We start from the raw sequence: 72,089 nt of genomic DNA, 5'->3' as shown, positions 1-72,089 counted from the left end.
TATCTCAAAGCAGGGGAAGATTCTCTCTTCAAAGCATTGGCACAATGGTTCACCATCCACATCAATAGCAAGCATGTTCCAGATGCATTGAAGAAATCAAAAACAATACTATTGATGAAGAAAGGCGATCCAGAAGACTGAGCAACTACTGTCCAATCACACTCCTCTCACAGGTGTATAAAGACTTCACCCACTTCATACTCAATCCGATTAAGAAGGATCTTGAAATCATGAAAGCAGAGAACAAGCTTGTTTCTACTCAGCGTATTCGACAATTGATCACATCGGTTCGGCAGCTCATCGAAAAATGCAAGGGATACAAAGTACCATTGTGTATGGCATTTGTCAACTACAAAAAGGCATTTGATTCAGTAGAGATTAATGTTGTATGCAACACAGTCAATGAAAACGGAATCGACCCGAGGTACTTCGACCCGCTGGAAGAAATTAATCACAATTGCTCAACAGAGATAACATCATTCAATGTCCCCTGCATTATTACTATACCCAGAGGAGTTAGACAAGGCAACACAATCTTATGAAAGCTGTTTGCAGCAGTGCTGGAGTCACTGTTCAAGAAATTGAACTGGGAAGAAGGAATCAGAATTGACGGAGAACAGTTAATGCATCTTCTCTTCGCTGATGATTGTGTAATACTGGCGAAGGAAACAGCAGAACTGGAGAACAATTGCTGCAACTGCAAACACTTTCGCTTGATATCGGGTTGGAAATTAACACGTCGAAGATGAAGTGGATGTGGAATGAGCATTGTGCAGAAGGAACTTATCAATGTAAATGGGAAAGAAATCAAGATCTACAAATATATTTACTTGGGTAAGCAACTAAGACAACTCATTCGAAGGGGAATGCAGTAGGAGGCGAAAGACGGGATGGGCAAGTTTCAACAAAATAAAGATGTCTCTAACGGATGATGAACTGCCCATGAAGAAAAGGAAAGAACTGTTTAACTCCTCTATTCTGCCAGCAACGATGTACGGAGCAGAAAGCTGGTCAATGATGAAAGCGGAGGAATAAAAATTCGCTGTCACCCAGAAAGCAATGGAAAGGCATATTTGTAAGATATTGCTCTGTGATCACATACCGAATGAGGAGGTGAGAAGGCATACAGGTGACCAATGTAGTGCAGGCAATATATGATGCAAAACGAAGATGGATGGGTCATGTAGTCCTCAGGCAAGACAATAGGTGGACAACTCGCATCTGTGACTGGATTCCCAGAGACCACAAGCGACCACTGGGCAGACCAAAAATACACTGGGCCAATCCCATGACAAAACTCTTTGTCCAGAAATGGAAAGAATGTGCTCACAACAAAATAGAATGGTGTGGTGTCGACTTGCATCCATGGAGGGACAGACAAGGACAAGCTGGACAAAGGTGAACAGCGCAACAAATAATTTAAGACTAGCCTGTACCACCCTTACTCTGGTGAACATTTACTCAGGTAAGAAGTCCTGATATGTGGGGCTTCTTGCCTGAGTAAACGTTCACCAAAGTGAGTAAGGTTTGCAAAGCCTGGTCTTAAATGATGTGCTTGCACCTTTACATAGGACTACATGTGTATGTGCTTGCCAACATACGTAAGGGTTCCACAGTTAAGCCCTGAAAGAAACTATAACAGAGTCCTTGGTGGATCTTCCCTCAAGGGATGGGGGAATGTGACCCTGACCATTTGTATACACTGGTTGCTCACAACACCAGCCCCACTTCCCCACTATTCACAAGGGCTGCTTTCCCCTTGTGGGCCTCCTTAATTCTCTCCAGCTGGGGGATCAAAATGGAAGTCACAAACTCCCGCCACACCTTTAGGGATACTCTCTCCCTGAGGCTCCAGAAAAAGGCAGGGAGGTGGTAAGCCTGTCTATCTGTCTTACCTTGGGGGTCTGCTGTCCACTCCTCAGGCCCAGGGTGAAGTTCACTCTAGAGCAGTAGGAGTCACTCCAGTACCTAGCAGTCCAGTACCTAGGACAATCCTACTCCTTCCCCACCCCTGCTAACTACAGTTTCCTCCTTCTTAAAGTCCACCTCCCTGTTGTGCATGATTGACAGGTCTGGAAGAGTGGGGCTATCCCTACCACCAGGGCCTCTCTGGCCCCTTCCTCATCTGTGTGGGGACTATACCTATCATCACACAGACATTTTACTCTTGTCCTGAGCATAGAAATTCCATTTGTACCCCTGGCAGGTTTGCACAAAGATCAAAAGTAGACTACTGTGTATTCCTTAACAATTAAAATATTTGGGGTTTAGTGTGTTTTGCTACCATCATAAATCATGAGAGCAAGGGGAGTCAAATTGAAAAGACTTGTCATGGCTGATGTCTCCAGTGATATTAGCCGTTTGTCTCTTCTGGTTTGGGAAAATTCTGGTAAGCAGCTATTTCTAGAGTAGTGAAATCAGTAACAGTGCAAAACCTAGCTGTGAACATGCAATCACTCCCCATACTGCCAGATATTTTACCTGAATTCATCTGAATGATTCCAGAAACTGTACATATGCAAATTTAATCTCAGGGTTTCAAAAAAGAAAAACTATGGCATGCCTGCAAAATGGGATCCTTAGCGTCAACTCTCTGTACATATTATATATGATGGTATCCTCTTTTAAATCAACTGATTCAAACAACCAACCATGCTAGGAATATATTGTTCCTGCCCCATCACCTACATGTAAGTTTTCCACTGTATTGTGGTTAGATTAATGAACATTCATGCTGTTGTCTGTCACCTCATTTGTTTCATTGTTTGCTTTGAATTTGCCTGCTGAAATAGTTTCACACTGTACATGCTCTGGCTCATCATCTGTTGTTTCATTTGACTCTAACGTTTTTAATATGTGTACATTTTATATATGTGCGTAATGCACGTGTGTATATGTGCATGCACACACATCTGTTATTATCTATCTAAAATACATAACAAGGTTTTATCTGCATGAGTTTGATATGGTCACAACACTCCTTATAGCTGAACCTATTATCTTCCTTGTTCTTCAATCATCTTGAGTCTTTTCAAAGAGAAGAAGTGCATGATGTTTCCTTTAAGGTTAACATAATGGCCCAGATGCTGCCCTGAAGTGAGGATTCCAGGTTTAAAATTGACTACCTGATGTCATGAGCACTCCTCCTGCTTAAAGAAATCTTTGGGTGGTTCTCACATGTCACATCAGCTCCTTCATCACCCCTCTCCCAGCCATCAGTGTGGGGGCCATGTCAATGACAAAGAGGGTATGGCTAGGATGTTAGCCTTTTAAGACAATCTCTTAAATGGAATGGGAATTCAATAAGTACCTAAATGAGAGCTGAAATTTCAAATCTTTGCACAGAGATTTTCAGCTCCACATACAGGAACTGGGTGTCCACATCTTTGATAACTGTTTCCGTCTTGCAGTGCAAGTGGATATAAAATTAGACAAAAGTAGTTTGCCTATGCTTAATGTGGTATGTGTGTGTGCATATATACAAAAATTCAGGATCAGAACTAGTCCATCCTGAAAATACTGGATTGCTCTTGAGGTTCTCAGAAAACCTCTTCTCAATATATGGCCATCATTTTAGTTAGCAGCTCCTTTTTCTCCTTCTCTTGTTAACATGGATGAAAAAAGTTGAGTTTATTTTCTATAGCATTATTAAAATAATTATATAACACCTTTTATCCAAAGATCAAATAGCCCATCTCAGATGTAGGAAAATGTTATACCAATTTGGCATGTGAGAGACTGAGGTACAGGAGTTATACAAAGTTAAATAATAATGAAGTGGCATAGTCAGGAACAGAATTAAGGTGGTCAGATTTTCAGACCCTTGGACTAACCTGAAGACCACACCCCTGTCTTCAGTGAAAGTTTCTCAGGGTTCAGACCCGCTAGTTGAATAAAATGCTACCAGAGAACTCAAATCTTTTGCATCAGTCCTGTAATTAATCTTTTTATTGTGGCACAAATGGAAAAAAAAACAGATGATGGCAATCCCAGTATCAAACTGAATTCACTTAATCGGGGCTAGTTTCCTACTTACATAGATAAAAGCAGCCAATCCTGACCAAATGCTTCTCACTATCCTTAGGGTAAAGAGGACTTTTCTCTGGAGAACTCAACAAATATGAAGGGACATGAAGAATAATTAGTTGGAATCCCTAATTAAGTGGCACAGTCGAGGAGTCAGAGCTTTTGTGCCCTATTTGTGCCATCCAGCACTTCACAGGAAGTGACATTGACTCAAACAAGGATCTGGAATGTAGATTAACTGTAATTCTGACAGCCTTGAAACTGAACAGAAAGTGACACCAAGGTGTGAAACTATTTCAAATGCCCTTGTGGAAGTAAAAGGGTAAAATGTATTGAATGTGGATAAGCAGGACAAGAAGATTGCCTCATTACACATTTTCCTAAATTAGGAATTGACAGGACAAACCACAGAAATTGCCCTTAGCACTAGTTTGTACTCAGGGTGTGAGGTTAAGTAAGGAAAAATAAGCAAACACAGGCATTGCTTAATGTTGAAAAATCAGCAGGCCTCTTAGGAAAATGTAAAAATAATCAGAGCTTTTGGGGGAGGGGATTATGATCAGAAATATAATTTTAATTTATTTAAATGAGTCTTTCAGGTAAATGCTTTACATTTACATTGATGTCAAGGATTAGCTAATGTTCTGAGGTGTCTGATACTTTTCTATGAAAACTTCTGATGAAGAGTTAAATAGTATTTGTGTAGGACTACTGGATCATGCTGCTGGTCCATATATTCTGATATCTTTTCTCCGAGAGTGGCTGTGACCACAAGATGTCTCAGAGCAAAGGGTTGGGAACACCACATTGGAATAACCCTTTAGGGAAAGTTTCTTCTTAATCCATGTTATTTAGTGGCTGTCTTATTCCTTGAAGCATGAGGGTTTATAGCCCACATATATTTTCTATCCTGCCTAATACGGAAATATTTGTATTGAGAGAAACACTTAATCCTTTTCTCAATCCTACCAGCTTCAATGCTACTGTTTCTTGTGGTAAGGAGTTCCATAGGTCAATTAGTCATTGTGTTTAAAGAAAATTCATTTTTAAATGTGGTCTTTCAATATAATTGAATTACCCCTTGTTCTTGTATAATGTGGGAGGGAGTTAAAATTGTTTATTATTTTACATATCTCTACCAATGTTCCCTCAGGGATTATTTCCCCTTTCAATGTCTCCTCAAGGGTTTATTTTCCATGCCTCCCAGGTAAAAACAAAACATAGTAGATTCAAAAAATCCAAACCTATATGCACCAAGCAAAATGGGCAGTAGGCTGCTGATTTTCTAGACAGAAATGCTATCACAGATAAAAACTGAAAGCAACAATTATTATGTATCCAAAACTGAGGTGCAAGTTTAGAGTCCAACTTGTGGGTTTGGATATTTGGCTCTTTTCAAACTGCCCTAAAAAGAGAAGCCTATTCATTGTTTTCATTATAGGTGCACCCCGTTTGTCTAGGACCTGTATGACTGGTAAAGTTAAAATGACAGAGGTAAAAATATCTGTATCAAGAGTTTGCACCATTGCTAGCACCTATTGCTAGCACTGCTGTCAGACAAACAGTGCAAAAATCCACAGACCACACCAGGAAGACATGAAATGGGTAACTAGAATCAAAGTCAGACAGGAATCCTTTGGGATGAGCTGATGTAAATTCTAGAACTGCCTGGACAGATATACCTGTATTAAATAGAAAGGGAAAGAGCCACAGAAACAGATTTGTTCAAATCTAGACCAGAGCTGCATATACAGATTTAAAATTCTGAAAGGCAAGACAATTAATGGGAGTTCCACACGGTATAGCAGTATCAGGGACTCCACCATGGGAACTGGAGAAGAGAAATTCGGCCTACATGACAACATCCTAATAATGAACTCAGAAGCCTGATATAGTGAAAGCCCCTTCTTTTGTAGTTCTGATCTTAGATGGATCATTTGGAACATGCCATAGTAAATCATGAGAACAATCTGGCCCAGATTTTTTCCCATCGATCTGTGCAAGGAGAGAACGTGGACCTTTCCCCTTCCTTGCAGTCTAGTTCCTTGTGTCTAGTTTTGGGCCCCACACTACAAGAAGGGTGTTGAAAAATTAGAGGGCTGGAGCACATGACTTATGAAGAGAGGCTGAGGAAACTGGGATTGTTTAGTCTGCAGAAGAGAAGGAAGAGGGGGGATTTGATAGCTGCTTTCAACTACCTGAAAGGGGATGGATCTAGACTGTTCTCAGTGGTAGCAGATGACAGAACAAGGAGTAATGGTCTCAAGCTGCAGTGGGGAAGGTTTAGGTTGGATGTTAGGAAAAACTTTTTTACTAGGAGGGTAGTAAAGCACTGGAATAGGTTATCTAGTGAGGTGGTGGAATCTCCTTCCTTGGAGGTTTTCAAGGTCAGGCTTGACAAAGCCCTGACTGGGATGATTTAGTTGGGGATTGGTCCTGCTTTTAGCAGAGGGTTGGACTCGATGACCTCCTGAGGTCCCTTCCAACTCTGATATTCAATTATTCTAGTCTATGATTCTATGACATGCCTAGTTTAAACACACTTTAGTCATAATTCCAGCATATATTCATAACTTTGTGTACACACCCTGTGTATACTTCATGCAAGAATATCAATGATCAGTTAGTTATTAGTTTTCAAATGGTACCTCACAAGGCATATTTTGTACAAAGAATATGACACTATTGTATGGGGTGTGAATGCAGAGGGAGCTTAGTGTCACAGAGTCAACATGGGGACTGCAGGTTTCAAGGGGGTTGTAACTGGATTATGAAGACTTACCTCTGGCTCACTGGTTTGAATCCTGTAAAGTTCAATTGTTACCGAGGCCCCAACTCATGAGTCCATCCCTATTCAGCATAACACTTAAAGCCCATGATTAACTTAAGCACATGCTGAAGTCCTATTGGCTTCACAGGTATGCATTTAAGTATATTCGGAAATTATTCCCTGAACTAGAGCTAGAAAGACTTAATCCTCTAATGGCTGGTTGGTGGTCTATGTGAAATTAATGGCAGTCTTGGTCCAATACCCAAGGCACAGGGGGCCACATCACAAAACCTCCATCAATACTGGTATCATTTAGAAGCCTTGGCCTATTGGATAATGATTAAATTAGCAAGAAGAATGTGCTTTGCTGTCACCCAACTTCCAGTTCAGTGCTGAAGAGACAAGAAAATAGAGGATGTGAAAAATGCAAAGACAAATAAACACCTCTGGATGACAGTCGGTGCTCTGCTAACATGGACTCAGGAAAAGATAGCCCTAAGCAGTTCAGACAAGTTTGAACTAAGCACTGTTGATAATAATTCGTACTCACCTATATCAGAGAAGTGTTTTTGAGAATTAATGTTTATAGAATTCTTTGAAAATACATTATGCCATGTGTGCCTGACCAAAAGCCTATAGAAGTCAATGGGATCAGGTCTTCTAAGTTTTAAGTATTATTATTTCATTTTTAATAAGAGATAAGTGGAAGAAACTAGGGGTTTCTGTGAGAGAAATTCTGGAAGAGTAAATCAGGATTTAATACCATTAACCACCCCATTCCTGCACCCCCAAAAAATGAATATGACAATATATCTGCACAATAAGTGACTTCCCATAGAGAAAGAATTGCTATTATTGCTCAATGGGGTAGATAAGATATGACAATTAAAATAAATTTCTCCTTAGAAATAAACTTTACCCTAGATAACCAAAATCTTGGAATGGCTTGAATATTATTTTCTACTAAGATAACACAATCTTCCTCCAGCTAAAAACAAATGGGTTTAAAATACTTTAAATTTTTATATGCCGGACACCAGGTTTTAAATTAAGAATGAACCAGTTATTTTGTAAAAAGAAAAGGAGTACTTGTGGCACCTTAGAGACTAACAAATTTATTTGAGCATTATATCATGTTAAGTTTTCACATTTTTCACAGCTCCCATTTTGCCCGGCCTAAAGACATATTGCACATTATCACTTCATCTGTCATAGATTATTACGGATATAGTTGCACATGACTTCTAAGCAAAAGAAGCTCTGTACTGCCAACAGTCTTTGAAAACTCGCTCCCTAAAGCAGAAGAAAGCTCAAGGAAATGAGCCAAAAGGAGAAGGAAAAATAAATGCACATTAGAGAGGAAGAAACAAGGGGGAGAAACAGGTTTCAAGCACTCTGTTTTCTCCTTAATGAGATTAATCCATATGTTTGTTTCTGTGTTTTCTTTGTTATTGGATTGCTTTTAAGCACTCTGCATAAAGCTGCTATTATTTTCCTTTCTATTGCGTTGCAGCAGCTATTGCCTGGTTATTCTGCTGTTAAAGGAAATAGACGGTCCCAAGGTTGTGTGATTGCACTTCTATATGCTCACTCTCTGCACGCTGGTACAGTGCCCTTCTCTCAGCAGCCCGACTTCAGTGCAAGGGTGCATTTGCTAGAAATGGTGGCTGACAGCCAAAATCTGCACCACCATAGACTTTCCACTGTCTTTTAGTAATTAAAAAGCAGATCTGATAAAAAATTAAAGATCATGTCTCTTTTGCTGTCCGTGTACCATTCTTCCAGTTTTGCTAAGGAGAGAGAATGCTACTTAATCTACTGAGGTACTTGCACCCAACTCATTCAGGTAGGTATACACATAAAATACAGTGCAAAGGGGGTCTGTGCCTAGGTATAGTGACAAAGTTATTACACCTTATGTTCAGAAAAATAAAATGAAGTCCTTGTTCTTTACTGAACCAAGAGGAAAGCTCTTCGCAGCTAAACCAAATTGACAGCTGATGTATATATATTCCTAATTAATTGGCAACAATTTCAACATAAATATTAACTTATTTAGAAAGAGTAATGATTCTACATAAAGAAGTCTTCTGGGTAACTGATAGCACAACCTCTCTGTTCCCTCAGGTACACAATTCACAAAATCATCCCAAAAACAAGGTAATCATTCCTCTGCCGCTGATGCATTGGGTTTGCATAATGAATGTAAAAAAAAAAAAGTAACTTTTAAAAATGTTCAAGACTTTCAAAAGGGACATAAGTTATTGATGTGATCAGAACAATAGCTGCTAATGGATGAGGATGTTTCACAGTTTTTATGCACCTGCTTATTCTTCTGTTAATTAAAATCTCTGATTGTCAGAGTACTTTTGCATAGCAGATATATGCAGCTTCAGAAGTAAGTGACACATTTTCAAATGGGGGTGGGGGAGAAACACCTCTGTCAGTCAATCCAATCCATAAAAAATTAGTTTATTTTTAAATTTCTATATTGCTTATAAAAAGTGCTACAAGAACAGTTGCTCTAATGATTGAAGTCCTCAGGCGTGCCATGGAGGTGAATTATGTGCGGTGTTTGTAATACTAGAGTTGCCATATATGCCAGCTCTGACCTGGTGAGACTACTGGATCTGAAGGAGTAAAAAAGATACGTCAATAACTGTGCCAGTTCAATCTTTGGCTTTTCACTGAGATCACCAGGAAGGACACCAATGAATGGCCAGAATCATAGACATGTAGCACCCAAAGGGATCTCAAGAAGCCATCGATTCCAGCTCCCTGTGCTCAGGCAGGACCAAGTAAACCTAGACCATCTCTGACAGGTGTTTGCCCAATCTGTTCTTAAAAAATTCCAGTGATGGGGATTCCACAACCTCCTTTGGAAACCTATTGCAGAGCCTAACTACCCATATAGTTAGAAAGTTTTTCCTGATATCTAACCTAAATCTCCCTTCCTGCAAATTAAGCCCATTGCTTCTTGGCCTATATTCAATGGACATGGTGAACAATTTATCACAATCCTCTTATAATATAAGGATATTGTATATCCTTAATATATTTGAAAACTGTTAACATAGTCTCCTTTTCTCAAGACTAAACATGCCTAGTTTTTTTCAACCTTTCCTCATAGGTAAGGTTTTCTTATGTTTTTTTCATTTTTGTTGTTCTCCTCAGGACTTTCTCCAGTTTGTCCACATCTTTCCTAACGTGTGGTGCCCAGAATCGGACATGGTACTCCAGCTGAGACCTCATCAGCATTGAATAAAGCAGGACAGTTACCTCCTGCTTATATATGACACTCATATTAATAGCCCTTGTACGATTAGCCTTCTTCACAACTTCATCCCATTGTTGAGTCATTTTCAATTTGAGATCCACTGTAACCCCCAGATCTTTTACAGCAGTACTACCACCTAACCAGTTATTCCCCATTTTGTAGTTGTGAATTTGATTTTTCCTTCCCTAGTTCTCTGGTCCCTCACCTGTCTTCCATGAGTGCTTGAAGATAGTTGTTAATGATTTCAGGATTTCTTCAGCTCGTTCCTTATGTACTCTAGGATGAATTTCATGAGACCCTGCTGACTTGAATACATATAATTTATCTAAATATTCTTTAACCAGTTCTTTCCCCATTTTGGATTGCATTCCTTCCCCCTGCTGTTAATATTGATTGTGTTGAGTATCTGGTCACCATTAACCATTTTAGTGAAGAATCATAGACATGTAGGGGTACAGTGAATTTACATAGCCACCTTCTTCTGAAGATGAAAGAGTTTGCATACATTAATTAAATTAAGCCTCACAGTTACAGCTGGTCAGATACAGCTGGCCAGATAATATCATTGAATATTTTATTAGCAAGCTTTACCTTTTTTAATGACAACTTAATCAATATTTTAAATTCTTACTATTTCCCCCACAGTTTATGCCACTGGGCAAGTGATTTCTGAACATGTCTAATGCCTGGTCTATTTGACACATTTTGCAATTTTATTTTGAATGAAATATTTGCCAACTAACTTTTTAAATTGTTTTCCCAGTTCTACTCACAATACCCATGTAGGGAAAAGAATTGTTATTATCCTGTTATCTCACAGATGGGGCACTGAGACACAGGAGTTAGCATGATCTGACCAAGGTCACACAGTGAATTGTTGGCATAAGTCCCACTTAAACCTATAGGGTGTACAGGCCTTGTCTGAATGCTCCACACTTATGATGGTGACCCTGAACACACAGTTCAGATCTGGGATCAAACTTTCCTAAAATTCAGTGGGAGAGTGTTCAAATCTAGGATTTTGATTCAGGCCCATCTCTTTGTTTGGAAATGCATATATCAGTGCCCATTGTAAGCCATCAATAAACAAAAGCACTATGCAAATCTTTTAAGTTACAAAAGGCCCAACAACTGAATCCTCAGCTCCCAACAAGCTACCCTGATCCTTTTTATTGAACTAAAATAAAAGAATGTTGACAGAGATGAGCAAACCAGTGATGTCTGTCTTACATTGTTCCCTGAAACTTTCTAAGCTCTGGCTTTGGTGGACATAGTTCACAAAGGCAAAGGCACTCCACAGAGAAGACAATGTTGCTGACCATCTGCAAGAATGGACAGTGAGAACAATCCAAAGGATTATATATATTGGATAAGGTAATTTTCACAGATCATATGTTCCATCCAATACTCAGCAAATCTCAGCAGTTTCAGGTGAGTTTGCTTCAAGTCCCGGGGTTTGTTTGACTCCCCAGATTGAAAAGGTATGAATCCAACATGCACTAAAACTGGAAACAAGATTTGGGTGAAATGCTACTAATTGAAACTACTGTGTTTTGTGCAGTTCTGGGTTGGATCTTGACAAAGAGAAGAGTGGGAGAAGCTGAAGTACTACTCTATGCTTGCATACTGATAGGACCAGACAATCTTAATTCTACTGATGTGCAGCCACTAATCAGGCAAAAGTCCTTTCGCGGTCTAGAGGAGTTTTGCCTGAGTAATGATGCAAAAATAATACCCTACATCTTACAGAGTTGTCAGTAAAGCAAAATGTAGGGCTAAATTGTGGCTTTGTCCAGGGCCAGCTCTAGGATTTTTGCTGCCCCAAGCAAAAAAAATGTTGCCCTCCCACCCTTTCTTTTTGGCTTTTACACATGTTTGCACTTTGCATGTTTTTGGTTTGGATTGGGGTTTTTTGACTGTTTAAAATTTTTTAAAAATGAAAACAGAGAATTTGTAGTGAGTGAAATAAAACAATTTCCTACTAGTGTACTCATTTAATTTTAACAAAATCACAATTACAAACAATTTGGGTTCAACTATACACTGTAATGAAAAACGTTCGTGTCTTCTGGTGCGCTCCATTTCTCATAAATTAAAAGAATTTATATGAACTGAATTTTTCTGGTTTTTATTCTTGCATAGTCTTTTAATAATTCAGTGAAATCTAAATTTTTTGCAGTGGTACTTTCAACTGAAATTAATGTGAGTCCTGACAAATGATTTTGAGACATGGTGGACCTCAAATAATTTTTTAGTAATTTCAGTTTTGAGAAACTGCGCTCACCAGAAGCCACTGATACTGGTAATATGAAAAGAATGCATAATGCTATAGCAGTGTTTGGAGTGAGGTGCTCAGGGCTGTACATCCCGCCCGATCTCAAACCCGGCCCCACCCCCACAGGGGGAACAGTAACTGACAGAGTGGTTTGGGGGTGGGTCAGCCGCAGGGAGGAGAGCAGACCAGGGGCGCCCGCCCAGCGCCAAGCTGCCTGGGGCAGCGGGTCCTTACCGGCCGCAGGTCCTGCCCTGATCCTGGGCTCCCCTCTGCTCAGCTCCAGCTCTTCCACCGCTTGTGACACGTGCGGCAGGGGAGGGCAGGGCAGGGAGGAACCACATCGCCCCACTCCCCCGGCAGAGACCGCCCCTGGGCCGGGACCCCCCTGCTGAGCCCGCTGAGCCCGCCACCCCACCCCATGTAGGAGCTCATTGGTTGACTGAGCAGGGCCGGGGGGGGGGGAAAGGATGGCCGGAATGTTGCCCCTGGAAATGTGCCACCCCAAGCACGTGCTTCCTTTGCTGATGCCACAAGCCCTCTGTATGGGAAGTGCACTGCCATGTGGCCTTAGGAGCAGGCCAGGACCCAGATCATGTCTCATAGAGACAATCTGTCCCGTGCATTGTTAGTGCTCTGGAACACATGTACCTGCCCTATACCTGGGGCACTATATGTGCACTGGCTAGCACACTGGGGATAACAGAGGAGGAGTCAAGGATGCACCTATTCCCACCCACATGCATGAGGGAGACATAGCAGCTCACAGTATGATTAGCAGGTGCAGAGGAGTAAGGCAGCCATTGTATTCATTTTGTTTAGATGAGAAAACAAAAATGTCGCGATATGACCAGTCCTCGTAAAGAATATTGCTTGAACCCTGTCAGTCTCAGAAGTACAATATAGATTAAATGCCATAGACTGAATAAACATTTTAGAGACAAGATTTACAGTACAGCTGTTTCTTTTTGGGAAAGGCTGAGTAAATTGGCCTAATCAGCCAAATTAAGAAGCTGTACCCCCTGTAATGCTGCATCTCCCCTAATGCAACTGAATTTTTCTAAGGAAAAAATAATAAAAATGTCTTATCATGGATCAATAGTTGAAAGTGATGGACTTACAGGACTGAATTTAAATGAGTTTGTGAGTCTAGGATCAAACATTCCTTTCTAGCCTTGGGATTTGCTTGATTTTTTTTCCTGTTATCTCTAGTGATTACTTTAAAGTATTATGTTTAAGTTCATTAACATCCAAAATGACATGTGCTGGGACATATCAGAATGTAACAGGCTGGTTTAGTTATGTGTCTGGAGATTGTCTTAGGTATCACTTAAGAGGGAAAAGGTGTGGAGGGGAATTTTAAGACAAAAACAAGTAGTTCTGGATTTGGGTGCTCTTCTGGTATTAAGTTTTGTTACTATGAAATGGGATAGGAGATGTACTAAATTTCCACTAAATTGAATGCAAGTGCTAGAAAAACAATACCAACTTTGTATCCAAGACTATTCCACATTGTTTACTGCAGCAGCTTCAACATAATTTGTTTCTCTACCATCTATACCAGAACTATTCTAATGTGGGCAAGAGGCACCAAGAATGCTAACCTCTTTCACAAGTACAACTTGGAGAAAGCAGTGTATTAAATCAGTTACTCTGTGTCTGCTACTCCTATAGTGCATTCTTTTGATGGGGGTTGGGGGAAGAAACACAGCTCAGAAGTAGCAATCAAAATTCAGTTTGTGGAGAGCCCTCTGGGCCTTCTTGAGTACCCCTACTATCTGCCGCTACACACATCACATCTCAGCCATTGATGTCTCATTGCAAAAGGAAGAACTGAGTTGACTAGTTCTTGAATTCAGGACTGTTTGAACGGGAAACCAACTTTAAGTACCAAAAGAACTTCTGGCTAGCACTGCCTTTGAAAATTATTCAGATCTATATTGTGAAGACTTTGCGTGCAGCTGAATTCGTTTAGGCACACTATATCCTCCGCTGGAGTAAATTGTATTGCTCCATTGACTTCAATTTACCCCCAGCTGAGTGTCTAGCCCTTTATTTCCTGTCATCCTCATCAGTCCATTTTGTCCCCTATGATTAACATCAAGAAACCCAAAAAGGCGGGCACCCAGTACACAGTGTAGACCAAAAAAAAAGCTCTCCCCTTTACTCTTGTTGAATATTCATCTTCCTTAATATTTCACGACCATACATACAGTCCCTTGCTGTATAATCTTTTGCATGTGACAGCCCTGCTGCTTAAAGGTTTCCAGTAAATGCATTAGTTTTAGAGCTGTGAGAAAAAAGTTTTATGATCAAAATAAAACTGAAATTGGGCAACATTTCACCCATTTAGAAGTTACTTACATTTTCTTACAAGCATTTTGCAAGCTCTTACACATCTTGCCCATCTGAAATAAGTATCTAAACAATGCTTGCATGTATTCTGGAATAAAGGCCTTATTAAAGACATTTCATATGTCACATTTTATGCTAGCAAGGGTTTATTTGGTGTAATGTACTTCGTTGCATTGTGGCAGATTCAGGAGATTCATATCTTGCCTTGCATACTCAGAATATATACTATATAATGATGATATCTATATGACACACTGCAAAGCCATATAAATTGCATTTATCATGCACCCCACGTGCACTCTGCCCACTTATCCAAGTTTAGTCAGACTGCATCGAACATTCTTAAATTCTGAAAAGCTTTGAACAGTTACTAGCCCTTTTTGTAACCCCAACCTTCTAGAGAAATATTTCTTGTTTTTATTCTAAATGTGGAACATTCCTCTAAATTAGCACAGGGATCAAGAGAGAAAATATCCACTGTGACAAGCAGAAGGATGGTATCGCCTGGTCCAGGAGGGAAGAAATGGCAGTTTTGTAGCACTGGAAAGGGGAGATCTAAGCTTCCTAATGGGACACACATTTGCTTCAAACCTTGGTAGGTCCAGAGAATACGATATTAAAGGATAGTACTATTCTGAAAAGTGAAAGATCAGCCAGCAAAGAGAGGGGAAGATTCAGGCCTGCTGCTGTTCCTAAAAAAAGGAGAAAAAGAAAAGGGTTGATAAAGACTCAGAAAGATAACCAGGAAGGAGCCCCACATTGCTTTAGTATTGATAATGTCCCAGGAACTCAGTTATAGGCAATGGTACCAGATGCAAATACAGATCATGTACAGGGTAAGTGACATAAGTTCCATTTAGAATTCAAATCTATTGTACTTTGTAGCACTCAAATTAATTTAGTTCTTTATTTCTTAGACAGTATTTTCTCCCTCCTGGCTAACAATGGAATATAATAATCCAATCAGCAGCATACCTTCTCTTCAGGATAAACATCTAGTCTAATATGTTGAGCTTGACTGAAAAAATTAAAATATATTGCCTGAATTATTTTTTCCACCAGCTCCTCGGTGTTTATTCAAGAGCAAATATGGTCACAGTAGACACCATTTACAACATTTTCACAGTGGCAAATAAAAAAAAACATCTCTGAGAAATGACAGGGAAGCTATGAATGCTCGGTCAGGTGTAGTGTTAATGATTAAAACGCCCCTCCCACCCCCACAGACACAGACACAGTGCAGCTAGACATCAAGAACATGGCTTTCAATGTCACAAGCGGCCCTTAAAGGAAACATGCTTAATGTATTCAAGAGTTGTGGGAATGAAAAATAGCAGGGACATCAGATTTTCTGAACTGCACATTAAAAGTGTCAGCATTTCTACCTCTCCACTGGATTTTTCAAATGGGTTTTACTCTGTCCTGACTAGAATAATAGACACTGTGCATCCCAACAGCAAGTAGCAAACTGGTGCAAAGAGATTCCAACATCAGCAACGTGAAGAGAAATCTAATTTTTTTCCATATTAAACTTGGTAAGGCTGGGGTGCATTTTTCAATCTTCATTTTATTTCTCTTCTCTGAGCCAGATGCTGATACCCTTAGTCACCTTGAACAGTACCTTACCTCTCAAAACATCTCATCAATTTCCATAGGCGTACCCCAGTAAAGTACTACTCAATGAAAGTAATCCGTAACTTGGTCCAACATGGTCAAATAAATGGCAACATATTACATTAAGAAATCATTTTTTAAGTTGTACCAAACAATGTATGTCTATCTGAGATAACTAGGACACTGAATATTTTCAATAGGTAATTTTTCAGAACACAGACCTAGTACTTTCCCAAATGGCAGAGAAAAAGTGGGTATTGCTTTGGAGTGATAACAGTGGTGGTGAGGGTTATGGAAAGCAGGGACTTAACAGCATAGTTAGAAGCATAAATCTTACTCCAGAACCAAACTATGTATTTCCCCTCAGAAGATCAGATTCTGACCCCATGACTCATGCTGGATAGTCTTGTAGACAAGGTATGCTCTCAGTAAAGTCAGTCTGGACTGCTAAACCAAATAAGATACTACTCAACATAAATAAGGCCCATAAGGAATTATGAATAATTAAAAAGCATCTTGTTTGTAATGTTTACACTCTATTTCCCGGAAGCCAAACTACTGAGGGATGTATTTTTGTTTTTAAGGTGTCTTTTGCATTCAGATGTTACAGCTAAAAAGTAACCTACAAAAACTGACAACTAGTTGTAAAAAAGGACAGACCAGAAAGGGATAGGCAGTAGGAAAGGCAGCCATACAAATGAAACTCGATATAACACAAAATGGAACAGTGCACATGAGCCAGATTTAGACAGCCTTATTCATACTGACTTACTCCACAAGCAGTGCCACTGAAATCAACCAGATTAGCTGCAGAAAGTGCTACTCATGATGAGTAAAGGTGTCAGAATCTGGCCCCAAAGCATTCTTTATAGAAGTCCCTTATCCATATGGTCTAGATTCTAACTTTTCAATCTGTCCTGAGTGAGGGTCTCATAGTCCAAATTCCCTCCCTTTTCCTTCCCCCACCCCCACCCCCACCCCACAACAACCTGGTTCCCTCTTTTTCCAGGAAAAAAAGTTCTCTGTTATTCCTCTAAACCAGTAGCAAATTAGTTCCACCCTCTGTGCTGGCTCAGTTTGCTGGCTAGTGATTTTTTTTGGGGGTAGACTTCCACTCATTTCCTGCCTTTGACCACATGCTATCTGCTCACCTGGATGACTAAGAATAGCAGGCCCACGGGAGTTGCTCTTCTCTGTGTGCGGAGACAAGTGTTGCGATGCTGCCGCACGGTGTGATAAGGGCAGAACACAATTGTGTCTGCAGAACATAAATAAATGTTGGATAAAAAGGCCCAAATTAATATATAACTCCATGCTAGTTAATATACCGGATGTCTTTCTAAAAAGAGATGCCATAGCTCAAACAGAATTTATGGTTTTGATGCAGAAATTACTGGGTGAGGTTCTATGCCCTCTGCTATACAGGAGTTCAGACTAGATGGTCATAATGGTCCCTTCTGGCCTTAATACAGATGAATATGAAAGGTTTGTCATACCTAGCTATATAAATCTTAACAGTCATCATATATTATGGAGGCACTGAGCATGGCTCAATAGTTAAGGTGCATATGTCATGTGAAAAGGCATTTCTACCCTGGTAATAACAAAGAATGTAGACAGAGGGTTCATTTTTGAATTATCAGAGCAGCAAACATATCAGAATTCTTAAGTTTCCCCAATGATCATTAATATTTGTGAGGAATTATAGGGATTAGCAAAAAAACAAATATTGATATCTTAAGTTAAATAATCAATCATTTAAAATAAATATTCACATGGTCCTTATTTTCTTCTTGGTTACAAAGGCAATTCTTTGTTTGAACAAGGAGGAAAATGAATCTCTCGGAAGTTGTTTACACACTGAAAAGGAGGATTCCAACAAGAGGCGGCACATTAATAGGCAAGGTTGTATTGTGCAAGTCCAAAACTTCTTCCTCAATATGGGGGATGTTCAATAATTCATCCATTGGCATTGTGTTTAGTACAGTATTGCCAAGTCCAAACACTCTAAAATCATGAGTCAGGACACACACACACACCGCTAAATCATGAGATTGGCTTTAAAATAATGAGATTTAAGTATATGTAAATATAGCTCTTATTTGCCTTCTAGTTTGTGAGCCTTTCTAGGTCACTTTTCCAAGCTTATCTCTGCAACTAAAAGGGCTAGAAACTTTTTTTTTATATTAAAAGCTGAGCTTTATACATAGTCACATGACTCCAAGAGCTTGTGATTTAAGGAAAACACCAAATCCTGTGAGACTCTCAATACAAGTCCAAGAATTGGCCACACTCCTGGTGCATAACTGGGCACCACAAGCCTATTATTTTGATCTCAGTTGCCCCTGATTGCAGGCTTACTCTTCACTCTCTGTACTCAGGTCAGTGATGAGCTATGCAGCCTCAGAGAAAGCTCCAAGAGGCATTCTGTCTCAAGGAAACAGAGGGCCTAATTTTCTGCTTATATAATGTGGCTGCATTGACCCAGAATATCTCCTGGAACTCTCCAGCATGCAGCGGCGGGGCAGGGGGGATGGAAAGAGAATGCCAATAGCTAAATTCCATCAAACATATTCCTCCCCTGTGTCCAACTAGTGCTGCTGGCCATGACCTCACCTACTGCATCCCTACCTCCGTTGGGTTGCTTTGCAACTCAGTAGATGAAGAGAGGGGCCAGCCCCTTGTGAGTTAAGGAGCACCAGGACTGCAGGAGTGCCCAGCTGCTGTGTCGGGGCATGGCACAGGTGAGACTCTTCACACGCTCCTCACCCTTGCATACTGACTCCAACGTGAGGTCCCGTTGACTGAAAACGGTACGATTCACCATGCTGTGTGTCACCTGGCTGTGTAGCTTTGGAAGTATGTGGTTAATGGAACATTTTATATTCCAGATATTCCAGAACATTTTATATTCCAGCTATCATTAGCTTACACATATGGGCCAGGTCCCACTCCCATTCAAGTCAATAGGAGTTCTGCCATTAAATTCCATGGGAGCATGACTGTGCTCATAAATACTAGGAACATGGGAAAATAAACGGGGAGCTCTGCCTCAAAACCTCTGCTCATTTTTACCACCAAACTTACATTTATTTGTATACCATTCAACATGTCCTTGTGTATACAAGATTCCACCTTGGAAAACTTATTCCAGAATGTCCCTTTTCCATTTGTGTTTATGCTGTAGGTCAAAGTCTATTTTAACTTATCACCCACATTAAAGGAAATTTCACATGGTATAAATCAGGGCACAATTTGGCCCAATACTTTTTATTCGCTATTTATTACATTCAGTGCGCAACCATGCTTAATACTTTACATGAGACATGGTGGGCCTTCTGGCTTTGGGATGTGTGGGACTATGAATCTATGAGTCCTCCTATTCATTCCCTTCCTTCATGGGCCACGGGGAGAATGGGATTCTGTACACTGCTCTCAACATGCTCATAAACATTAGCAGCTCTGCATTAAGATAATTACTATAATCAAATCTCATGTGTCAGGACTTCATCTGTTCATCTGCCCGGGTCAGGAAGGAATTTTTTCACTGATGAAAAATTGGCTAGATGTATTCTGTTTTGAAGGTTTTTTTCCCCTTTCCTTCCTCTGACACATCAAAGATTGGCCACAGCTGGAGATGGAACATGGGATGGGATAGACTAATGCTCTGAGGTGGTACAGAGAATCCTCTTTCTGGAAGCCTCGCTGGTGTGCCTTGCTCACAGGCTTGGGGGGTCAGACTGACTGCCAGATTTGGGGCTAGAAAGGAATTTTACCTCACATCAGATTGGTTGGGATCCGGGGGGCAAGGGAAGGTTCCTTTCCTCTGCAGCAGAGGTACAGTTCACCTGCTAGGATCATCTGGGCATATCTCACCTAATCAATTCACTGCCATTGCAGGGGCCTCAGGCATTGGTGACACCTTGATCTCCCTCTCATTCTTTGCCTGTGGCACATAACTTAGTCTTCTGAGGACTGAAATGCATTGTCTAACTAGTCTTTGAGTTTAATATACGTATTTCTAGATGAAAATTAATGCCCTGGGATAAACAGCAGGTCAGATTAGCTGATCTAATGTTCTCTTTTGGCTTAGACTCTACGAATCTCTTACCAACTAGTACCTTCCATACTTACATCATACATACATTGAAAACATTATTCCTGTTGCTTTGTGAATATAAATACAATGGAAGTTTTTTGGATCTCTCGACATAATATAAAATCAAATTTCTGTAATACTCTTTCAATTAACTCCCTTGAATCATGTAACACAATGTACTTTTTCTGTTAACCTTTAAAATATTCAGAGAACAACAACTTAAACATATTAAAGAGTTTAATTTATAACAATCACTTGAAAGAGATTCTATTTGCACAAAAGACACCAGCTTCTGGCCCTTTTCTAAATTATTATAATTGAACTTAACCTTTCCCTTCCCTTGAGTGGCCTCTTTACAGTTATGATGCCCGACCTACTTCTTAGCTGTTTCCCTAACGGTAACAAAATACCCTCCAGAATTTCCCAAATGATGAAAAATCAGTGTTGATAATGTTTAATAAATAAACTTGGTTAAAACAGTCTAAATCTATGGATCAGAACCCCCAGCAGTCCTCTCTCTCTTCCCAAAGCTGATTTGCATACTGGGTCATGGAACAGTTTCCAGGATATTTAACTGGAGACTTCACTGAAAGATCCTTAATAATGTGTTCCTATACCACTTCATGTAGCATGCTACCAAAGAAAGCTCCAGTCTTGTGGTCCTTGAACAGCTAAGTCACCTTTTGAAGTCAGTAAGCATTTTGGGTGTGTAAGAAACATGCATTCAGGTCCTAAATGTATTCCTTGCTGGGAGCCAGATTCTGATACTCTTACTCAATGTTGTATAGCGCCTTACTACACAAAGAGTCCCAATGACCTCAATAGAACTATAGACAGTACTACTCAATCAGAATCTGGCCCTTGAGGATTAATCAGGCTGCCTCTGATGAAACATGTATATCTACCCACAGAGAAAGAATAAGTGGCCATGTGGCATGAAGGTTTTATCAGTAGGAATTTAAAATGGCTGCATTACTCACAAGGGCATTGTACATAGACCGTCTCAAATGAATTCCAATAACACTTCTATAGCACATCACCTAACATACATTATGTATGTGCCGCATGTAGTACAGCATGCTACTGAAGCAATACATTATAGTTTTGGATATTGCCTATACGTTGTGTCACTTATACATTAGTTGTACGGCCCTCCAACTTTAAAGCCATCCTCCCTTAGAGCTATGTTTTCAATTGCCAAGGGATAAGAAAACTATAACTAATAAATATTAGAAATCTCGATAAACACTTTAAAATACTATTTTTATAGTAATAACTGACTTCAGCAGAAGCAGACTTAGGCAAAGGTGGTTGAAAATCCTAGCGCTAGGCAAAGATGAGTATTATTGACAATTCCACCCTTACAATCTAAGAGGCTAAAACCTACTAAAACTAAAAGTGGTTATTGGAAATCTAGGAATCTCCACTTATAAAGAAACTAGTCTAGCCCCAATGCTTCATAAGTTATTGGGCATTAAGTCTGATCCAGTTTTAAGACTTAGGCCCAATTTTGGTGAGAATTTCCGTATTTGGGGGAATGAAAGAAAAGAGGTTGTGACTGGAGATTTTTTTTTAATGACAGTTCATTAAAACTGTTCGAAGAACTGTGGTCATGTTAGAAATAGTACTGATAGAAATTAATCTAGGGGAAATTGACCTGGGAAAATACTAAATTTTTTTCAACAAAACTTCATTTGAAATTTTAAACTAATTTATTTCAGCTGGGATCATACCATTTTTCATGTTTGCTTAATGCAAATATTCTGGCAAATGAATTTCCTGACAGTAATATTCACTGAAACAGTGAATTGTGAATGTGCATTTAATATTTTATTTATAAATTTCAATTTCAATATGCTCACTTAAAAGAAGTGTAAGTTCTAAGTTTCTTTGTGAATCTAGCCCCTACATCCCATTCATTTCAATGGGAGTTAAGTGCCTAAATACCTTGGAGGGTCTGGTTCAAAAGCAAGGAAAAGGTGGTCTTTGAGCCTTCCTAGCAGTATAAAGCTGCTGTTTCTACCCCTAGGGATTTATCAGACCTTAACCCTTTCACTGGTCCAAGAAAAAATATCAGAATATTGTCATTTTCCACACAAAGCCACATGAAATTTGGCAGTTTCAGCTGAGTTTCACACTGAAGATCTTGAATTGACTTCATGCCCAGACTTCAAAGCAAAACTTGGGGAATGTGAACCCCATATATGCCAAAGGAAACAAAAATATTCACATACACCCCTGTGAAATGAAGCTACAGAAGTAGTGGCTATATTGGGAATTTGCCCCATTTCCAGCAATCAATAGCCAGCCACATATGTAGCTGCACAAATGCAAACCACAAGTGTTGACTAAAGAAGCTATAATTTATGTCTGTTTCAATTATTTACCCTCGTCCTCTCTTTCCCATATGTCCTGAAAATATTTAAGGCCCCTTTGCACTGCCTGAAGAAGCACCATATCTTACATCACTGCACACTAGTCACCAACAGCTTTCAGATTTTTTCTCCCCATTGATTGATCGGGGTTGTTGTGTCTTAACTAGTCACTGCTAGGCAACATTTCAGCTCTCCAGTGAGGCAGGTACAAAGACCAGGTATTCCAAGGCTACAGCTCCAGCCACAGATTAGAGTGATGTGGGCTACTTTATGAATTGCTTGAGCTCAGCCACTGCGAGTCATGACACAATTCCAATAGAATCAGAGCAATGTCTAAGTAATCCTAGATGATGGTATTCGGCTCTAAATAAGTTTGATGAGTTCTTGACATCAGGGTCTCTTGTTCACCATATTAAATAGCACCATGCCTGACAGGATCCATAAGGAGGTCATGGTATGTTTATGAAATTTAAAAAAATGCAGCATATTTAAAATGTATCCATGCGTAAGTATTTTTATATGTTGAAGGATGGATTTTTAATAAGTTAATTACAACTTCACAAAAGAAAGAATCATTACTCAATACACATTCAGAATCCTTCCACATCAAACATGTGTCTCTGAAATTGCCCTGTACATGTATATTAATGATACCGTCAGATGTTTAAAAGACATGCTTTGAATAATACATACTATTTAAATTAACTTCCAGTCTTACTGATCATAGTGAAAAGTGAAGGCAATCAAATTTTAAGTCAGGTTGCCTCACAATTACCATCATTAATATAGTATTTTTATTTATTATTAATATAAAATACAGTGGAAGGAGTATATTTTCTAATCTCAGGCATCAATCCTTAAATGTCACAAGCACTGCAGAACAGTTCAAGGCTCAAAGACTGAAGAGAAAACTCCTGGATCTGAAGGCTGAGAAAAGCTGTGCAGAGAATTTATAAAACCAAAGACCACTTGCTCCTCTTTTTTGGTCTTGCATCTTTCTGAAGATGTGACTGTCAATCTGTCCTGTAGTGGCTTAAAAGCATGAGTACCAGCCTCAGGGCAGACTGTTAAGAGGCAAGGCACAAACCCCAAATTTCTTGTGAGTTCTACACTTAGATTTCACCAACCAAGTATCAAGTGTAAACTCCTCAGGCACTCTAACAGCCTAACCATGGAGTCACTGACAGTAACCTTGGAGCTCCAATTTATCTTGTCACCTAGAGAAGCTTGCCTTTGTGATAGATGGTCCCTGAACACACACACAAAAAAATCACAGAAATATTCAGGTTACTCCCAGTCCCAAAGGACTGGTCACTTACCCCAGGACAATTGCACCTTAAATCTCACACCAAAGACAATGCTGGTAGGCAATCCTATAATAAACTGTTTAAAGATTTAACTAGGAAAAGGAAATAAGTGTTATTTACAAGGCTAAAGCAAATACAAATACACACAAATAATATAGTATAATAAAATGTATAATATAATAAGCAAGCTCTATATGTCCCTTAGGAATAACCCAAGCTAAACACTGGTGCTCTCTTGCTTATGCCTAGAAAACCTTGCCCTCAAGAACCCAAGCTGCATAGAGATACAGTTTCTTCCTTTTGGGGTGTTTATCTCATTCCCCCTTTGTGCTTCTCACCTGATGGGAGGAATTCACTTGCAAGATTCATCTCAGGAGAGAGGAAAGAGCAAATCAGTGAAGTCTTTTTTCCTCTTTAAGGTTCCACAATCGTTTGTCTGGCATTGATGGGCCTTCTTTATTAGGCAGGATGTAAAACCTTCTGCTGGAAGCCACCATTTCAAGTTAATGTCTTTCTCCTGTCTAGAAATGTACACAGTTGCAGAGGATTACAATACAAATACTTAAACATTACCTTATAACATGGGATACAGATATGATACATCAGATTAATGCATGCAGCAATATACAAGCTATTAATAAAGTCTAAACACATTTGTATAACTCTAATACCTATTGTAACCATGCTAACACACACACAGTGAGCCAGACTGGTTCTAGCAATGGATCTGTCAGTGTCCAGTTGAGACCTAGGTGCTTTGGCATGAGCTGGCACCTGGTCTGTCAGCATCACAGAGAGATCCTAGGCTGCAGCAATCAAGTATGAATAGAAACAAGGTAATGACTAGGTTCCAATGTTACTTTCACAGCCCCTAACTTCAGGAACTTGTACCTTGTCATGGTGGGACAGCTTGCATGTTCTAATGATCCCCAGAGTCTTTGTTGGTGGGGGCTTATTGCTCCTGGTAGTTTCAACCATGCTGGATTGGTCTGTGCGGGAGGAGTCAGACAAAACAGACACCCTGGTCCTCCAGATTGGGGGTTACACACAGGGCTAACAACCCTGTCCCATAAAAAAATAAAATATATTACAGAAACAGTGATGGAGAAATTGACCATTACTGTGTGTGGTGGCCTTCAGGAGTCAATGACCCGTATGAATGCCAGTAATGAAAGCCAAAAGGAAGCCACTGGCATGAAGACGGAAGTGCTCAACACCAAGACGAAAACCAAACTTAGTTTTTGGAACTTACTAACAATGTACGAAACAGGGAAGCTAGCTCCGGTCAGAGCAGAGATGAGACACTACAGCTTATACATCCTGGGTGTCAGGAAGAGCAGGTGGACAGGATCAGGAAGTTTAACAACAGCCTCAGGAGAAACTTTGCTGTATTCTGGACAGGATGATGGACAACACCATGAGGGTGTTACCATTCTTTTGAAGAAGGAAATGGAGCATTCTCTGCTTGAATGGAAATTCATGAGCATCAGACTTATGAGAGCCAGACTGAAAGGGAAACAATAATATCACCCTAATTCGGTGCTACACTCCGACAAATGACTGTGATGAAGAAGTAAAGGACAAATTCTACCTTACATTACAGGCAGAGTTAGAGAGAGTACCACGTCACAACCTAACTATCATCCTGGGAGCCCTGAATGCCAAGGTCGGTAAGGACAACACAAACGACAGAGCAATAGGAGGACATGGGTGTGGCACCATGAATGAAAACAGAGAAAGGCTTGTTGCTTTCTGTAATATGAATGACCTAGTCATCGGCGGAACCCTATTTGAACATTGTGAAATTCACAAGCTGACATGATGTTCTCTAAATGGCAGAGCTAAGAACCAGATTGACCATATCATGATCGATGGCAAATGGCTCACTGACAGATGTGAAAGTGAGAAGGGGTGCAGATGTTGGCAGTGACCAACACCTTGTGATAGCCTCCATCAAGCTAAAACTGAGAAGTGCGAGTCCACTAAACAAGGGACATAGATATTATGACATTGACAAGCTAAAGTCCCTTGAAATACAAAAAGCCTTTGTTCTTCAGTTAAAGAACAGGTTTCAAGCACTTGCAGGCCTTGATGAAGAGGAGGGGACTGCAGATGAGGAGATCAACAAGAAGTGGGACAAAGTAACAGCAATTTATAAACAGAGCAGTGAAGCCTGTCTAGGCTACAGGCAGCAGAGAAGGAAGGAGTGGATTACACCCAGCACATGAAATGCCATAGAAACCAGATGAGCTCTGAAGAAAAAAGTTTTAGACACAAAATCCCAGAAGCTAAAGGACAAATACCACGAGCAGTATAGCAAGGCACACTGGGATGTCAAACACCTTGTGAGAGCGGACAAATGGCATTATATTGATAATCTGGCAACACAAGCAGAGGATGCAGCTGCTCGTGGTGAATGAGGAACTGTCTAAAAAATGACTTGGCTTATCAGTGGTAAACGGCCGATACCAACAAACAAGGATATCATCAGGAACAAACAAGGCCACCTACTAACAACCAAAAAAGAACAAGAAATGTGCTGGACAGAGCATTTCAAAGAATTGCTGAACAGAGAGTCACCTAAAGAGAAAGCAAACATTCAGGAGGCAGAAGAAGATATTGATATCAACACAGACACCCCAACTAAGGAAGAGATCATTCAAGCCATGACATCTTATAAAATGGGAAAGCTTCTAGCAAGGATAACTTGAATGCAGAATTGTTCAACATTGCCATGGACTGGGTAATGCAGCGTACAACAGAAGACATGCCAAGAGGCATTAAATGGACACCCTTTTCATCCCTTGAAGACCTGGACTTTGAAGATGATGTTACTCTCCTATCACATACCCAACACCATATACAAGAAAAAACAACTCGAATCAACACATTCAGCCAGCAAATTGGACTGAAAATCAAACACAATAAGACAAATACCATGCATTTATTATTGCCTCACCATCACCAGTATGGATAGAGGATTATGTTCTCACCAATGTAGAAACATACTTGGGCAGCACCATCAGCCAGGACAGTGCAACAAGCCAGGACATCCGGAACAAAATCAATAAAGTTGGGAACACCTTCAGAAGCTTAAATACAGTCTGGAAATCATCCAAATACAACAGCAAAACCAAACTTATCAGAACTGCGTACTTTCAATACTATTTTATAGTGCAGAATTCTGGGGAATGAGTAAGTCTGACATGTCCAAACTGTCTTCACTCCATACAACCTCCCTCAGAAAAATCCTCCGTTATCTTTTGGCCCAGAACAATCTCAAACCAAGATCTATTGACACAGTGCAGCTAAGAGGATCTGAGCATCATCATTGCCAGGAAGCATTGGAGATGGATCAGTCATGTGCTTCAGATGGAAACTGATTCCATCACCAGAGTAGCAATAAGATGGACACCTGAAGGCAAGTGAAAATGAGGCCGTCTGAAAATGACATGGCGAAGAGTTGTGGAAGCTGAGCTAAAAAACCTGGGGCACAGCTCGGGAACCACTGAAAGACTTGCCAGAAACAGACACGCATGGAGGAGCTTTGTCACTGCCCTAAAAGCCAGAGGCATAATAGGAACATGATTGATGATGATGATGGTGATGATGAACTGCAGGAACATCAGAGCATATGATCCATAGCTGAGCAGTGGATTTTCGGACCTCTTGTCCCTGACATTTGGAGGTACAAAACCCTGCCCCTAGAAAGCATTCAAGAGTGGGAGAACTCCCAAGACTCCAGCAGCCTCCCTGCCCCATATAAGGAGAAGCATCCCAGATCAGAGAGGCTAATGTAGAGGGAGGAGGGCCCCATCATCTGCAGAAGCATCTTTGGTGCTCAGATGGAGCAACAGAAAAATCTAGCTATATAGTTAGAGCTGTGGAGACAGCATGCATATGTTTTAAAGCAACCAAGAATACCAGGGAAATGGCTGGGGAGAGCCCGTATAGAAGGTCAGGAGAACAACAAATAATTAAATAGACTGTGAGCACAGCTTCATTTTTTCTGGAGGACAAGGTTGGGACCAAAATGTTCAGAGAGCTTGGGGTGTAATGACCTGATAGGGAATCTTTGCAATGATTTCCATCATTCCCTACCTTTTCAGGCCCACCAAGCCTGGCTCTGAAAAAAGGTCAGATAATCGCAAGATGAAGTCCTTTTTATTTATTTATTTATTTATTTATTTTTGCGGGGCCTTTTGGCACTGAGTAATCCCCTTCAGCGTGTATCACAGGGTAGCTGCATCCAGCAGAGGGCCTGATAGCATGTTCCCACCCCTTGTCTCCCTATAGAACAATTTGGGTGGAATTCTGCAAGGGGAAACTCCCAGACTTCCTCTCTGATAGATCTTCTTGCAGGAAGGGATGATCTAGCTCTGAGTAAAGACTTAAAGGATTTGCCCCATAGCTGACAGCTATCAGTTAACTACATGGTAAATACGTCACTACATGAATCTTCTACTTGATAATTACTTTGATACCCATTAGAAGGAATCACCAAAGTAACAGTAATAAGATGTATTCTTTGGGAAATATTATAGAACTCTACAATAGTGGCCCCAAATATCACAGTCTATAATAGTGTCATTGCATTAAAGCTAGGTGAAATGTTCTTCTCTTTTCTTTTAACAATCAGTGGTATGACTTCAAATCTTGGAATCCAGTCCGGCACCCAATGAAACCAATCAATCAAGTTTCAGAGTAGCAGCCGTGTCTGTATTCACAAAAAGAAAAGGAGGACTTGTGGCACCTTAGAGACTAACCAATTTATTTGAGCATAAGCTTTCGTGAGCTACAGCTCACTTCATCAGATGCATAAAGTGGAAAGTACAGTGAGGAGATTTTATATATACACACAGACCATGAAAAAATATACATTGTAAGGAGAGTGATCACTTAAGATGAGCTATTACCAGCAGGAGAGTGGGGTCGGGGGAGAGAAAACCTTTTGAAGTGATAATCAAGGTGGGCCGTTTCCAGCACATTTCCAGGAGTTAACAAGAACGTCTGAGGAACATCCGATGAAGTGAGCTGTAGCTCACGAAAGCTTACGCTCAAATAAATTGGTTAATTTCTAAGGTGCCACAAGTCCTCCTTTTCTTTTTGTGAATCAATCAAGTTTGTCATAAAATTCAGTGAGAGCAGGACTGGGCTACTCACTGCTACAACTCTCAGTGAAGTTGACCTCTGTTTTGTCATTGGCAATTGGAAAAGGTCCTTCAGTTTGGAGGGATTTTAACCAATAGACACCCAGTAAACTTATTGGGGGGGGGCATAAAATTTTGGGCAAAAAATTGTGAAAAAAGAAAAAAAATCATAAATGTCAAAGATTTTCAAACACCTTGGGAACAGAAAAATTTTCAATTTTCTACCAAAAACCCTGCTCTAATCAGTGGCCATAACAAACCAGAACTGGTTGGCTTTTGTTTTGTTTTTCACTTCCAGTCTTTCAGTCAATGAACTGCAAGCAGCAACTCAGAAGACAGCAGGGTTAAGTATGGCTTTGGCTTTACTGGAGTGGTTGAAGCAGAAGCACGCAGGGTCACAGGCTCCATCTCAAAACTCATTGATGGGGAGAGAGCATGCCCAGGCTGAGAACAAGGACTCCAAAGTAACTTTCTCTGTGTTACTGAAAGAGGTAGAAAAGGCAGTACGTTCAATTAACTTTAAACCAGAGCCACAACCTAAACACAACTGCAGCAACTTCATCTCTCATTCTAGCTGTGGCAGTCATAAGGGTACTTTGCTTGAGATTATGCTTGAGTATGTCCCCTGGGATCTATCCTATGAGGATACAGCCATTCTCCTCTCCAGCAAATACCTATCTCAGTGGAGACTTTTTCCATCAGAACCCTCAGAGGCAAATCACTGATGCAGTAACTGGCTCTGACTCTGCAGCACTAGGCAATAGGAGTGACACCAGTGAGAAATGTGATTATCTGCATACATCAAGGTATTTAAAATGGAAATGGAAAGTATATTACAACTCAGTGTGAACTCAGATTAAATAAATAAAAATCTGATCCAAAATAAAAAAAGATGATTAAATTTCCCCTTTTAAATTACAGTATCTGTCTGTTACAGGTGTTTGTATCAGGAGACTAATTGACAATTCATTTCTATATTCCTGCTGTCAAGCTACAATCTTGTAATATGATGACTCATGCATTCAGAGACACTGAGTACAGGAAAAAAAATTCCCAAATTTGAAATCTGACCTTTCTATCAGAGATCACCCAAAGATCATCTATTTCAATTAGATTTCTATTGCCCTTGCAGCTTATGTATGAGAGAGTACGAGACCTTAAATATAATTTCTGAGGTCACCAATTCTATTTATCAATGTTTAGATGCAAAAATTGCCACTGGGGAGGGAATGTGCCTGAAGCACTGCCTTAATAGCCACATCTGTTCAAACAATGGACGATATCAACTATCATTACCATTTACTTGGTTGTGAAACATACCCCACACATAGGCTGGTAAAACAAAGTTGGTTGACCTTCATAGCATACTGCAAGGTCAGTACCTTTTCACAAAAAAATGGGTTGATCAGAATGAGTGAGGTGGAATGTTTTTAATCTTACTGTGTTTGGAGTGACTAAATTTTTAATATTATGTGTATGTTTTCAAGATTGAAATATGCATGCACCTAGACCCTGGGACAGGCACATGTTATACATCAAAATAGATATACAGAGATACACACAGTGAAAATATATTTTGTCATAATAGCCAGACTATCAGTTGTGTACTGCCTACCCTTAAAGCCATGTGTGGAGTTGGGGTAACAATGTGGTTTCCTTTTTTGCTTTTCTTCGTTAGCTGGAAATCATTACACTGATTCAGATACATTTCCAATAACTAAATAGCCAAACTACTCTTGGGCTTTTCTCTAATGAGATCACATGATAAAATGAAGGGGGATTCTCTGACAGCCATTGTCATACCATCATAAGAGGGACAAGAAGAGCACAAAGACATCATCCTCTTTTCTTACTGCTTGCCCATATGGGAGTGCATCTCATAACTTCCAACCCGCCAAAGCTCAGATGTAGAACACTGTGCGGAACAGAGGGCCAATGTAAGTCGACAGGGTTTATATCCATTTACATACTATGTGAATTTGATTCAAGGACATCAGATGAGGTATATAATATAATGTGAGATGTCAAGAAAACCAAATTAACTCCTGCTGTAACTCCTTTGTCACCAGAGTGACTTCTAGCTCAGAGAAGCTTAGCAGAGTTCCTACTGAACTGGTCATTGTTTGGCTTCCTTTTGATTAACTGCTTATGGAGTACAAGGCTGCTGGTTTGCATCTCACTTAGGCTACATCTGCACTTGGAACGAGGCGTGTGATTCCCAGCTCAAGCATACATACTCGTGCTAGCTCTCATCTGAGCTAGTGCACTAAAAATAACAGTGTAGCCACAGTAACACGGGCAGCGGCATCAACAGCCCTGGCTATCACCCAGAGTAAGTGCCCATTGGGTCCAGGTGTTTTCAAATGCAGAGCAAGGAGCCAACGCTGCCACTGCCTGCGCTACCATGGCTACACGATTAGTGCACTAGTGTGATGAGAACTAGCATAAGTCTGTCTACGCAAGCTGAGAAACATGCCATGAATGATAGATAACCCCTTCATCACATCTGTGTCTGTGGTGATGTACACAGTGAACAAGATTCGGATTTCACACAAGAATAGATTAGAGCAACTCTATCCAAATCTATGGAGTTAACTGGGTTCTACACCCATGTCGGGGAGATCAGAATCCAGCTACCAGATGATGGATTTTAAATGGACTTGTTAAATCTACTCTTTTGTCTAAATCAGTTAGCAGACACAGCATCTGACTTATGTACTTAGTGTCAACATAATTTTCTATCACCTCGGTGCTATGATCCAACGTTAGTAATGTAACTAGTGTAAGACTTGTGTGAGAAAGGCAAGTTTATGTCTGTAAGGAGGAGGGACATCTTTCATGGAGTAGAATGGTTGAGTGGGATTATAATAGGTGGAGTTGGGGCCTAAGCCTGCTCTCATTGACAATAAGGGGACCCGATTCTCCCTCATTCACATCACAGCAATTCCATAACATTCTAACTCTAGTGATAGAATTGAAGTTACTCCTGATTTACATTAATGTAAGAAGAAAATGAGTACCTCATTGACTCCCTGGAAGATAGGATTAGGCCCTCATTGCCATCAGCTTACAAGTGCAGGTATACTGTTCTCAGTCAAAGGCAAATGGCCAAGGTTTTCTTTACCATTTCATCAGTGGTTGGTAATGGTTAATACTGTCTGTAATGACTAAGTTGACTAACACCTGTTTCCATTTTTGGGAGGAAGTGTCTGCTCAGGAAACCCAGAAGTTGCTTTTGCTTTGGAATGCTTATTTCTTCCTTGCCTAATTATTGAATACTCTGCACTGAGATATGTATTTTCATCTGTTTTCTTTATATAACTGGGAGAAACTAGCAAAAATCTTTTCTGGCAGATTTAATAGTTTACACATTTTTACTATTAAAAGGTTTTTTTTGGTATTCAAACTAAATTAATCATAACAAGCAACATCTGATCTAATAACGGCAATTTTGTGACTCTTAGTTTCATTGCAGTTTGTTTAATAAAAAACTACAAAGGTTTGCCCTAGCCTTGATAGAAAGCAAAGTTCTGTTCCCAAAGCATTTTTTTCTTCTAAAATATGGTTTCTTAGAATTTTAAGACTATTGAACACGCTTAAGAACTAAAAAAGCCAGCTTTTTAGGTCAACATTTTAAAGAATGACTAGTAATTTTGAGGGCCTCGGTTTTTGGGTTGTCAATTTAAGACACCCTTATGAGGGCCCATGTTCAGCATTTTCTGAAAATCGTACCCTTTTAGGGAGTCTCAAGTTGGACTGTAAAAAATAGAGACATACAAAAATCACTAATCCCTTTTGAAAATGTTAGCCATAATGAGAGAGGGGTTCTGAAAATGATCAGCTAATAGGACTGGTTTAAACCAGAAATAGCTTGTGCAGGTACTCTACAAACTTTCCAAAATAGTTCAGATATACTTATGGAAGCATCTATCATTTAATGCACATTTTTTTAATCGAACCATCTTATAGAACATTATAGCAGAGATACAATGTTCTGTTAAATTCCACAAGATGGTTCATAAACATATAGAAAACACCTATTGAATGTTTCTATGCATTACCATATTGTAAAGCATAATGCAAAAATGTTTCCCCACTGTAGCTGTCAGCTTGGAAGAACTTTTAAGAAAACAAAGAGAAAAAGGAGGACTTGTGGCACCTTAGAGACTAACAAATTTATCTGAGCATAAGCTTTCGTGAGCTATAGTTCACTTCATCCGATGCATGAGCTGTAGCTCACGAAAGCTTATGCTCAGATAAATTTGTTAGTCTCTAAGGTGCCACAAGTCCTCCTTTTCTTTTTGTGGATACAGGCTAACACGGCTGCTACTCTGAAAGCTTTTAAGATAACAGTAATTCTGTGATGTGCAATAGATCACCAAGTTCATTTGTACTGGGGCATAAGACACAATTTGGACTCAAGCCTTCAGAGATGAACAGCTAAAACACCAGTCCTGTGGTTTTCTCATCCTGGGTACCCTATCCTGCTATTTTTTTCAGCTAGCTCTGTACTGGCAGGGGAGTTAAGACTAATTACATTATTGATACATCCTAAAACAGTAGCTAAAAGGGAAATATATTTTCCCCCTATAAATCAATGGAGAATAATTAAAAATGCTCAGAAAAGCAGTTCAAATGTGGTCTATATCCCACTATCATCCGGCTTTGTAAGGTCTTGTTTTATGATATCCCCGCCATCCTGCCTTTCACCTGACTATATCTCTGTTCACTCTCCTTGTGGATAAATGATTGCTAGCTATAATCTGCAGTAAAGCTGTTACATCTGTACCACACGCATTGCTTTATTCCAGGTCAGCTTTCACCTCCTGGGCATTGCCAAGACTAGACGTGTTGTCTCTGAACTTCTGTGCTTTTCATTCCATTATCTCAGTTACAAGGTTTGCCTTTACAATGCTGGGTCTAGTGCTTCTCTGTGTCCCTGGTGACCTGCAGAAGGAGCACACACCTGATGAGAAAGTAAAAACAAGAGGAACAGTTTGAGTAATGTATGTACTGAAGGAGCAACTAATACACACACACACACACACACACACACACACACACACAGAGAGAGGACAGAGAAATAAAAATTGCTAAATTATCAAAAGTCTGATAAGGAACAGATATGGTAACACAATCTGCTCCCTCTCCCTTAACTTCTCCTTCTCAAATTTCCTTCTCACATATACTTACACAAATCTTTTCTTACAAATGTCAACACCTGAAACCTAGGTTCTGCCGTCCTTTGCCCAGGTATTTCAAGCTGGAGCTGTGGTTTTTTTCCTGCTCAGCCCCAGCAGCAAAAGCATAGAACCTGCATCATTCATGTGGACTGTAAAAGGTGGAGAGGAAAAGAAGACAATCAACTTCTGTGTAGTCAGAGGGTCTCAGTTTTTGTTTTGGGGTGTTGGAGGAAAAGCATAATGAGTTAAGTCATTTGAGAAGGGGATTGTGATTTATCATTTCATTCATTATATTGTAAGATTATTACTATCATTATCATATTAGTCTACTCTTAGCCCCTTTCTTAAGAGAAATCTGAAAGCACTTGAAAACATATTAATTAAGCTTCACAAAGGCCTTAGAAGGTAAGTAAGCACTATTACCCCCATTTTACAGAAGAGTAATGGAATGGCACAGAGAGGTTTATATTTAGGGAAATACTGCCCACCTTTTTCATACACATGGGTAATTCACCAGATTTTTTAAGGGCTGTTAGATGAGGACCAAAGTTTCCATCACATAAAAAAATGTGAATCCCCATCCTTCTGTATGAAGGAGGCATACCAGTAAAACACTACTGCACTGATCCAACAATGTGATTCAATCAGGCAAATTCTTACACCTATACAGAGTTCTCCTGAAGTCAATGGAGTTCTACAAAAGGGCATAGATCAGAATACAAGTTTAGGGACTACCTTTTCAGCAAATGCCTTGCAAGATAAACACGTGTATTAAGTATTTGCAGGATTGTGGCCTTAGTGTTGTTTCATGTGTATATCTATTTTAAAAACACCCATTACTGGAGTTATGCCCCTTTACATAGACAAATGGAAGTTTCAACTTTTGACCCGAGGGACTCTTTAGTCTTCATCTGTTAGCTCTTAAAGATTTGGATGAGTAACCTGACACCCGAGTGCCATTTTGTGGTCATCTTGAGTTTGTGTTGAAGTACCACAGCCTCTCACAGCCTACCTACGTTTTAATCATTATTGAAATGCCTCTGATCAGCCCACGACGCTAGCCTCCATTGCCCACTTGTTAAATTCTCAACCAAGCACCTTTGTGTTCTCTTCCATGCTGCCCTTCATGTTTGGGAGGAGCTCCACTTAAAATACACAAAACCAGCACACTATCCACCTTCAAATCTAAAGCTCTCCTTTGCTTGACAATAGCTAGGCTGCTAGTGTGCTGAGACCAATTCCAATTATGCTGACCAATGTGGTCTCATCATTTCCTTGTACTCTCCCATCAGCCTGTATCCATTTGCTGTCTCTTGTCTTACACATAAATTGTAAGCTCTTTGAGGCAGAGGGTTGTCTTTTTTGTCTGTGTTTGTACGGACCCTAGCACAACTGGGTCCATGGCTAGGGATACTGGGCACCATCTCAATTCAAATAATTGATAGATTTAATAAGTGCATTTGTCATTCTCTTTAAATAAATTGAATTACGTGATCTTAAAAATCATAGGTCCTCTGGTTTTGGTCACTTGCACAAGGTAACCCAGCAAGTAGTGGCAATTCCAAGATTAGAATGAAGGAGCCTTGATTCCCATACTGCGGCTGTAAGTGCTGTCTCAGACGCACTTATACTTATGATCAACAGAAGTTTTTTTTACACGAGCTACGATTGTTGGTTTTTTGCTATGGATATTAATCAAATTACTAAGTATTGTATTGTACTAAGTATTGTAAATCATAGGCATGATCCTTCAAACTCTTTACTTAGGTGAGTAGTCCCAATGAAGTTAATATGCAGCACGAGTCAAGTGAGTAAAGATTTGCAGGCGTAGTCCTCTCTACCTATTGCTAAAGTCTGTTGTCTGATTTATTCAGAGCTGTAGTGAGAATTTTCACTATTGCCAACCTCCCCACCTTCAAAAATCATGAGTCAGGCCTCAAAAAAGATGACACTGAATTAAAATAATAAGATACTATAAAAATAATAAATTTGTGGTTCTTTTCTCTTGTCTTCCGGTATCTGAGCTTTCCACATACACTCAGGTCATGTTTTCATGCTTTTCTCCAAACTTTTTATTTAAAACTTAAAGCTAAGATTCTCATGAAAACTACTTGTCTCCAGAATCTAAGGATTGAAGAAAATCATCAAATATCACAAGAGAGCAATAAAATCACAACAGTTGACAACACTGCTTTTTTGCAAGGCTGATACCATGAGCAATATCAAACTAACTTGTTTCCATAAAAGATCCATTACCCATCAGTGCATTAGACTGTTTGTTTTGAGACTAGTTTTGAGAGAGCTGTTACAGTTTAATTCAAAGAAAAACGTGTCCTGGAATCAATTAGAAGCAAAAGTTTTTCGACGCACACAAAACATTGACACACAAAGTGTTTTACAGATTTTTTTAATTTGTTTCAATGAAGATACTGGTGCCTTAAATAGGATTCCAGTTTCTTTGTTTCCAAGCCACCCACAATCTCTCCCCTCATATTTTTTTCTATTAAACAAGCTAATTAAGTAGTACGTGATTGTGATAGATACAACCCTAGAGCTCTCTTACTCTCTCTATTAAAAAAAAACAAAACAAAAAACAAAAAAAACATGTCCACAAAGCATATTATCTTTTCAAATCAAAAGACTTTAGGGTATTTGGGAAGCATGAGACTGTGCAAAGTTTGAATGAGATGCACTGCTGGCAAGCTTTCAAACTTACTTGCAGAAAAAGACCTCTTTTGTAAAAGTCTCCCCAGGAGTAAAGCAGTTAGGCACCTGCCAGTTGCCTACAGTGGCACCATCCCACTGTGATGTTAATGAGATGAAGGAGAGCACTACCAAGAGCTGCAATAATTACAGGGTGAAGAGCTTGTCTTTTCCTGGACCTCCACTCTGGGCTGCCTGTTCTTTAAAGCAGGGTCTTTTGTAATACTAATTACAAATGTTAATTAAACATTTCTTTGGAATTTTGCCCTCCATTAATAGGTCAGATAAACAGGGAATAGCAATGACAGACACAAGTCGTTAGCAGCCATATGAGAAAAAATACAGTTTATTTGCTCCCTTGCAATTTTTGTTTCTGCTTTGAGATATTAAACTGATACTCCAAGCACTGAAGTATAGTATTTGCTTTTTTTTAATACAATAAAATAACAATAGTTTCAAAGTTAATGAGAATATACAGCTATTACCATTTTACTCACATTGAGAAGGCCTTATTCTGCAAGTAATACCATTAATTTCAGTAGAACTACTTGAAGAAGGCCAGATTCGGTCTTCCTTAGTCAAGCTGAGTAGTTCTTATTACATATATCGTTCCACTGATTTCATTATTGTAATCACATGAGAAATGTTAGCAGAATCTGGCCCATAGTAAGGTACTATTCAGCATGCCCTATATTTATTATTAATTATACTATTAGCAGGCCTAATCTGTTTTTTATGCACTCCTTAGTCTAAACCATTTATTTCAAGAATAGTTTTGTCTGCCTAAGAATCAATTTAAAGATTTGCCCCATTATTATTAGGCATGGACAAACCCAATTGGGTCATACTAAGAACAGACTCAGATCAACGGATGAACCTGAGATGAGTTTTGAAACTTTTGTAGAATCAGAAGATCTTGGTTAAGTAACCCCCACCCCAACCCTCTTTTTCTACCTTTACTTTAGAAGGAAAGTCACAACATAGCAAACAGGCAGACCTGCCATTTCTGAAACACTCTAATAAGCCCCACAAACCTCACCTACTGCCAATGACCCTAAAACTGAAGAAAAAAGAAAACAGCATTTTGACTCATTGCAGATCCCATCACATGTGGCAGCCCCTCTATACTAGCACAACTTCTGTGGAAATGAAATCTCACCGGCTTTTTGGAGGGCAAAGTTTCCATTCACTAGGACCCAGAAAGTAGACTAACAGACCTGCTTTTTCCTGAAGTTGCCACCCCAGCTGAGGAGTAGAATAAACCGGCCAATTCCTAAGGTAGAAATGGGGAAAGGTCTACCCAGTGTCACTCTGAAGATTACCACTGGAGGAAGGTACAAATGGTTACCAAACCTCTACCCAGAGATCCTGCTGCCTTGCTGGAAGTTTATTCATGCTAAATTTACTCTTGACATCTTTTGTGGTTCACCTGTCTCTAATTATTTAGCTCCTGGATTCAATCTCCTGATCACTATTACTCAGAGGTGCTCATATCTTTCAGGATCCTAACATAAGTAGGTAATTTGTGGTGTAAATGTGAATCTTAAATGGATTTTAAGGGATAATTTTGATAATCTAGTTCAATCTCTTACATAACACAGACCATAGAACTTAATTCAGGAATTCCTGTATCAGGCCATATCTTCTGGATGAAATAGAGTATATCTTTCAAGACAAACATCCAAACTTGACTTAAAGACTTCCAATGATGGAGAATCCACTACATTTCTTAGGCAGGTTCTCCAATGATTTATTACCCCAGCTATGAAAATGTGCACTTTATTTCTAGTCTGAATGTATCTAGCTTCAGCATTGGATCACGTTATGCTTTGTCTTCTAGATTAAGGAGCTCTTTTTTACCAGAAATTTCCCCCTGTAGGTATTTCTAGACCAGAACCACATCACCTTTTAACCTTCTCTTTGATACGCTAAATAGATAGAGTTTCTTAAGTCTCACACAGTGAGAGGATGAGCCTCCCGAGACAGGGCAAGAGTTATTACTGCACTCAGACTCCCCCAATTATTACAGTAAAGTTCGATATCATTTAATAGAAAATGATAATTTCCCTGCAGGTTTTTTAAACCATCGTATAAAAATAATAAAGCATTATATTTTATATACAGAATTCTATACGAAATTTAAAAAACAAAACAAAAAGCAAGCTCAAGCGCAGTGGAGCTCTATTATTTTTCCCCAGCTGACTTTGGTGGAGCTATGCCAATTTACACCAGATGAGAATCTGGCTCCATGAGCTTAGGAAGAGATATAAACCCACCCCTAACTCATAAGGGTTCAGAAGAAACTTTACCTGTCAGCAAGCTATGCTATTATTGTCTGCAGTGCATTCCTCTACAGCATCTGGCACAGACCACAGTTAAAGATGTAACACTGGGCTAGATGTACCACTAGTCTGATCCGGTATGGCAATTCCCATGTTGCTATCATTAGAAAGGGTTTCATTCTTCAATAAATTCTATAGGTTTTTTAAGAATAATTTATACAGCCTCTATTGGTTTCAGCCCTATTACATTTTACGAGACTTTACAATAAGGGGAGGTTACAGCAGGGAACCTAAGGCAGTTTCACAAGAGTACTGGGAGAGTCACTGAATCAACACATCTCTCATCCCATCTTCTTACGTGGGAATGTGCCTGGCCTCCAGCAGAGCAGGGCTTGCAGGAAGCCTGTGCCATCATAACCCCTCCTTCCACCAGACAAACTTTTTGTGGCTGGAGACTAACGGCCTGGCTTGCAACCTAGCCTGAGAGCTTTGTTATGTTCATACCAGCCTCCAGTTCTGTTAACATTATTCTAATGAGCCTCAATCTTCAAACTGACTGAACTACCCCACTGGAATAGAGCTTTGAATACAACATTTTGGATCAGGCGCAGATTGTCTAGTCCAATCCTGTTTTCATCATTCTGGTCTTTAGAAGTTATTTGAGAGGAAACTACTTTTGTTCTCACAGTTTTCAAATGCTTTCTCTGCTTCTCTAATTCCAGCACCATTCTAATGTAACACAAATTTACTCAGCTTACAAATGTGTACGTGTTCCTGTGGGTACATAAATTGAAGAGGCAGAGATACAGAGGTTTAAGAAGCAAGCACGGCACATGTACTCAGTGCTTTTTTATAGACCTTTTTAGTGCACACACTTACTGTGAATGCATGGTTTATTGTGTCAATGGTCTGTGGATAATACTCCCTATATACCTATCGGCATGATAAATTATAATGACTTTATATAATAAAGTTAAAACCCGAACACAAATGCAAAAAAGCAAGGAAATTTTATTCCTAACGTATTCTTGTTGTGTCTAAAGTGGGATCTGTGTGTACCCATCATTTAAAAGACATGTGACATGAATGTAAACATTTTGAACATCTTATGCATTCTGAAACTTCTCCAGCTTTCAACAGACTTGGCCTATTTTCCATCATTTTGTAATTTGGGGAAAATGTTATCCTTGATCTCATTGACAACTATCCTGCATTCCAATGAGTCGAATAACTTGTTGGGTAAAAAACAACAACCTAGTTTAGCTGCTTACACCATTGATCAACATTTTAATAATAGAAGAATGGCAGCTCATCTACCACCAGCTAACCCCACATTGTGATGCATGTGACATTGACACCCAGGAAGGAGTCATAGTTCCAGCTTTTGGAAGCTGCTAGGATCAGTGGCATGCTTTAAAGTACACCTCAGCCAAGAAGAGTTTTTGTTTGTTTTGTTTTCTGAACAGGAAATGCTTCTAGCTGTGTTTCATTGTGCGACTTACTGATTGTCAGCAGGACTGGGAATCAGGAGAAAGAGCTCCACCACAAATTTCTTTTGAGACACTGAACAAGTCACTTGGGCCAATATTTTGCAAACTGTTCTTGGACATCTCGTTTTCTAGGTGCTGGACCACTTGAGCCAGACTTTCAGAGATGCGAAGCATAATTCCAGCAGGTAGACAGCAGAACTGCAGGTGCTCAGTGCCTCTGAAAATCAAGTCCCCATGTCTCTTAAATTTAGCTTCTCCTCAATGTATTCAGCATGAATTAGGATATCAGAATCTGGTCCTATTTTGGTATTTTTCAGACTCACCTCTGGAATCTTATAATTATTGCTCCAAAAATATTTCTCACTAATATGTATCTTACCCCTTCCTACACAAGAAAAGGTAAGAAATCATTTGCATTTTATTAACTGGATCTGAAGCCGTGGGACAAGATTCTCCTGACCTAAAACGGAAAAGTTTTCAAATTGTTGCAAAGGAAATCAGCTGAGAGACTTCTACTGCCTTTAGCGGGGCTAAATAAGTAAATTATCAGGCAATGCTTTGAAAATTTACCCCAGAATGACTAGAAAGTGATCAGATGGACAAAAGAAAATCTAGTAACAGAAATGGATGGCGTTTCCGACCCCACCATGCTACAGTGGGAGCTTCTGAATCACCATACATAGTATCATACTACTTACCTATTGTGAACCAATGCATCGAGTGCAATTGGCTGTACAAAATAGAATGATATCCGTGTTGCAAGAATATATGATGCCAAAATCAGCTTCTTAGAAGTGCCATTATCAGAGCTGGTTGGGAATTTTTTAACAAAATGTTTTTTCATCAGAAAATGCCAATTTGTCAAAACTAAAACTTTTCTGATGAATTTTTCAACTTGGAAAAATGTAGATTTTTTTTAATTGTCAAATTGTTATGTTCCAACATTTTTAAAATGAAAAATTCCAGTTTTCTGGTGCAAAATGACTTTTCATTCTGAACTGTAAGATAATTATAGTTTAAAAATTAAAATACAAAATAGTAGAAATCAAAACATTTCAAAATTATCAAAATGAAACATTTTGGTTGACCTGAACTGATTTTTTTCTTTTGTATTTTCAATTCACAATTTTTTTTTCCCAAGATGTTGATTTTTCATCCCAGTTCAGAAAGGGAAAATTTTTCAATATCTTAGAAATGTTCACAAGACAACAGCTTCCCACAATGATCTACTCTATGGCTATTGAGAATGCTGGTAATGTGCATTTTTAAGCACTCATGATAGGATGCCTGGAAAGAATTTCAAGAACATCTGCATAGGAAGCAATGGGCATCCTGAGATTTTTGGCATCTGCCTTTAGCTGCAAATATGAATTTTACAATCTGAACAAATAAAGAGCTCTGGCTTCAAGCAAAGAGTGATTTTTTCCTGGTACTGTCACTAGAATGTAAGATACCCCAATACAAAATAAAAGTAACTTCTCTTCATAGAGGGGAAAAATAGACCAATATTACTATTTCTGGCTGTGAAATTAAAACTGTGAAAACATCATTCTCTCCAATGACTGTGCTTTGCTGGGTGACTCCCACTGTATTAGAAGCATTCATACTATCCCATATTCAGGGCCTATTGTGTCCGTAAGGCCAGGGCTGGTGCACCAGGGAACAACCCCAGTGCAGCTAGCATTCCAGCAGTCATTGCACCTCAAAGAAGCACAATGCAACCAGAGTCTCTCAAGTGTACAGTAAGAGTAGATCCATTGCTATACATCTTAAGGGGATGCAGGTTGTCAAAGGTCATGCCGCAAGGTTGCCCTGTTGGTGTGAGGACGGATGCCACAGTTACCTCATACGTCATTCGTTGGGCAGCAACAACCCCGCAGTTTGGTTCTGGGTGATGGGGTACAGCCCTCCAGCTGTGCCTCTTGGTGTGTCCACTCCCTTACGAGGGATATAAAGCAGTTCAAACAAAACGGAAATTCTTCCATGGCCCTCAAAAGGCCAGGCCCTCTTCCTTGTGCTGGGGCTTTCAACAGATCAGCTTGTTTTCTTCCCCAGAGGGCTCAGGCTAGTGGCATTCACAGACTTACTTCAGTTAGTGTCACCAGTCTGAGAGCTCTGGGCCATAGCTCTGCTTCCTCCAAGTACCACCCTTATTGCACTGAGTTCCTCCTTGCACAGAGCTCAGGCCTGAAAAGGCTCACAGGGCTGATTTGACCACAGGAGTTCCTTAACACCTGTTTTCCTGGTGGGTGGTAGTGGAGGTCACTGGGCCTACCAAAAGAGGACATTTCTTTGCACAACTAAAAGAGATGGCTGGCTGATACAGGGGGAGGTCAGGTCGTGGCTCCACGTATTTCCAGCTTCTTTACTGAGTGGCTAGCAGCACCAACCAGGAACAGCTTTTGTACTCAGAGAAGTGCAAGGAAGGACCACAGTTATGTCTAGCTCCTCATGGAGAACCCAAGTGGGATCCTTGTGCCATGCCCTCTTCTGCAAATCCACACAGTGGTTGGGCAGATCATGTTCCATAAGAAGGGTGTGGGAGATCTTTATAACTTAAGCAGTACACACTGGGAAGTATAATAGGCTGGTTTGTGACAGTGGTCAGTGCTGGAAATAGAAAAGGAATAAGCTAACTCTCTTAGTGGAAAAGAATTAGGTAGGGAAATTCAGCAATCTTCTGAGAAAATGTAATGCTCTGTTCTTGTTATTCAGTGATAAATTACACCATCAGATATGCAAAATCACTTCTGAAAAAGAACCTTTCATCATGAAAATGCAAGTTTACATTTTCATAATTGACTCACGTTGTAGAACTTCCGTATAAACCATGACATATATTCTCAACTTACTGCATGGCAAACACAAGGTAGTGATCGTAAATATTTTATGTCAAAAGTTCAATATACAGAAAAAGGGATGATGTGTCCTTATTCGAAATAGATGTTACCAAAGCATGTGCACAGGAATATCCATATGCAGATATGATCTGCTCCTCCCACAACACACAGCCACATACCACCAACAGTTATTTAGGGGTGTTTTTAAAGATACAATTCCATATTTAATATTGTAGTTGTAGTGGAAGCATGGTGTGATTCATCAACCACCATTCATATAAAAGGAGCAAAAAATGACAAAGATTAGAAAACATTCTGTTCTTCATACTAGATCTGATTCTGCTCCCACTGAAGTCATTGGCAAAACTCCCATTTTCATCAACGTGAACAGGATCAGTTCAAACAGGTAATTGTACAGAGGCTGAGGAAATTGCTGATTTTATGTGCCATTCTTATTTGAAATTCAGCTAGCAATGCCATCTCATTCTTTGATCAGAACTCATCATCTCAGGCCTGCATGTAAGTCTCTGAATCTATGTTCAGCTCTGCCGGTCTCATTCAGAGGGGACACAATTGGGTCCTATCCCACCCTGGAGGGATTTTTTCCCTATAGAGCTACAGGCTGCAATAACTGCCACAGAAGCTTAAGATCACCATTCAAGTGCCCTCAACAACCCTTTTGGGCTAAAGTCCATTGTACATTTAAAAAACCTGAAGTTACTGTGATCTCCTGGCCAGTGGGTGATATGGATCTTCAGCTCCTGAATAACAACTCTAGCCTTTAATTCACCTTTTCAGAAAATGAATTCAATGCTAGTGAAAACTATCAAATCCATATATTGGGAAACTAAAGTCAATTTATTTCTAGACCAGATACAATATGGTGAGGCAGTGCAAGCTCCCCAAACACTGTACTGCCAATAGGCTTCAAAGTTGTCTCTAGACTTGAGTGAAGATTTCAAGTCACCAGCTAAATTCAGTCCTTAGGATCTTCTTTTGAGATTGGGATTAGAAGAGTAAACTCATGCCAAATATCCTGGGGAGTTCTGTGTGCGATGTGGACACTTGTGCCCTATGAACTGGACTGAGTTCACCTTATTAATTCTCTGTACATATCTATAGGTTCATTTTTCTTCAGTATTTCTATCCATCAATCTCAGAAAGCCCTCTCTCTCTGTGACAATGTCCATAACCCTAAGGCAGGCAGTAAAGCAGCTCTACTGCTCCAAAGCCTCCCTGTATTGAATGCAAGAGTTACAGTAGGAATATATTTGGCCCAGTGTCCTTTAAATCATCCCATATGGCCTATATTTTGTATTTAGAATACATTATAAGCCAGATCTTCAGCTGATGTAAATCAATGTGCCCATAGAAATTCATTTCTGCGTCCATATTCCAATGATTTTGTGCACCATTATTTTCCTCTTCCATGTGCAATAATTGTATATGTTAAAATATTTTTAAGAGAGACAAGGTGAGGAGATAATATGTTTTATTGGACTCACTTCTGTTGGTGAGAGAGACAAGCTTTCAAGCTACACAGAGCTCTCAGTTCATAGGGCACAAGTATCCACATCACACACAAAACTCCTCATGCTATTTGGCATGAGTTTACGCATCTAGTCACAATCTCAGCAGAGAGAACAAGAACTGAATTTAGATGGTGACTTGAAGTCTGCACTCACCTCTAGAGGCAAACCTGATGATCACTTTTGAAGCGTGTTGACAGTGCAATGTTTGGGGAAGCTCACACTACCTCAGTCCATTCTGTGCCTGGTCTAGAAAGAAATTGACTTTAGTTTCCCAAGATATGGATTTGATCGTTTTCACTAACATCTAATTTATTTTCTGAAAAAAGTGAATTAATGGCTTTGTGTAGCTCAAAAGCTTCTCTCTTTTACTAACAGAAGTTGGTCCAATGAAGATATTACTTCACTCAGCTTGTCTCTCAAATATCTGGGGACCAAGAACACTGCAAAAAATATTTTTAACATAAATAGCTTAAAACACACACTGTTTAATCTGATCTTCAAATAAGTATGATTACAAATGATGAAGGAAAATATTTCATTTCAACAGCCATGGAAGAAACAAAAAAAACAAAAGAAAATAAACATTAGAAGGTATGTCAACACTATTAGGAAAGGCTGAAAACAACAGAAGACCCCAGAAAAGACAGTGGCAAATGAGAAGTAACAGCTGACAGAGAAAATGGAATTTGAGAAATTCACAGATAAGAGAAATGAGGATTTTTAGAGGGTTTGATATATGTAGTATGATGTCAGTGCTCTAAACTTATTTGTCAGGGCTTTAAAGATACCAGGACATTACTGATGTTTATTTCATCTCAGAATATTTCATAGAATCATAGAATATCAGAGTTGGAAGGGACCTCAGAAGGTCATCTAGTCCAACCCCCTGCTCAAAGCAGGACCAATCCCCAATTTTTGACCCAGATCCCTAAATGGCCCCCTCAAGGATTGAACTCACAACCCTGGGTTTAGCAGGCCAATGCTCAAATCACTGAGCTATCAGTGTTAAAACCTTAGCCTCACCTTCCCCACCTCAACACACATACTTTTGAATCCCTACATGTCCTATCAAAAAGAAAAGAGTTTCAGTCTCCCTGCCACCAGCTCCAAGCAACTCCTGGAGGATTATCAGCAGAGTCTACTAATGTCAAAATATGTCTTTATACATGGTCTTCGAGAGAGCCATAACATGAGCCTCCATGCAGTTGGCAGAGAGGTGATTTGGCAGCATCTGATTTCACAGAACTTGAAAGACTTACATCTCAGTCAGGCTCCGCCACTGCTGAGTCATGCAGCCTCCTCACTCAGCATCTGCAGAGCAAGACTCTTAAGACAAACAGTGCCTTTCATAGACAACTGCAAGTCAGCTATGCTAAAGATTGTTACTAACCATTCCTAACCCAAACACATATAGAGTGTGATATCATCTTAAGCAGAAACTGCTTTGATGTTTCCATTAAAACAGTTTTAGAGGAAAAAACATACTGAGTTCAGAAACAGTGAAAATTTTCCAGATTAATCCAGGCTATCTGAGTCACATTATATTTATTGTTACTTGCATTACCTTTAGCTTTTAACAAGTGGTTGGCAATGATGGTGGCTATTCAGTGGCCTATGTGAAAGGAGTTGGGCAGGTCTCTGTCCATTTCCCAGTGTGCAAATGTGAACATTCCATATTAGCGTGTGGTTTGTTTGTTTTTTATCATGGGCTGGATTGTATGTATAAGCAGTGTCAGGAAGAGCTCCACCCTGATATCTGGTGGTGAGGTGTGGCAAGTTGTGGAAAAGAACTTTGGGGCCGAGCTCATTTGCATAGGCACACCCACCCCGCCTAGAATGAGGCCATAGCTGCCCAAATGGTCACTTTGGCTGCTGTGGGATCCCCAGTGTCTCTGTTATTGGGGCAGGAAGAATAAATTGTTGTTAGGCTGATTATGGGAACTGTGCTTGGAACTGTACTTGGCCTTTTGTTATGATGGAGGGACTCACCATCAGCTAAGTAGCCCTCGCTAGGAAAGGGTCATGGGTTCCAAAACTCTGTGAATTGAGAGAGGTTGGGGACAAGTATTAATACTTGGTGGCATGGGCCCCTTGGTGAGGGCCTTACATACTAATTGCACTTCCTCCTCTCTCCACTGTGGAATATCAGAGCTAATTTTGATTTCATTAGGAGTATAGTTACAGGCTGCTGAGCTCACTTTGGGCTAATGGTGCACCAGCACTGAGGCTCCCCTACTACAAGCTGAATTCACCAAAAAGCTGAACTGACTAAGAGCTGAAATCGCTGAGCATTGTGTTAAGTAGTGGGGGAGCCTGAAGATATATTGTGGAGAAGTTTGCGGGACGGCTGGAGTGCCTTGTGGACAAGCTGGTGGAGCAGTTCATAGGATGGCGGGAGCTGCTGGTGGGACGCGGAGCAGTTCGTGGACTGGCTAGTGGAGCAGTTTGTGGGACGGCGGACGCTGCTTGTGGGCTGCAGAGCGGAGTGGAGCTGAGCAAAGCAGTTCGTGGGGCAGCTGGTGGAGTGGAGCGCAGTGAAGGCCTATGGAGCTGTGGGGCGGTCAGCTTCAGATCATGTAAGGTGCCTTTTACCCCCGCCCCCATCTCCACCCAGGTTGGGAGGTAAAGCTCTGCAGATAAACTTTTGAACTCTGGGGCTGCCCTGACCAGGGACAGACTTTTGGGTCATTGGACTTTTGGGACTTTGGGTGATTTGGGGTTGCTGGACTCAAGAACCAAAGGGAAAAGGGCATGCCTCAATTTGCTTGGGGTGGGTTTTTTGCTCATGGGTTGTGTTATGAATTCTGTTGGTGGTGTTTCCCCAACATAATGCCACAATGTTTCTCTCTGTTATTAAAAGGCTTTTTGCTACACTCAGACTAGGTGCTTGCAAGAGGGGAAGTATTGCCTCTTGGAGGCGCCCAGAGGGGGTGGTATATATTTGTCCCAGGTCACTGGGTGGGGGCTCGAGCCGGTTTGCATTGTGTTATTGGAATAGATCCCCTAGATATTGAACCCGGCCCTTGTTGCTGCCAACTCTGACGGGCAGAAGGGTTACATATGCAAGGGTGGGTGGGTACTAGCATAAAAAGCTCCCCAAGTTTGTCATTCATTTAGGGGGCTGGCTGAATAGCATCCCTTTTAGATATCTGTGCAAGGGCTAGAACCACTAGGCACCCTGCAGGAAGTTGCAGACAAGATGAGGCTATAGCCTTTCTTTACCACATTGACTGCCCCTATTTAAGAGATGGCAAAACAACTACACTTCCCTGTACTTCTTAGCCAGCAGAAGCTATAGAGCCAATGTGCCTCAAGAAGGCACCATGTCTGCTTGAACTCTAAGTACAGCTCTCACCATCCCAACACAGGGCAGTAGTGATAAGACATAGAGTCATACTATTATCATTAATAATACTATTATCACTAATGCAAAAAGCCACAACCACAACTGGCACTAATTCACACCACTGTTTTCTGTCTCAGAAGACAGGCCAAGGGCAATGGAGACTGAACTATAATCTTACCCATCTCTTGACCCAGGAACGATCCCTCCAGCTCAAGTTTGAGGCACAATGGCTGGGCAGTGTTACAAGTTTCCCTGATACTCTCTGTGCTAGGTGTACTGTGTGGAAAAGAGGACTTCACTTTCTAGGGCTATTGATCCAGTACTTTTCAGCAGCATTAAGTTCTCTCTCTCACACACAGACACAAACACACAGAGAAATGGCAGAAATGTGTTGTTTTGAATTTTAACCAATTGCTCCGCAACATACAACAGCAGTGGGTGTTATTCTTAATGGCACAGGAAGGGAGGTCAGGACAAATCTTTGTCCTACTGGTCCCATTGCAGGCAGACAAAAGGAGAAGCTTTTCTCTCTTTTTCATTCATTCATTCATTTATTTATTGCTTTCTCTGAACAGCTTGACTGGAAGACTGGAGGATAATCCTGTTCACAGTTAATATGCAGTAACAGGATTGAGGAAAACTGACTTAAGCAGCTTTCATCTGGGTCAGGCCACATCGATATCATATTTAAAGATATACTTTCTGTTCTCCTGAGCAAAGATAAAGGACTCAACATCAGACTTTAAAAAGAAAACCCCTCGGAGACATGGCTACTTAATTATTTGACTGAACAACACAGCTTTCTCCCACAGACCATGTTTGCTTTCTTTACAGGTGATGGAGTAGTGTGAGCCAGTCAGTGAAAATGCTTTTCCTCCCTTACAAAATGTAATATACAATAGAAGCTTGATTTGCAGAGGTGCTGATAATCAAAAGCTCCATTTGAAGACAATGAGAGCCTATGAGTGCTCAGCACGTCAGAAAATGAGGCCACCATAAGTGTTTATTTCCCAGAGTAGCCCATTATCATTGCCATCTGGTGACAGAAATGGAACCACTCACACTATGGGACCAACAGACTTGTGTCACTTCACAGGGACATGGATGGCTATTTCACCATCTTGGATTTTTATCACTCACAGACATGATTCACTCGGATAATTCCGTGGGAAATGGGGATTCTTTGTCGTTACAATAATGGCATTAATGAACTCCAACAAGCTCAAATCTTTCAGTCCGGGATTTCCTGTATGATGTTCGAACTGAGGGATTTTTTTTTTTTTTTACAGTTCCAAAGATTCACAGATTTTAAAAAGAAAATAGTAGGAAAAAATTCAGGCTATAATAAAGCAAATTACATTTCCAGTCCAGTTTATGAATGGCCTTAGCAAGCTTTTCAGAAACCTTAATATCAATCTTGCACAGCTGGACTATAAAACATTCATATTGGACATTTGCTTTGACTTTGATCCCAGCGTCTTAGGACCAAATTCAGCCCTGGCAGAAGCGAATGCAAATCCATTGGCTTCAGAAGTGTTGAACCTACTTACATCAGGGTTGCATTTTGCTCTTAGGCCCTTTGCTTCTAGGAGTTACATTGGCACATTATAGTGGAGGTCAGTTGGTAACACTGGATGAAAATTCAAGAGCCAGGTAATTTTACTGGAGAATCATTGAGCTTATCAATGTTATCAGAGGATAGACAATATGGACCTGATCTATCTTCTGTTGAAGTCAGTGGGAGGTTTTCCATTAACTTCAGTGGAAATTGGATCAGCCTGCAAGAAATTTGTGGGTGAATAATCACTAGCCACCTGACCAGGATGGCTATCCACACTCTACCTCCCTCCCCAACTTTGCATTCTGAGCTACAGGGTTTTTTGTTTGTTTGTTTGTTTGGCTTTGTTTTTGCAGTACCATAGCACCTGGAGCCAGAACAATCACTGACCAGGACCTTACTGTGCTAGGTTTTGAAATTAACACTCTAACACTCGTCCTCCTGTAAAACAAAACAAAACACACACTTGGGAAAGGATCAAATTATACATTTTTAAACAATTATCAGTGACTATTTAGGGGGAAACAAGCTTTATTAAAATATATATATAGCAAAAATGACATATACCATTTTCCTTATTGGGTGAAATTCTGGTTCCATTGAAGTCAATAGCAAAACTCCTACAAATGTCAATGACACCAGGATTTCACACCTAATTTCCTGATAATATCACAGTATTCAAAATAACCATTTGTATGTGCCCTTATTCCTATAACTACAAGGAGGCAGATTCTGACCCCATGCTCACATTTCTGTAGTATCTTACTCATATTGAGTAGTCCCACTGAATTCAGTGGGCGTGTTTGCAGAAAAGATACTATTTAGCATGAATAATGATGATAAACTGTCCCTATGGAAAGTATTTTTGAGAGCTTTGATACACAATCGTCTCACACTAGCCTCAGTATGTTAACAATTTGCAATCAGCAAGTTTTTTTTCCTTGTTGCTGGATTTTATTTAACCAAATGAGATTATATCTGATAATTATTTGCTAGAAACATTAATAACACTTCCAAATTAGCAGATGTGAAACTTGCCTTTATATTTCCAAATAAACAAAGCCTTCAGACAACGTCCTTCCAAAATAATCTGCATGGACTTCAGCAAAGGTCCCTGTTTGGCTGAAAATTTAACAGGAAACAGAATACTTTCAGAAGATAAGGACTTTCAGCTCCTTTCATTCCCTGTCGTTGCAATGTGTGGCAAAGGCTGGAGTTTAAGGTAATCTCAAAACTGTGTAGTGCAATTTACAAATTAAACAACCTTTTGCTTTGCAAAGTCTTTTGCTGGAGTTGTTCTGGTGGGATTGGAGGGTCATCTGTCAAGAAGAGTCTGAGATTTTTGTGTTGCACTATATGGTGAATCGAGTACTGTTTGGGTATCGCAAGCTATCATTTTAAGGGTATGTCTACATTTGAACTGAGAGGTGTGATTCCCAATTCTCACAGATGTACCTAGGCTAGCTGTGCTTGAGATAGCCCCTACAAATACTAGTGGGTCCACAGCAGGCACAGGCAGCTGCTTGGGCTAGCCACCTTGAGTACAATCCTGCCTGACTCCCTGGCTACGTGTTTGGGTGGCTAGCCCAATCACCACATGTGCCAGCACAGGCCAACTGCTATTTTTAGGTCCTAGCTCATCCAGAGTCTAATGTCTTCATGATCTGGGAAGTACATTTCCCAGCTCAATGTAGACATTGGCAGGAGGGATTCCGAGTTCTGCTTGCAGGTTGCTGTAGGGAAGAGTCAGCCCAAAAAGAGAGAGCCTAGAACAAGGTGGGTGAATTGTGCCTCTCAGCTTCAGGGAGCAACCTGATTGTGTCTCTTTGTTTTGGGCAGGTTTGTGTGTTGTCATTCTGAAGTCTAAGAAAATAAATTGCAACCTTCCCTCTAGATGACTTTGTTTTTATCTAAATTCTCTCTGTGTGTGCTGTGAACATAACACAGTAGGTGTACAAAATAAAAGATTAGAACTGTACTGTCTCTGATCTTTTAACCTTTCAAGATCACCTCTCTCTCCAAGTGGTCCGAGAGCAGAATTCAGAGTTCCTCTCAATAATCGCTAGGATGGCCACCACTTCAGAAATGATTCCATAACCTAAGACATCTTCATCTTAAATTTTCCTTTTTTAAAAAAAACTTTATCCCTTTTCTTAATACTTTAACTTGTAAGTCATGTTGCACAGTTTAGAGATTACTTTAAGCCCCAACCTTTTCCACAGTGTGTAGCAAATGTGAAGGAAAGAATTAAGAGTCCTGATCATTATTAATACTTCTTGAAAGTATCCTGCCACATGTTACGTTTTTGGCTGGACATTACTCTGAATTATACTCTCTTTACTATGATTAATAAGTCCACTGCCTCATTTGCGAATAGAGCCTTCCAACATTTGTAGATTTATGGCCCATCTTATCCATTGCTTAGTCATATATATTTACCTTATCACTTTGTACATATTTGCTATGTTGTATTGTACATATTTAACTCTTTTACTCTTTCTTCTTAGGTCAATTCCTCCAGTCCCTGATCATTTGGGGGAATTTTTTGAACCTCCCCCAGTTTGTCAATGGTTTTCTGGTAACGAGGTACACACCTCTCAGAGTGTTATTCCAGAATATTGCATCAGACATATGCAGTTTTGTTAGCCACTGGTAGGTGGTTTGCTCTGTTCACTAACAATGTAAAAACATGTCTATATACTACTAGGCAAAGGGTATTCTGAGTGTGTTTTTGCTATATAGTATATGTACTGTAACAGTACTGAACATATTGAAATTTATCATGAGATAACTGTGAGGTAAACATCACTCATGAGAGGCATATCTGCTAGTGGATAAGGCAGATACCCCTACTGAATGGTAAATTCCAATCCTCAGTCAGTGTCAACACTGCATATTTAGTTTACCCAACTTCCTATCTTTAAATCTGTCCTTTTGGTAAAAATCCTCCAAGAGTTGTAACTGCTACTATATGTTGAAAAAAAAAACAAACCCCTATCCTTTTAGAGGAGGTCCACAAAGGTACATGCAAAAAATAAAGTAGAAAAATAAGAACAGATTCCTTAGCTACTCTCCCTGTTTTTTAATGTTAGAGCCTATGGATAATTCAGTGTTGCCAACTCTCACAATTTTAGTGCTAGTCTCATAGTAAGTGGTGTTTCTTAAAGCCCCAGTTCCCAGAATCAAGTGATTGTGGGAGAATCTCAGCTTTTTCTTTTTTTTCCTCTTTTTTCCATTCTTTCTTTCTAAACAAAAGTTTCTAGCCCCCATGGTTGTGGAGAAAAGCTTGAAAATGTGCTTCCTTAAAAGCACCCTGAAGGCTCAGAAACCCAAAGACAAAAATAATCCAAAATAAATTTTTAAGTCAGTTTCATGATTTTTTGAGGCCTGACTCATTCTTTTTGAATGCTTAGAGTCGGGAACATGGAGATATAAACACATGTTGCTGTAAATGGGTGGAGTCCTTATCCCACTCTAAAGAAAAACACCCAGACATTCCAAAAGATACCTTTCTTGGGGACTAAGTTACTGATAGAAAGGCACTTTTGGAATAACTATATGAAACACAAGCCTAAAGACTTCTCTTTAGTGTTGGCTGCTCCTATGATTTCTTCTTTCAGGACCTGTCTTTCCCAAACCCTAGTTCCCTCTGCCAGAGGCATACTCCCACTTCCTCTGCATTGGTAATGAGGCAGCTGCACCCCAGAGTCACCAGAATCCATTGAACAAGGCAGAGTGCCAGAGGCAAACATGGCCAGTCTATTACCAAAGCCCTGAGGTAAGTGGGATCCCAGTAGGAAGCACAAGCAGGAGAGCGCAAGAGGGGAGGACTCATGCCTCATACTGAGAAAGCAGGACAATCAGCGAGTTATCTTAAGTGCCTATACACAAATGCAAGAAGCCTTGGAAACAAGCAGGGAGAACTGGAAGTCCTGGAACAGACAAGGAATTATGATGTGATTGGACTAACAGAGACTTGGTGGGATAACTCACATGACTGAAGTACTGTCATGGATGGATATAAACTGTTCAGGAAGGACAGTCAGGGCAGAAAGGGGGGAGGGGGAGAGTATGTATGTAAGAGAGCAGTATGACTGCTCAGAGCTCCGGTATGAAACTGCAGAAAAAACAGAGTCTCTAGATTAAGTTTAGAAGTGTGAGCAACAAGGGTGATGTCGTGGTGGGAGTCTGCTATAGACCACCAGACCAGGGGGATGAGGTGGACGAGGCTTTCTTCAGGCAACTAACAGAAAGTACTAGATCACAGGCCCTGGTTCTCCTGGGGGACTTTAATCACACCGATATCTGCTGGGAGAGCCATACAACAGTGCATAGACAATCCAGGAAGTTTTTGGAATGTGTAGGGGACAATTTCCTGGTGCAAGTGCTGGAGGAACCAGCTAGGGGCAGAGCTCTTCTTGACCTGCTGCTCACAAACAGGGAAGAATTAGTAGCGGAAGCAAAAGTGGATGGGAACCTCGGAGGCAATGACCATGAGATGGTCGAGTTCAGGATCCTGACAAAAGGAAGAAAGGAGAGCAGCAGAATATGGACCCTGGACTTCAGAATAGCAGACTTTGACTCCCTCAGGGAACTGATAGGAAGGATCCCCTGGGAGAATAACATGGGGAGGAAAGGAGTCCAGGAGAGCTGGCTGTATTTTAAAGAATCCTTATTGAGGCTGCAGAACAAACCATGCCGATGTGTAGAAAGAATAGTACATATGGCAGGCGACCAGCTTGGCTTAACAGTGAAATCCTTGCTGATCTTAAACACAAAAAAGAAGTTTACAAGAAGTGGAAGCTTGGACAAATGACCAGGGAGGAATATAAAAATATTGCTCAGGCATGCAGGAGTGAAATCAGGAAGGCCAAATCGCAATCGGAGTTGCAGCTAGCAAGGAATGTTAAGGGTAACAAGAAGGGTTTCTACAGGTATGTTGGCAACAACAAGAAGGTCAGGGAAAGTGTGGGCCCCTTCTGAATGGGGGAGGCAACCTAGTGACAGAGGATGTGGAAAAAGCTAATGTACTCAATGCTTTTTTTGCCTCTGTCTTCATAAACAAGGTCAGCTCCCAGACTACTGCACTGGGCAGCACAGTATGGGGAGGAGGTGATCAGCCCTCTGTGGAGAAAGAAGTGGTTCAGGAATATTTCGAAAAGCTGGATGACCACAAGTCCATGGGGCCGGATGCACTGCATCCAAGGGTGCTAAAGGAGTTGGCTCATGTGATTGCAAAGCCATTATCTTTGAAAACTCATGGTGATCGGGGAAAGTCCCGGATGACTGGAAAAAGGCTAATGTAGTGCCCATCTTTAAAAAAGGGAAGAAGGAGGATCTGGAAACTACAGACCTGTCAGCCTCACCTCAGTCCCTGGAAAAATCATGGAGCAGGTCCTCAAGAAATCCATTTTGAAGCACTTTGAGGAGAGGAAAGTGATCAGAAACAGTCAGCATGGATTCACCAAGGGCAAGTTGTGCCTGACTAACCTAATTGCCTTCTGTGATGAGATAACTGGCTCTGTGGATGAGGAGAAAGCAGTGGATGTGTTATTCCTTGACTTACAGTCTCCCACAGTATTCTTGCCAGCAAGTTAAAGAAGTATGGGCTGGATGAATGGACTATAAGGTGGATAGAAAGCTGACTAGATCGTTGGGCTCAACGGGTAGTGATCAATGGCTCCATGTCTAGTTGGCAGCCGGTATCAAGCGGACTGCCTCAAGGGTCAGTCCTGGGGCTGGTTTTGTTCAATATCTTCATTAATGATCTGGAGGATAGCGTGGATTGCACCTTCAGCAAATTTGCAGATGACACTAAACTGGGAGGAGTGATAGATACGCTGGAGGGTAGGGATAGGATACAGAGGGACCTAGACAAATTGGAGGATTGGGCCAAAAGAAATCTGATGAGGTTCAGCAAGGACAAGTGCAGAATCCTGCATTTAGGATGGAATAATCCCATGCACTGCTACAGACTAGGGACCGAGTGGCTAGGCAGCAGTTCTGCAGAAATGGACCTAGGGGTTCCAGTGGATGAGAAGCTGGATATGAGTCAACATTGTGCCATTGTTGCCAAGAAGGCTAATGGCATTTTGGGCTGTATCAGTAGGAGCATTGCCAGTAGATGGAGGGACGTGATCATGCCTCACCAGTGCCAAATAGAGGGGACTCATCTGGAGTACTGTGCCCAGTTTTGGGCCCCACACTGCAAGAAGGTTGTGGAAAAATTAGAAAGAGTCTAGTAGAGGGCAACAAAAATGATTAGGGGGCTGGAGCACATGATTTATGAGGAGAGGCTGAGGGAACTGGGATTATTAAATCTGCAGAAGAGAAGAATGAGGGGGGATTTGATTGTTACCTCCATTCAGGTAGTTGAAAGCAGCTAAGAGGATGGATCTAGACTGTTCTCAATGGTAGCAGATGACAGAACAAGGAGTAATGGTCTCAAGTTGCAGTGGGGGAGGGTTAGGTTGGATATAAGGAAAAACTTTTTCACTAGGAGGGTAGTGAAGCACTGGAATGGGTTACCTGTTTTTAAGGCCTGGCTTGAGAAAGCCCTGGCTGGGATGATTTAGTTGATCCTGCTTTGAGTAGGGGGTTGGACTAGATGACCTCCTGAGGTCCCTTCCAACCCTGATATTCTATGATTGTATACCTATAATAAAGTATCATCCCATTACATTTGTTCTTTAAGGCTCAAAAATAAATGCATCTTCCTATCTACAGCCTGCAGTTTAATGCAACTATGTATGCATTGCTCTTGTCCACTTATGCAGAGATTGTCTTTGACTTGTGGGAAAAAAAGAAGTCGGACCCCTTCTACCAGAATGGAGTGACACTACTCAGTGTGCTAGGGCTGTGTCTTTCTAATGAGTCTTTTTTTATCTGGCAACTCCACTGATTTGGTACCATGGAGATTTGCAAGTTTGGTCTTTCTGCTGGACATCTAGAGACATGCAAGAAGTCAAAGTTCTGGCCCCAATGCCTTTGGGCTTTACAGTATGGGCATTGGCACCACTAATATAATGGAAAGTATGCTAGTACAATGAGACGTTTAGCTTTTTGGTGCCTGGTGCTAAATTTAGACAAGGCTCCCTGATGTAAACAAGGCCTCTATTTGCTATTCTCTGTGGACCACAGTTGAGTAACTGCATTGCCTCAAAATCAGTATTATTATCCCCTCTGGTCAGACAGCAGGTGAAGCAATACAGCTTCCCCACTGCTGTGGAAATTCAAATTCATCTTCATGAATACAAGCTATATATGTTCAAGGGGAGGAAAAACTGCTGTTAATTAGAACTTGCTAAAGATTTAACTTTATATGAAAAAAAATGATTTGCCTCATCATTTTATGCTTCCGTACTATCTCATCCATCATGCAACCCAGCTTCCTGAGGTAGAGAGGGACTGAGAAATAAAACATATTCTTACACCAGTACAAAAGCATATTTCTGGTCCATATATATTAGCAAGATAACGTCTTGCACTGATTCCTTATTAGGCAGGCTGCAGCACTAAAGTGTTATTCATGAAGCTATGCATAATGATAAAAGCCATCTACCTGACAATATTATGGGTAAGTAAACGTGGAAACAGAGTGGGGAAAAGTATTTCCTTGTTTTATGATGCAAAAAAATTGTTTTCAGCCTATTGGTCCTTGAAAGACAGATGGTTCTAATGTGGAAAGTTCCACTATGCAACACATTCTATTAGAGCAAAGTGTAGCTTGAACCACCTGAGTTTTTAGGGCCACCCTGGCTCCCATTTCAGCTGGGTTACTACAAATGCTGCCAAGTTTTGGCCAAGTGCAGCCAAGAGGAATGAGATGTCACACAGAGAATTGGGAAAAAGGTAATCTCCACATTCCCAAAGATGTCTGAAGTGGAAAATATTTTGCTTTATTCCTCTTAACTTTGCAGCTACATTCACAAGCTACATTCTGAATTACTAAGGAGTTTAAAGACAACATGCCTTGGATAGTTTTGGAAGAAGGCAAAAAAAAATCTATTTTCTACTCCTAACTTCTATGGAGTCTAATGAGTGGTTATGATCTAGTAACCTTTTAGAACCAGAGGAAAAATAATAAAGCACTATTGCTGGCTCCTGAATAGGATTCATTTTCAACTAGCTTGAATGTTTGTCATTGCAATAAGCAAAGTCCTAGAAACTGCTGTGCTCTTCAGTTATAAAACAGACATACCTGAGGTTTTTTCTCTTTTTTTTTTTGAAGGGCTGATATCTGTCTGATTGGCAGACTGGCTGTACAAAAGGGGCAGGTGTCCGGGATTGGGGTGAACTGCGCCAAGTACATGCCTGTGCTCACGGCCCCGTGAAGGAGCCGCCAACTGATATCCCCGGCGGGCCTCGGGACCAAGGTGGAATATAGGCCGGCCCACCGGTCCTCCTCATCCTCTAGAGGTGGCAGGAGGTCCCGACACTTTGTGTCAGGGTGGGACACGAGGGTGAGGACATGAAGGGTGTGGAACACGAGCATGTATAGATGTTTCCTTGGCGTGGTCTGGAAACGGACTGGCTGCAGCTCATGTAGCTGGCTCACGGTGAAGGGGCGGGGGGGGTCGGTTGGGCCCACAGGGCAGGGGCCGATGAACAGGTCCAGAGGGCCTGGGGTGGAGGGTGGGCGGAGCATGCCCTCCCTTAGGACCCGGTCGAGGTAGACCCGAACAGCGGGCGGCAAAGCGGGCCTCACCTCCTGAAGTACGCGCAAGGGAGTATGAGGTCTGGAGAGCCCCATGCGCTGAGCGAGCGTCAGGGGATCCAGCCAGTTTCCCCAGTCGTAGTCCAGGAGGTCTCCAACTCTGGTAACTTCTGCCAGGACCAACCTCTAGTGCACCGAGGGGGACTCCGCCACCTGCACACGGAGCTGGGTGTTGTGTAGCAGGGGCTCCGCGAGGAGATCTTCCCCCATGGAGGCCGCCATGGACCTGCTCGCTGTGAACAGTTTCCAGGTCCGGAGGAGGTCCTGGTAGAAGACCGGCAGCCCAGAGAGGTCATGGAAGACCTCTCGGATGGAGATAAAGGAGCTGCCGGTCATATCGGAGCCCTCAGAAGCGGCGCAGGAAGGCGTGCGCCAGTATGCTCCATGCCAGACTACCTGCACCATAAAGGAGCCTCTGCAGGGCCTGGAGGCGGAAGACATGGACCTGAGTGCGGAGACACTTCAGGCCCTGCCCTCCCTCCTCCGGGGTAGATGGAGAACCCCTGCAGAGACCCAGTGCAGTCCTGACCAGAAGAACTCCAGAATCAACGTCCGGAGGTTGGCCAGGAAATCTGGGGCCGGGACCAGAGTGCTGAGCCAGTGCCAGAGCATGGACAGGACTAGTTGATTAAGCACCAGTGCCCTCCCTTGAAGGGAGAGACACCGGAGTAGTCCTGTCCATCTCCGGAGGCGCTCTATCACTCTGCCCTCTAAACCGTGCCAGTTCTCTAGCAGAGACGGATGCGTGGCAGAAAGGTAAATGCCGAGATAGAGCAGTGGACCCGCGCTCCACCAGATGGCCTGAAGCGCGGGTGGGAGGGAGCTCGCCTGCCGCCAGTCCCCTACCACCAAGCCAGAGCTCTTGACCCAGTTGACCCAGGCAGAGGAGGCTGCCGAGTAAACAGCCTGGCAAGCCTCCACCCGTGCCAAGTCGCCCAGGTCCTGGACCACGAGGAGCACATCGCTGGTGTATGCTGACAGGACCAGCTGCAGCTCCGGCTCCCACAGCGCCAACCCCGTCAACCTCCTGTGGAGGAGACAGAGGAAAGGCTCGATCGCCAGAGCGTACAGCTGGCCCAAGAGGGGGACCCCTGCCATACTCCTCGCCCGAAGCTGACCGGTTCGGTCTGGGTCCCGTTGAGCCTGACCAGACACTCTGCAGAGGCGTACAGCACCTGGAGTAAACCCACAAACTGGGGTCCAAAGCCAAACGCTTGCAGAGTGCTCAGGAGATACCCGTGATCCACCCAATCGAACGCCTTCTCCTGATCCACGGACAGGAGGGCGAACGACAGACCGTCCCTACACCTGAGTTCCAAGAGGTCCCGGACCAGATACAGGTTGTCGAAGATGGTACGGCCCGGGATGGCATAGGTCTGGTCTGGGTGGATCACGTCCGCCAGCACAGATCCTAGCCACAGGGAGATGGCTTTTGCTATGACCTTGTAATCCGTGCTGAGGAGCGAGACGGGACGACAATTTCGTAAATCGCAGAGGTCCCCCTTCTTCGGCAATAAGGCGAGCATGGCTCGCCTGCACGAAAGAGGGAGGACCCCACTCTGCAAAGACTCAGCCCAGACAGTGACTAGGTCTGGGCCGAGGACGTCCCAGAACATGCAGTAGAACTCCACGGTCAGCCCATCCCTGCCTGGACATTTATTGGTGGGCATGCGGTGGAGGACTTCCAAGAACTCAGCCTGAGTGAGAGGTAGCCCTAGCCGGTCTCAGTTGCCCACGCTGACCGTCAGAAGTTCGTCCCTGCAAGTGTTCGGATCGGTCAGATCCAGGGAAAAAAGACCTGCGTAGAAGGCCCTGGCCCTCCCGCACTTCTCCGCTGGATCCGTGAGGGGGGTGCCATCATCTGCGAGGAGGCAGGTGACATGCTTCTTGGCCCCCCTCTTTTTCTCCAGGGTGTAGAAGAAGCAGGAGCCACAATCCATCTCTCGAAGGAGGCGGATACGGGATCGAACAAAGGCACCCCGGGCCCAATGGTCCTCGAGGGCCTGGAGCTCCTCCTGCTTCTCCCGGCACGCCCCGCAGAGGGATGGATCCTCGGGGCTGGCAGCCAGATGCCTCTCCAGCTCTAAGACCTCCCGTTCCAACTGCCCTATCGCCGCATTCCTCCGTCGGCTGGCGCCCCAGGTGTAGTCACGGCAGAAGAGCCGGACACGTGCACCTTTCCCAGGTCCCACCACCACCGCACTGAGGGAAAGGCACGCCGCTGCCCTCACCAGGCCAGCCAGAACTCCCAGAAGGATGCCATGAAGCCCACATCCTCCAACAAGCTGTTGTTAAAATGCCAATAGGCTGGCCCCAGCCTCTCTGCGCAGAGAAAGACTGTCACGGTGGCTAAATGATGATCGGAGAATGGGGCCGGCCGGATGCTGGAGGAGTGGGCCAGTGAAAGGTGGAAACGTGTTAAGTAGATGCGGTCCAACCAGGAGTGGCGCAGCCCATGGGCCTCCACCCGGACAAAGGTGAACGTCGAGACGTCGTCCGGGTGGTGGTCGCACCAAACGTCCACCAAGGAGGACGTACGCGGCGGCCGGGCACTGCTCGGTCCCCAAGCGGTCCCGCTCCCCGAGGGTAGTATTAAAGTCCCCGCCCAGGACCAGGCACTCACGAGGATCCAAGGTGCCGAGGGAGGCGGACGCCTGCTGAAAGAAATGCAGCCGCTCCAGGCCCGATGTCGGGGCATAGAAGTTGACAAGATTGACCACGAGCCCCTCCATATGGACCCGGAGGTGCAGCAGGCGGCCCGGCACAGCCTCGGCGACCCCCAGCACCTCGGGTCATAGGTCGGGGAGAACAGGGTCACCACTCCAGCCATACAAACTGTGAGATGGCTAAAGTAGACTCTGTCCACCCATTCCAGCCGCGAGCTATCTTTGGCGGTCGGATCCATATGGATGTCCTGCAGGAAAACCACAGAGTACCCCCCTCCCGAAGGAAGGGGAGCACCTGGCACCTGCGGAGACCCATCCTACAGGCCCGGGTGTTCAACGTTGTGATAGTGAGAGGTGCCATAGGGAGGGCTGGGGGGGATCCTTGCCAGCAGGGACGCTCACGGTTCCCAATGGGCCGCGCAACAATCCGTGACCTACCCCGTAGATGAGTAAGGAGTCACGGAAGAGGCAGACCCGCTGGTAGGCCGCGGCGGCCTGCTTCCCAGTCCTTTTACCCTCCCCCATGAGGGCCCTCGCGGCCCGGAGGATTTGATGGAAGTCCCCCCATTGCTGGAGAGCGAGCTGCACCTTGTTACAGGAGCCCCAGACATCCTCAAGGAACTCCCGCAGCTCCTCTCGCAGCGTATGGGGGCCCGGGGTCACTAGCCCTTGGCTTTCCTCCAGAGAGACCAGTGACACAGCCCCGTGGCCCACCGAAACGGGCAGGCAAGGGGCGGACCCCCGACGTGGCGCCCGATGGGCTGGCGCCACGCAGCCCCCCTCAAACCCCGGCTCAATTGCGGGCAGCGGAGAGAAGATAGAAGCCCCTAGTGAGTCGGGACTGGGAAATACAGAGGCCACTCCCTGGGGGCTGTCCTCTAGGAGCGAGGAGATGACGGCCCCAGGGGCGGCAATGATATCACCGGAGGTGAAAGGGGCAGGGACGGGGTTGACATCAGGGGTAGGGCAGGGATCCAGAGTAGGAGCAGGGCAGGGTCGGCTGCAGAGTCAGTGAGAGGGGCAAAGGCAGGATCCTGGGCCCCAGTAGCCAGGCTGCTGGGAAATGGCCCCTCGTGATCGAGCTCAGGGAGCTGGGGACGGGGAAGGGGGCCCTCCGTGATGCTGGGCTCCGGCACCATGGCCGGTGTAGTAGCCATGGCATCTTCAGTGGGGTCCCTGCCCGGGAAGGAGGTCGGTCGCCCCATGCCCACGAGGGACAGCCCGTGGGGCTTGGGTCCCAGCCGCATGGTACCGGCGGTCACCTCAGTGGGCTCGGCGGCCAACAGCAGGGTGCCACCCGCGGCCGGGTAGATGGAGGAGCCCAGGGAACCCTCAGAGGCAGGAGCAGAAGCAGCGGTTAGGGGGAGGGAGAATGGAGAAGGCAGGGCCGGGGTGAGGTCGCTCAGATTGAGGCCTTGCAGAGGGTCGTTCTCCCCCTGGGTGACCGGGGTCAGACCCAGGGCCAAGATCTTCTCTTAGATGGAGGGGAGTTCTCCTTCCACCACCCTGGAGGTCTCCCCGCCAGTGACCAAAGCGATGCTTGCCCCGGGGCTCACAGGGACTTCGGATGGTAACAGGACAGGAGGGGCTCCGTCGGGGGCCATGGAGGGAAGGGACTCCAATGGAGGGATGGTACTGCCCTCCCATGCTGCCACATTTTCCCCAGCTGGTACTGGGGGATGGTATGCGCCCGCCGACAAGGCAGAGGGCTCAGCATTGGTGACCCCTTTCTGGTCTTCCGGGGGGCTTACACATTGGTGGAAAGGAGCAGAGCCCGAGCCTTCCGCTTGCCCCGCTTCCCCGGACTAGGGCCCAGCCCTCCATGGCATCATCGGGGGGCCAGCTAACAGGGGTTGGGGACGATGGCTCAGGGACCGTGGGAGGCAGCAGTGGGGCAGCATGAGAAAGGGAAGATTCCCCCTGGGGCGGGCCCTCTCCCATGCTCGGCAGTGTCCCTGCCGCACCCTCCTCTAGGGGCCCCGCTGGATTGCAGGCATCAATGGCGGGGCTCTCCCGCTCGTCTGGGCGTGCTGGGGGGAGCACCCCTTGGGCCCAAGGGGGAGCAGTGGTAGACTGAGTAGGTGGAGGGGTGGCTTCGGGCAGCCAGGGGCACTGGTGATGACGAGGCTGGCGCCCCGCTGGGTTTCGGGGGTCCCAGATACCTCTCCGTGCCGGGCCAAGGGGCAGTCCCTCCGGACGTGCCCCATAGCCCGACAGAGGTAACACCGGGCCTCCCCCGTGGAATAGTGCATCTAGTAATGGGCCCCCTGGTAGGGGATCAAAAATGACCCCTCAAGCACCTCTCCATCCCACGCCGCCGGCAGCAGTTGCAGCTGCACTTGCCAGCGGAATGAGAGGACGTGACGGAGGGCGGGGTCCTTGCAGCCCAGTGAGAGAGGGCTCAAAACAGAGATGGGCTTCCCCAGGGTCGAAAGGGCGGGTACTAGGGCGACATTGGGAAGGAAGGGAGGGACGGAGGTCAGGACCAGGCGGACGCCCAGGTCGTCCAGGGGGATGAACATGCCCCCCACCGCCAGGCCCTTCTCCACCGCCTCCTGAGCGGCGGCCTCCGATGCCAGGAAGAAGACCACCTTCCCATACATTTTGGAGGCTGCCACAATGGCTGTGGGCCCCACCGCACTCGCCAACACCTGCACATATGTCTCCATGTGGGGCAAGGCGGGCACCAGGAGGCAACGGATGCCGTGCTTCCTGGTCATGGTGGGAAAGAGGGCCCGGCCGCTATAGTTGGTAGCGGAGGCAGTGGGCGGGAGAGATGACATAGCGGCAGGTGGGGGGGCTGCCGCCACCTGGGCATATGTCCTGGGGGCCAGGGGAGGGACACCCGCAGAGCTGGTGGAGGGAGCAGCAGGGAGGGACGCCGCGGCCAGTGGCGGGGCCGCGGCAGTGGGGGTGGTCCCTGCCATGGAGGGCCTGGTCTTTTTGGCGGGGCCTTTCCCCTTCTTCTTACCCTGGCCCTTCCTGCCGGCTTGGGGGGCTCCCCCAGAATCAGAGAGAGCGAGGGACATGGCAGCAGCGAAAGTCACCCCGGTGCCCGCCGCTGCCGGCGCCCCAGTGGGGGCGGTGGCAGGTGGTTTGGCAGCAGCGGTTGAGGTAGAGGCTTGGGGGATGACAGAGGGGCAGGTGGGGGAGGGGTATCTGGGGCTGTTGGAGGGGCCCAAACGGCCGTGTCCCCCACCATAATGAGTGGGGAGGGAGGGGAAACCACCAGAGAGAGGAGGGGAAAAGGGAAGCAGGTCAACCACACCTCCCCGCTAGGCTGCAGGCAGGGGAGGAGGGCGCCAAAAGGGGTGGGCTGGACAGAAGGGCTATCAAGGGCTTGTGGGGGACAGTCACCGACTCAGGATAAGAATCGGTCTCCTCTAGCTGCACTAGGGGAGGGAGGTCATAAGGTTAGGGGAGTGCAGTGAGATGGGGGCAAACCCAAACAGGGGAAGGGCACAAGAGCATGGGAGAGGGCATGGGCGCACTGAGTAAGGGGCCAATCAGGGCAGGGGTACCACATGGGGAGGGAGGAGAACCAGGCTGGAGGCAGGACAGGGAACCCAGGGGCTAGCTTCAGAGGCAGGGGCGGGGCAAACAAGCAGAAGCTAGCGAGGTGCTGGGGTAAAGGGGAGGGCAAAAAGGCTGCAAGGGACAAAGCTGGGGGCTTGCTGAAGGGGGCCAGTCCTGGATGTGGGGGGCATGTGCACCCACATGCACTTGCAAAGAGTCAGTGCAGGCTGGCTGCTGCTTTAGGCCCAGAAGGTGGTGAAAGGGGACGGCAAGCCAAGCAAGCAGTGGAGTCCCAGAGGCAGGAGCTTGAGGTACATGGTAAGTGTCTACTGGGTGTGGTGGAGGGGGCAGCGACGACGGTGGTGGTGGCGGGGGTTGGGGGGACACACACAGATGGAGTGGGGAGCAGGCTCCATGCCCCACCCCCTGCATCCCCACACACACACAGTCAAAACCCCCACCACAAGAGCACGGTTCAAAAGTTGCTCAGCCTTCAGGCCCTCTCCACAGTGGTATGCAGAATCCCTGTGCGCTCCCCCAGCAGCAGATGGCCTCATCCCCTCCTCCTTTGGAGTTCAGCAGCTCCCAGGCAGCAAAGGCGGCAGCAGCCCGGTGGCCAGGCAGGCAGAGAGGACCCCTCACAGATGGTGGTGGTGGTGGTGTCCACAGCAGCAGTAGCAATGGCTGGGGCCCCTCACTCCCCCGCTCTGGGGAGTGGGCCAGCAGCCCCACCCCCCCAAGGGGCTGTAGTTGGAGCAGCAGCAGCACCCAAGGATGTGGGAGTCCAGCAGCTAGTCAGCAACCAGGTAGCAGAGAAGGGGGGTGGGGGGTGTCTAGCCCAGCCAGAGGAGTAGCTGGGGCAGCGACAGCAGTGGCAAGAGCCCACGGCCCAGCAGCAGCAATCTCCCTCCTTTCTCCAGGCCACTTGGGTTCAGCAGAGCAGTCAAAAGCAGATCTACTGGCCACTGGATGAACAGGTTTCTGTTTCCTGAGTGACCAGAGCAGAGGCTACCCTAGAGCAATCAGGAACCTACTAGAACCAATTAAGACAGGCAAGCTAATCAAGAGACCTGGAGCCACTTAAGAACTTTCTAGATTCAATTATGGCAGGCAGGCTAATCAGGACACCTGGTTTAAAAAGGACCTCCCATCAGTTAGTAGGGGGATGTGCTGGTGGAGAAGTGAAGAGTTCAAGCATGATCAGGCTTCAGGATGATGATCCTGCAGTGAGGATAAAGAAGGTGCTGGGGGGAAGGCAATGGGGAAGTAGTCCAGGGAGTTGTAACTGTCATGCAGCTGATACAGGGAATATTGTGGACAGTGGGAACCCAGTGTAGAGGGTGGGGCTGGGTTCCTCTGATGCCCCCCAACTCCTGATTCAACACAGGAGGAGTTGACCTGGTCTCTGAGAAATACCAGAAGGGAAGGTCTAAATTGGAAAGGGATCTGCCCTGTCCCCGACCCACTAGGTGGGGGACACAAACTGTGGAGATTGTTCTCCATTTCCCCCATGCTGGCCAGTGATGAGGTTAGCTGAGTGGACAGCAGGTTTGAGCCACTAGCAAGAGTGGCCAAACTGAGGGCTGCCGTGAATCTCTGAGGCAAGCAAATCCGCCAATAAGTACAGGACCCACTGAGGCAGAGGAGGAACTTTGTCACAGTAGGCAGGGGATGGGTGGAAGACCGTTCTGCCTAGGCAAGTGAGCTCTCCTTCCCCACAGAAATGGGGAGATCCAGGTGTGAGACTCCTCTTCCCAATTGTTGGGGGGGGGGGGGCGGGGTGATCTTAGCCTCAAATTTGCTAATTTGTTTTGTATTGATTTCAATGTGAGTTTGTCTGAGCAAGATCTGAGTGAAGCTTAAAAGCTAGTGGTGTTTTTAACTCATTTTATTTGTTCTGAAATTGAAATGCTGAGGTAGATGCTTGATACACAAACCAAATTACTGTTTGATTTACCTGCTTTTTTTCATCATTTTAGTTTCTCATTAGTAATTTGAATGGAGCCTAATGACTGTGGAAAAAGAGACTTTTTCACTCCCCTTCCAAGTGGGCAGATCTTGGAATTATTTCTCATCATTAAGTTAAAAAAAATGTTTTACTTTTGGCTGGCATGACAATGACCTAGGATCTCTCTACACCTGCTTCAAAGACAGCTAGAAATTGAAAAGCTTTCAGTGTGGGAAACAAGAGTCAATACTGTAACATTAATGGGAGTGAGGTGGGTAAATCCCCAAGGCTTGAGATAAGAATATGCCTTATTCAGCATCAAATTAATAGCCAACATTTCGCTGCTTTCCCATGGCAACAATGAAATAATGGCACAGGAGTGCAGAACAACCTTCTAAGACAGATTGTGCATTGGGGACCAGGGCAATTAGGATATTAGGGGCAAACAATGGTTTATATTTTAAATTCACTCCAATGCGAGATCAGCACAAAGATCAAGGAGAGAATATAACCTACGTAGCAATAATCAGTAGTCATTACTGAAATGTATAGAGGTCATTCCTATATGTCTCTTGTGCACTACTCTTTCCTGCAGGGTGAGACCAAGTATAGTAATGGAGAATTCCTTCAGGAATGGGCTGTGCACTTAATGATGGCCATTAACTACAGACCCTATATTCCCAGGAGACTCTGTATATCTGAGGCTAGGGAATTAAATGATTTACTATAAAACTTGCTTCAAAAGATCAAGTAAAACCTTCTACTTAGCATACCTCATAGTGAGTCACTTCTAAAAGAACACACTGTGATACCACCTGCAGAAGATAGCACAAATCAAAAATAGGGATTGGCTTATGGAAGCAAACAGCAAGGGAAAACACAATTTAATACTCAAATGCTACATAACTTACTATTTATTGGTGGCGTAGGAAAAAGGAAATTACTTTTCCAACTGTGTGCTATATAAGTTACATTATGTACATTTTTTGCTTCATATTTCCTAGTGGATAGATCACCAGACTGGTTGCTCAGGACACCTGGGTTCTACTCCTGGCTCTGCTAGTGACCTCCTGGTTGACCTGGGCAAGTCACTTCAATGCCCCGTGCCTCAATTTCTCTATCTTTAAAATGGGGTAATAATACTGATCTCCTTTGTAAAGTGCTTTGAGGCCTACCAATGAAAAGGGCTACATAAGAGCCAGTTATTAATGTTGTTGATTCCACCAATGGGGGATAATTATGGAGCTTTGAGTTTGAGTGACATGGTACCATTGTTTATTTTTAAGCAGAATTCCCCATTAAAACAATATGCCCTTGAATTCAGGGTGACATTCTGGCTCTATTGATAATGGTAAAATTTCCATTAAACAGGGCCAGGATTTCACCCTGAATATCCAGTACTCCTTCACTCCCAATGCATTTTTCATTAGACTCAAAATATGTTTCATGCTTCTGTAGTGGCTTCAAGTGGTTCCTCCTGGCCAGCCTCAGAGGGAGGCCACTAGGCCTCACTATGCCACCTAGCTATCAATAGTCAATTGGCAGGGGATTATCAAGGTATAATATCAGTTAATGATCTGGGGCCCTGGCCCCCTGGGGGAGGGGTGGGTAACCAGCAATCTGTCACACAAGCTCCCTTGCTTGGGGACACAGTCCAATTCTAGCCCTCTGGGCAGGACAGAGCAGTCTTTAGCCCAGCTTCCTGGCTTGGGCAGACCGTAAACAAACACAGGCCTTCGGGCTCAGGTGGGTAGGCTTCCCCTCAGGGGTGGGGTCAGCAGCAGAAAGCAGGGGGACCCAGGCCCACCCTACTCCACTGTGTCCCAGCCCAGGGCCCTAACAGCGGTGAGTGATCCTATCGCTGGGTCAGTGGAGATCCCACCACAACATACTGACTCAACTCCCAGTTATGCAACCAGACTAATGTCTGGTTTCCCTGTGCCACTTCCTACCCCAGTCTGGTCATAGAGCTCCATGGTTCATGGGGCCTCTGTCTCCTTGGGGTACTCGGCCAACAGCAGTCCCAGAAGCTCCTCTGGGTATTTGGTGGATGGCAGTCACAGCAGCTCTTCCCTGATGTCGGTCTCTGTTGTAGATCTAGCACTGTATCACTCGGTCCCCAGTCTGGCAGCAAGGCCAGGGCATCTGCCTCCTTCCCTTGCATTCGCCCAATGGAGCAGGAGGCCCCGCCTATTATACTTCCTGTCCCACCCCTCTGCTTCCAGCACTGGCCTGCCTCCATCTACCTGAGGGTGGGGAGTGGTTCCTCCGGGCCAGACTTGGAGGGAGGCCACTCCTCCTCACTCCAGATTTATAACCAAACAGGGTAATTATCAGGAGAAAATAGCCATGTGTAGAATCTTTATAGGCACAATGCTTATTCAAAGGAGTCAGTAAAAAAATGGGAGCAAATATCTTTAAGATGGTGCTATGTATATCGTACAAACTGGAGAGCATCCTACAAATTGACTTGTTTTGGCCAGGCCAGTAAATTTTAATCTTTGTCAATCACAATTGTATAATTCATGACCAGAGCAAAGTCGATCATAAATGTATGATTCAAAAGAGCCATCACCATGTTCATCTAATTAATCTGAATCATATTTATCTATCCTATCATAGCCATGAGCACCAGTACAAAACTCCAGATAAGAAGACAGATGAAGGGGGAAAGATATGAAAAGGACTGAAGATTATAGAAGGGGGGAAATGTTTCTTCCACTGTTAACCGGAATGTCCTGGTAATGTCATAACTAGAGAATTTTGCTTGGTGCTGGCTTTTACCCATCTCATAGAGTCCAGAATCTTTCCCTATACAACCAGTGATAAATTCCAATAACCTCACATACACCCATGCCACTGAAGTCCATGTCTTGTTGATGGGTTGTGCAAATGGAACTGGAGGCAGAGTTTGACCTCTCATCTCCTCTGATGAGTAACGGTGGGGAGTGACACTGACAGCAGGCCTGGTTTACCCCCACAGGTTTTAATCTGGGATAAATACTTTAGTTAGGGGGTGTGGGTTTTTTGTTTTTTTTTAAATCAAAATAGTTATAATGGTAAAATCCAACAATGTGCACACAGTTCTATTGATACAAAGGTGCCTTATACTGGTATAGCTTATTCCCCTTACTGCCCTCATACACATGCGCAAGGGGGATTCTACCAATATAATAACACCATTGTAGTTAAAACAGTACAATCTGCAGGTTTAGACAAACCCTGAGTGGCATGTGGTAGTTCAGAGATTGGCACGTACACTATTTTTTTTTTTTAATTTAGATCAGTATAAGTGCAAACCCTAAACAAACCCCCCAAAATCCACTCATCTCGTTAATACTACCCAAGGGCATTTTTTGTTTATGTATTAACTCATGCATCCTTGACACTAAATTCTATGTTCACCAATGTAACAAATTGCAAAAGCACTCCTTTTTGATCAGTGCTTTATAGGACTGATGCATACATTTAAAAATTCATGTTAAAATGCGGATAGTTTTCATCATCCTGTTTGTTTGTTCACAAGTAATTTCTTACTTACAGTTTCACAAGGAGTGCGTGATCTTTTTTTAAAGAGACAAAAATATAAAACATCCTGACTTTTATGACTTATTTTTGTCACCTTCTACAAAGCTCATACACCGCATGATGATAGATCGATATGAAACTTATGAAATGATTCACTTTGTAAATGCCTTTGATACACTGCTTTCATATTTAAAGTGCCATAATCTGGTACACAGGGCTGTTACAGCCATGTGAGTCCCACGATATTAAGAGACAAGGTGGATGAGGTAATATCTTTTATTAGACCAACTTCTGTTGGCGAAAAAAGATAAACTTTTGAGCTATATCAAACTCTTCAGAAGAAGACCTGAAGAATAGCTCGATGTTGCTCAAAATCTTGACTCTTTCACCAAAGTTAGTCCAATAAAAGATATTACCTCACCCACCTTGTATCCCTAATATAATCCAGTATAAGCAGGTGGTCAGTCTAGCAACAATATCAAGTTAAGATTTGGCTAAATATCTGTATCCTGATAACCCATTTAAATTTTATCTTTCCTGCCATACCTTCAAAATTTCATCATCCTCTGGTTTCCAGGATCCATCCTAAGTCTTTCAGGCAGATAAAAAAGCAGTTACAGGAGCACAACATGCTTAATAGCTTCCTCTTGCCTGCCTGTGCCCTTTTCTGCTCAACCCTCTGCATCCAGTATCCTTTTGGAATCAAAATAATAACAGCCCTATATAGCAACATGTCTCAATCTACTAAGCCACTTGGACTATAGGTAGTTTTTCCTTCACCTCAAATATAACAGTCACCTTTTCTTAATTATTTAATTCTTTAAGCAAATCTATTTCTTCTCTCATTCCTTATGAAACCCTTTAATTCAGCAACGGCAAGGAACCCAGTAGTGTTGTGGATAGCACATAGTAAGGATGTGTTTATTCCTCTGCTCATTTAAGCCTATTGAGGCTTATATTAAAGACAAGTGAGGATCTCAACCTTTTTGTTTATCCAAGCTCTTGAAAACCTCACCTTCCTTTGACTTTAATCTAGTAAACCTTTGATGTTAGCTGTTAACCCTCTTGTATTTATCAACCGCTGAAAATCCACTTTACTTCAGGGATGCTGTAAGAATCCACTCAGTTCTTCCTGGGCTTCTGAGAAAGGGGAACAAAAGGTTTATTGAACCAATTTTCCATAAACACATCCATTACGCTTGAAGTGTTTCCTGTTACTGCAGGATATTTGTGCAAGTTACTGCCTTGAAACAGTGTGTTGTAAACACAATGGTGTTTATGGAGTGGGAAATCCCAAGACCAGCCATGATGAAAAGGTGCAGTTTCAAGGAAAATAGAGGTATAATTTAGCTGACAATTGTCTATTTCTTTGACTTTTCCCCCCTTTATATGCCACCAATTGCTGGGATCATTTTTGATTCCCTTTATTTTCTACAGGCATTTTACCATTTGCATTATAGAGGTTGTTTCAGCCTCCCTTCTGTGGGCCAGATTCTGACACCCGCACACACAGAGTGGCTCCTTATTTCATGAATA

The sequence above is a fragment of the Lepidochelys olivacea genome (genome assembly GCF_965140295.1).
Source record: "Lepidochelys olivacea isolate rLepOli2 genome assembly, chromosome: 2".
NCBI lineage: Eukaryota > Metazoa > Chordata > Testudines > Cheloniidae > Lepidochelys > Lepidochelys olivacea.
Note: the sequence above shows the minus strand (reverse complement) of the source record.